Source organism: Onychomys torridus, chromosome 1 (genome assembly GCF_903995425.1).
Source record: "Onychomys torridus chromosome 1, mOncTor1.1, whole genome shotgun sequence".
NCBI lineage: Eukaryota > Metazoa > Chordata > Mammalia > Rodentia > Cricetidae > Onychomys > Onychomys torridus.
In genome coordinates this window covers 39,352,777-39,414,861 of record NC_050443.1, presented here as the reverse complement: position 1 = coordinate 39,414,861, position 62,085 = coordinate 39,352,777, and the positions used below count along the sequence as shown (strand labels likewise).

Here is a 62,085-nt window from a genome sequence, read left to right as displayed (position 1 = left end):
GAGAAGAGATTATTTATTATGTATACAGAAGAGGGCGCCAGATCTCATTACAGATGGTTGTGAGCCACCATGTGGTTGCTGGGAAGTGAACTCAGGATCTCTGGAAGAGCAGCCAGCGCTCTTAACTGCTCAGCTATCTTTCCAGCTTCCAACTTTTGCAACAGCAACAACAACAGTGTGTGTGGTGTGCACGTGTGGGCACGCGCATTCGACATGAGTGGCAGGTCAAGAGACAGCTTTGTGGCATCAGTTCTCTACCTTTACATGAGTTCTGGAAACCAAGCTTAGGTCATCAGGCTCATGTGACAAACATTTCACTTACTGAGCCATCCTGTGTGTCTGCCACACTGTTTTTTGGTGACAGAGTCTCTTACTGGAACCCTGAACCTGTAGCTTACGATAAGCTGGCTGTCCAGAGAGCCCCAATACTGGAATCATCAGTCTATGTCACGTCTGGCTTTTTATGTGGGTGTTGGAGACCACTCAGGTCCTCTCATGCTTACTGACTGAGCCATCTCCAGCCCATAAAAATATTTGCTGATCACATGGTCTCATGTGCAGAAAAGCATAAAGGAAACATGTATAGAGTTTCTCTGTATAGCCTTGGCTGTCCTAGAACTCAGTCTGTAAGCCAGGCTGGCCTTAAACTCAGACATGTGCCTGCTTCTGCCTCCCAAATGCTGGGATTAAAGGCATGTGCTAGCATCATTTGGCTTACATTTTCTTTTCTTTTAAAATATTTTTTATAACTTGAAACAATGGTTTATTCAGTCAATTCAACATCTGCTGCCCTCCCAGAGGTGCTGGGGCCCATCTGATTGAGACAAAGATACCAGGCCCCATGACCTGGGTAACAGGAGCAGCACCCAGAGCAAGTCTGGGACTGGAGTTCCTGCTGGAGTCTGAGGGCTGAGTCAGTAGAATCCTGAAAACCCATGGTCCCTGGAGTGCTTTGACACTTCAGTCTCAAGCCTTTCTGAGAATCTCAGTGGACACAGGCCCGCCTCGCTAGTCTCCCTCATCTGGTCTTTAGTCTAACAGAGTTTACTTCCTGAGAAGCCACAGAATCATCCTGACTGATCTGAGTCTCTTTATGGGATCTTTGATTCAGCAGTCTATAGAACCTGACTCCTTGTTTATTATTATTAATCTTATTTGCACTGTAACTGGAGAATATACTTTATGTAATTTCTATTTCTAAAAGTGTGTTAGCTAGTTTCATATTGACTTGATACAGCTAGAGTCATCTGAGTGGAAACCGCAGTTGAGAAAATGCCTCCATAAGATCCAGCTGTGGGCAAGATTGTAGGGTATTTCCTTAATTAGTGATTGATGGGGGAGGACCCAATCTATTGTGGGTGGTGCCATCTCTGGGCTGGTGGTTCTGGGTTCTATAAGAAAGCAGGCTGAGCAAGCCATGATGAATTAGCCAGTAAGCCACACTCCTCCATGGCCTCTGCAGCAGCTCCTGCCTCCAGGTTCCTGCCCAGCTTGAGTTCCTGTCCTGACTTCCTTCAGTGATGAACAGAGACGTGTAAGTGCAAGGCGAATAAACCCTTTCCTCCCTAATTTGCTTTTGGTCATGATGTTTCATCACAGCTATACTCACCCTAACTAGGACAGTAAGTGTATGCCAGGTATGTTTGTGTATTCTTGTAATTTTAGCACTTAGGAAATTGAGGCAGGAGGAAACATGAGTTTGAGGCAAGCCTTGGCTAAAGAGTGAGACTCTGTCTCAAGAAGCTAAAAAAAAAAAAACAAAAAAAAAAAACAAAAAAAAAAACACCAAACAAAAACCAAACCAAACCAAACCAAAAACCCCAAACCAGCCCTCTGGAGGCAGACACAGAAGGATCTCTGAATTTGAGGTTAGCCTGGTCTACAGAGTGAGTTACAGAACAGTGAGTTCCTGAACAAAGAAACACTGTCTCAGAAAACCAACCAACCAACCAACCAACCAAAGAACCAAACCAAACCAAAAAACCAAACAAAAGGTTAGTTATATTTCATGCAGAAGATACACACAACTACCTTAGTGAATGTACTATATAAGCTTAGGAAGATATATCCTATTATGGTTGGACGAGGGCTGTCAGTTTGACCCAGCTGGCTAAAGTTCAGTTCTGCTATGTCCTTACTGAATTTATCTGTCTACATTATCCATCTGTCCCTATACAGTGCTTACTGAGTAACACATAAAAAATGTGGAAAAACTGAATAATATACATAATTTTATTTCAGATATTATACATATGGTTAGCTAAGAAATGTCAAACATTGGTACATATGAGCTGGCCATAGTAAAGTTAGGATTATACACTGATATTAGTTGTTACTTTCCTTTTGGAATTTCCTATGCACATAAATACTTAAATACTCCAAGGATAGTCAACTCTAACACAACTTTTAGGGAAGAGGAAATGTAAAACTTACATGGTTATCTGTTTTAGGGAAGAGGAAATGTAAAACTTACATGGTTATCTGATGCCCTCTTACTGCCTCTGGGCACCTAGTGTGCACATGGTGCACATATGTACAAGCAAGCAAAATACTCATCTACATAAAATAAAGTCAATCTTTAGAAGAAAAAAAAAATGAGTAAATAATCTACTTTTATATATTTTACAATTAGATACACAATCTTATATACATAATTTTACATACTTGGTAACAATCTCGAGAGAAAATATCTACAATTCATTTGTCTAGATCGGTTTAAAATAAAATTAAGTAAAAATAAGGTTTTTATTTCTTTTTTTGTTTTTTCAAGACAGGGTTTTGTAGTGGATAGCCATCCCAGCATTGGCCTGGAAGTTCCAACCCTCATTGAGGCTTCGGTAATGGTCATGCCCACAAGGCAGGGCAGAGAAGGAAACAGAAGAGGGAGGATCGTGAGGAGGTTGCGCGCTTGGTTACGGGACCCTGGACGCTGGAGGGAGACCGAGGAGAGTTCTCCAGAGAACACTGCCGGACTGCACTATACCTTTGCCAGACCCTGCAACCTACCCCTTCACTGTAAGTTACCCCACAAAATAAACCTCCCTTTTAACTACGTGGAGTGGCCTAAATAATTTCACCAATAGGGTTTCTCTGTGTAGTTTTGCTCCTTTCCTAGACCTCACTTTGTAGACCAGGCTGGCCTCGAACTCACAGAGATTCACCTGGCTCTGCTTCCCAAGTGCTGGGATTAAAGGTGTGCGCCACCACCGCCCGGCAAGATTTTTATTTCTCAGCGGCAAATGATGAAAATGTACATGGATGATGATCAAGTCTAAGGTACTTGTTACATCAGAGATATTTAACTTTGCTCCATCCCAGCCATGAGCGACAGTGCTAGAGATTCCACTGTGGGAAGAAAAAAGAAAGGTAAAATTAGTTCTAAATTTTTTAAAATAAGGTTGCAGTGAATTAAAAACTTCAAAATATTCAAAGAACTATTATATTTTTAATTAAAAAAATCAATATTCTTAATATATAATAAAAAGAGGACAGCCATCATTTGTTAATATAAATGGATAAAGTTGATGACATTTCTATTTCAGATCTTTTAATCTTGAAAATAAAAAAGGCATTTCACTGAACACAGCATTTGTTCTTTATGGCATAAAATCTGGGCTAGCTCATAATACAGTGCCATATTCTAATCTATGGATGGCATCTGCTTCCATAACCCTGGCCCATGAAAACATGGGCAAATGTATCAATGTTGTCCCTTAAACAGGCAGATCGCCATTCACATCTGGCTGTTTAGTAAATGTATTGCTGTTAGAGTATGCACAAATGGAGAAGAGATTAACAATATGCACAGCCTTTACTTAAAAAAAAGGGAGGGTGGTGGTGGACACAGACACCACTTAGCCTGTCTCCACAAACTACAAACTCCTCAACTTCACAAAACTCGTCTCCTCCCTATATTCTGAACTGTAAAATTTACATTCCTTTGTAATCAGAGGTAGTCTTGGAAGTTCTGAAATTGTAAAAGTCTGTATCTTTTAGAAAGGAATAGTTTCAAAGGATAGTCAAGAGTGAGAAATTGACTCTCCAAGCTCCTACATTTCCATTTTAGGAACCCACTGGAATAAAAGTCACATGAATAAACAAGACCTTCAGTTTCAGTGACAGTCATCTGATATCATCCACCCCATCATAATTCTGCAATACCAACTCGAATCATGGCTAAGTACTTTCCAGTTTTGAAATGGGAAAAATCCAAACTTTCCATGTGACTAGTAACAAATATTGACACGCAGATTTAGTTACAATAAAATTATGAAAGCAGTGATAACGTAAGATGATGTACTCACAATGGGGAAAAGATCCTCTACAGACAGCTTTATTTAAAATGGTTACGAGAAACATGTGGCAGTTTTTAAAATCAGATTCCATTTTCTCTATAGATTCCATTCTAAGAAAGAAAGTAAATTTCCATTTATATTAAGTGCATAGGAACTAGTAGTAGGCAGGCTATAATACTATTATTGAAGTAATTTCTACAATCCTAAGGCTAAAGATTATAAAATATGAAACATCACATTTTACATTAGTTTGCATTATTTTTCATAGATAGGGTGTCTCATTATATTGGCTAGGATTGACAGAACTTAAAATCTCAATGCCTTAGCTCTCAAGTTTCTGGAACTACATCCTGCTTTTCTTTAAGATGGAAAGTCTTAAGGCACTGGTGGTGCAGTGCAGTTCGTAGTGCTTGTCTAATATGTATGATGTCCTGGGTTCCATCTCAAGAACTACATAAAACTGGGTGTGGTGGTGCATCCCTGTAGTTCCAAGCTCTTGAGAGGCAGAAGCAGGCTGGAGAGAGGGCTCAGCAGTTAAGAGCACTAGCTGCTCTTGCAGAGGACTCATGCTCTGTTCCCAGCACCTACATGTAATTCCAGTTCAGAGGATCTGACATTCTTTTCTGGCCAACCACAGGCAATGCATGAAGATGGTGCTCAGACGTGCATATAGGCACGTAGATATAAAGTAAAAAACAAACCCTCAAAAGTTCAAGATCACGCTCAACTACACAGCACATCTGAAGCTAGACTTGGCTACATGAGACACTGCCTCAAAAAAGAAGCTCCAAGGAAAAATTCATTTAAGATATAAATCAACCATTTTCCAATTAGTACTTCATTCTAGAGCCATGACTAGAGATAGTCCCTTTTCCTTTGTTTAGATCTATATATTTACTTTCACAAGCAAACATTATTTATAAAATAAAGCATACACCAAAGATATAAAACTCTTAAAATTTGAAATTATCAAAAAGAGCTTTTAGAAATTGGTGAAGTACGTATCACATAATATTTACCACTTTTAACTATTTTCAGTGTAAAAGTCACTGGCAGTAATTATATTTAGTGTTGTGCAACTATTATCATTATTCATTCTAAGAACTTTTTGTATTTGTGTGTGCATGGGCATATGTGTTCACATGTATGTGGGACTCAAAGATCAACCATTGGTGGTGTTCTGCGGTAGAGCACTGTCTCGTTCCCCCGCTGTCCTGGAACTCTCTGTAGAACAGTCTGACCTGGAACACAGATTTGCCACTTCTGCGTCCCAAGTGCTGGGATTAAAGGCATCCATCACCTCCACCCAGCCTTTATTTTTTTAAAAAAAAAGAACTGTTTGAGAATTTCCTACATGCATGCATATAATGTGTTTTGATTAAACCCACGTCACTTCCTCCCCTCCAACTCTTCCCACTTCTCCCACCCTAGCTTTCCTAGCTTTATATGCTCATTTTTAAACCACTGAGGCCACTTAGTGGTATTAGTAATGTACATGCCATCTTGTTTTTTGAGATGAGGCCTTTTCCTGGACTGGCCACCAGCATGCCCTAGAGTTTGCCTGTCTCTGCCCTTTCATCAGCAGGATTACAAGTGCACACAACCATACTCTCCCTTTTTATGGGGATGCTGGGGGCTGAACCCAAGTTCTTATGTTTACACACAAGTACATCCACTGAACTAGCTGCACACAAGAACACCCACTGAGCTAGCTGCACACAAGTACACCCACTGAGCTAGCTGCACACGAGTATACCCACTGAGCTAGCTGCACACAAGTACACCCACTGAGCTAGCTGCATACGAGTATATCCACTGAGCTAGCTGCACATAAGTACACCCACTGAGCTAGCTGCACACGAGTATATCCACTGAGCTAGCTGCACACGAGTATATCCTCTGAGCTAGCTGCACACGAGTACACCCACTGAGCTAGCTGCACACGAGTATATCCACTGAGCTATCTGCACACTAGTATATCCACTGAGCTAGCTGCACACGAGTACACCCACTGAGCTAGCTGCACACGAGTATATCCACTGAGCTAGCTGCACATAAGTACACCCACTGAGCTAGCTGCACACGAGTACACCCATTGAGCTAGCTGCACACGAGTATATCCACTGAGCTAGCTGCACATAAGTACACCCACTGAGCTAGCTGCACACGAGTACACCCATTGAGCTAGCTGCACACGAGTATATCCACTGAGCTAGCTGCACATAAGTACACCCACTGAGCTAGCTGCACATGAGTACACCCACTGAGCTAGCTGCACATGAGTATGTCCACTGAGCTAGCTGCACACAAGAACACCCATTGAGCTAGCTGCACACGAGTATATCCACTGAGCTAGCTGCACATAAGTACACCCACTGAGCTAGCTGCACACGAGTATATCCACTGAGCTAGCTGCACACGAGTATATCCTCTGAGCTAGCTGCACACGAGTATATCCACTGAGCTAGCTGCACACGAGTACACCCACTGAGCTAGCTGCACACGAGTATATCCACTGAGCTAGCTGCACACTAGTATATCCACTGAGCTAGCTGCACACAAGAACACCCACTGAGCTAGCTGCACACAAGTACACCCACTGAGCTAGCTGCACATGAGTATGTCCACTGAGCTAGCTGCACATAAGTACACCCACTGAGCTAGCTACACACGAGTATATCCTCTGAGCTAGCTGCACACGAGTACACCCACTGAGCTAGCTGCACACAAGAACACCCACTGAGCTAGCTGCACACAAGTATATCCACTGAGCTAGCTGCACACTAGTATATCCACTAAGCTAGCTGCACACAAGAACACCCACTGAGCTAGCTGCACACGAGTACACCCAATGAGCTAGCTGCACACGAGTACACCCACTGAGCCAGCTCCCAGTCCTTTTTAAGCAGTTTTCACTACCCAGGGTCACATAAGGCCACTTTCCTGCGAATATGTTCCTCTGACAGCTTAGCGTCTACTTTCATGTCATCAGTAGCTATGACTTTATATCTTTTTAAATAGGAAATAAGCAACACACACAGGAAAACACTTCATAATATGCTCATACTGTACAGCGGAAGTTTCCTCTAAACTGACTCATTTCCAGGAATCAACCCCACCCACCCCATCTCGCAGGAGAGAGTGGAGATGCTAAGAGACTGATGAAGTAAACAGTAAATAACAGGTCACATGACCGGGAGAGTGGAAACTAGGAAGCTTCTTGATGTGCCCCCGCCCCCACAATTATAGAAGGAAGGTAAGTAACTGCTGGGGGAGGCGACTCTGCCCAGAGGAGATTCTGTCAAGCTGCCTACAGCCCTGCAGAGTCCCAGGATGAAGCTTTGATGAGTCATCACCCACATCCCGGTGGGCCTTTTGGTGACATAGCTGATATTTTTTTGTCATCCTTCTCTTCTAAGTAACCTATCATTCATCCCCCTGTTAATGTATGTTCCCAGGGTGTGCTCACTGACTCACCAAGTTGGATTACGGTGCATTCATTACTTTGGTCTGCCAAGGGTTCCCTTTCTGGGGTGAGCAGGTGTGTGTGTGTGTGTGTGTGTGTGTGTGTGTGTGTGTGTGTGTGTGTGTGACACAATGGCTCATTGACCATCTTTGTCAGTCATTTACCTAGAGCCAACAAGCCCTCCTCAGCCTTACCACAGTACTTACTTGGAAGCAAATTTGATACATTGAAACACATATATGTCTGTGTGAGGGTGTCAGGTCCCCTGAAACTGCAGTTACAGATGGTTGTAAACTGCCACGTGGATGTTAGGAACTGAAACTGGGTCCTCTGGAAGAGCAACCAGTGACCCCAACTAGTGAGCCATCTCTCCAGCAACACATTGAAACATGCAAACATTTCATAAATATTGGTGTGCAGAGTCTCTATGTCACCCTGGCTAGCCTTAACTCATGACCTTCCAGCCTCCACTTTCCAAGTAGGCCAAGATTTATGTCCCCACACCAGCTCTGAAATGCTTTAGCTCTCCCCACTCCTACTTTTTGCTGACATTTGTTGTAGAAATTTAGTAAAGCATATGGAGTAGTAGCGATTCTCCCATGTGGCTCAGTGTTACAGAGAAAAGCAGTTTTGTTACTTCGAGAGGACACTATCAAGTCAGGAAGGCGTCTGTTTTATCTTGCTTTTGTGTTACCCAGACTAGAACTCAGGGCATGGGCCACCCTAGGCAAGTGCTTCACCACTATGCTACATCCCTAGTCCCTGCTTTTTCTCTTGGGTTTACTATTACTGTACATGTCTGTGAGTAATGTGTTTATGTGTGCCACTGCATGCGTGATGATGCCAGGAGATAACTATGCAACAAGTTCTCTTTCTACCTGTATGTGCATTTGAGGGCTGAATTCAGGCTGTCAGGCTTGTGTGGCACTATGCCTTTACCTCAGAGTCATCTCACCAGCCCAAGACTAACATTTTCATACCTACAACTACAAGTGTCCTTATTATCTTAATTTCTTCCTTCAAACACCTCTAGGTTAGGATTTTGAATGACAGAAGCAAAGAGGTGAACTCTTCCTCTTCCTCTCTTTATGAACATGGATTGAATGCAAGTTTTGTGGTAAAACCCAGCTGCAAATGCTGTGCAGCCATGAGATACAGAATTTGGATCCTTGCACCCATGTATCACTCTTGCATGCCTGTAACCACAACTTTGAAGAGGGTGGAGACAAGAGGGTTGCTGGGTTTACTAGCTTTCAGTCTGGCCAAGGAAATTTGAGTCCCAGGTTCAGGGAGAGACTCTGCCTCAAAGAACTGGTGGAGAATGATAGAGGAGGTTACCCAGACATACTCTTCTGGCCTCGATGAGCAGACAAAGGTGCATGCCTTCTCACAATATTGTGTGAATATACTCCTCATACAGGCACAAGCACACAAGCAAAACCTCCAATCCACCAGCCATAAGCTTTTATTTCAGCAAAGTAAATTATCATTGCATGTAATTCATAAATGAGACAGAGGCTAAGCATTGAAATGTATATTCAAATTAAACTAAGATGATAGCTGGGCTAGTGTAGCTCAGTGGTAAATCACTGACATAGCACATGAAAGGTCCTGGGTTCAATCCCTAGTCGAGAAACAAAACAAACTGGAGATGCTCCTGATAGACTGGAAGAAAGACCTCCTGGGCCTTTTCCTGTATAATGACTTCAAGTCATTTGCCTTTCTATATTACACAAGTGAAAACACTCTATAAGTAAAATACAGAATATCTCTTAGAGCTTACAAACACAGAGAACTGGACAGTAACCCAGCATGATGCCCATAATTTACTTTAAAATGTTTCAGCAAGTGTGAGGGTTGGGGGATCATGACCCAGAGCTGGTCATCCTTAGAAACTGCTGAGGTGAGTCACATAGGTTTGTTATGTTGTCCTTACACTTCTCCAAGTGTTTGAAGGTATCTATAATAAAAACTGAGCTTTATAATCTGAGAATATTCACTTATTTTAATTAAAAGACCTCAGATTTTTCTTTTCTTTTTCCTTTTTTACTGTTTTGCCTCTTATAAGAAAAACTGACTTTCCTGATGCTATCTAGTGTAACTAAATAAATTCTATTATTGGTAGCACATAGGATTGAACTTCAGGCCTTATGCATGGTAGCTAAGACAATGAACTATACTCCCACCCTTCAAATTAAAAATTTAAATTCTCAGTTACAATGGTATGTGAACCAAGACTGGGAGTGGGAAGACTCTTCAAATGATGCTTGTTAGAAGGGAAGCTGAAATGGTCACAATATGGGTGGTTACATAGCACATACTTACTGCCACGCTCCAAGGCCTGCCTGCCAACCTTCTGCAAACATGAGCGCCAAGTTCAACACTTTCATGATGGCTTCCTTCACAAAGCTGACCTGAAGATCAATGTTGGAGACAAAACATGGGCTTTGTAACTATGTTTGGACAACGACACCAATATTTTCTCCTAATTTACATCACAGAAAAATCACATCATTATAATAACCATCTTTTATGTATAAGCAAGGTGTAAGGCTCTGAACCAAGCCCACGTCAGATGTAAACCTGCATTCCAGGATGGCAAGCTTTTATTCCCGAATGCCATCTGGATTCACCAGTGAACCTGAGACGGCAGTCCCGATGGCTGTAAGACTATTCACTTCTACATACCCATAATGAATTGGTGCACTTTCATCGACTAACTGTAGACTTAAGTTTTCAGTTCTACATAGGTATGTTTTTCTTATGGAATTGCTGGTAGTACAGCACACATGTGTAACCCCACTTAACCCTGTCTTTCCTGAGAGAAGACTGCACAGGATACTAGCTTTAGAATTCAAAATCCCACAGCAGAAAGGCATCCCCACTTGCCTAGATTCTCTTTTGCCCCACTGCTATACCTGAGATGTAATCTTACGTACCTTTTCTCTCAGCAAACATCGATCATGGATGGTTGACAAATACCTGTAGTGAATTTTAATCAACTGATCTAAATCCTTGGCTTCCTCAACTTGATGCTGAAACTCCAGCCCTGTACTGTGAAGAATCTTGAATGAGAAAGACAAGAAGCTTAATTAGCACCCATCCATTTGTCCAGATTGCATGGCTAGTAAGCCATGACTCTTCTGTCTCTGCCTCCCTCCCTAGATGTGTGTAACCACACCTGGCTCCCTGCCCCCCCCCCCCCCCCCCCCGACAGGATTTCTCTGTATAGTCCTGGGATTCACTCTGTAGACAAGGCGGGCCTCAAACACAAAGATCCTCCTGCCTCTGCCTCCTGAGTGCTGGGTTAAAGGTGAGTTCCACCAATGCCAGGCCACACCTAGATTTTTATGTGGGTACTGTGGATCCAAACTCAGTCGTTAATGCTTCTTTTGCAAGCACTTTACCAACTAAGCTATCTCCCCTGCCTGCCTGCCTGTCTTTTCTCCCTCTCACTTAGTGAAAGAGGAAGTGGGAAGATTGTAAGAGCCGGGCGATCAGGGAGGACAAAGCAGAAGCAGTGTCTTCTGACATACAGGACTGCTGCACCCAGGAAGCACACAGCAGCTGGGGGTGCCTGCATCAGATCAAGCCAGTCAACACTCTAGCATGGAGTGGGAAGGGACCCAGGAGCTCCCACCTCTGAGGAGCTATGACAGTTGATGGCTTTTAGGAGATGGAGCATCAGTTTCTTTTTAGAAGTATGGCTCCTACTAGGTCAATCACACTTCTATGCATGGGGCTTCCACCCAGGAGTATATGGACAGCACAAACTGAAGTACATGGGTTAATTAAAAATAAATAAACAGGACGTGAAATTGTGTGTAGGGAAGTAGATCTGGGAGGAGCCAAGGGGAGGGACTGAGGTAAATATGGTCAAAATATGTTGTATGAAAGTCTCAAAAAATAAAAATATTTAAAAACATATTACCTCTCACTGCCATGTTATTTTATGGTGAAACTATGTGTATCTTTCATTTTTCATGATCTCTAAGTGTTCTGTGGCTCTTTTGTAGTTACAAATACATGATCAGTATTCTCTTTGAATACCACCTCCATGAGACAAAGAACTGAGGAGATGGATAATACCAACCCTGGTCATGATGTAGTTGTGTAAACTGTTCACAAAGTGCATGAGCTTCACTCTTAGGAGAAACATACGATGACTCTGCTGTTTTAACGATTCTTGGGGTGGTCCAAATTGGGGGAGTGTGTCTTGTTCATGCAGGTCTGCTTTTCCTTGGGATCTTTCAGCAGCATTAGCTAGTTCTATAAAGATTGAAAGGAAAACATGGGAATTAAGTGAAAGCCACTGTACAGACCCTTACATGAGATGACTGAACATATTTGTGCCTTGGGAAGGTAAACCGCCAAGTTTCATGATGGCACACATCTGTTAATTCCAGCACTGGGAAGACATGGAGGACAGATAAATGGTAAATAAATACTTGTTACCACTGTTGAGATGTAAAATCTCTGCCAGACCCTCACTAAACTTTTTGGATGTCAATTCCTTATAAGATTATTACATTTAAGATCAACCCTATGAGTTCCTGATAGTTTATTATTTTTGTGTATGTGGGAGTGGATGTCATTGGAGGGAATGTCGCCTGCGTATGTGTGTATGCACTGCACGTTGGAAGAGCAGCAAGCACTCTTCACTGCTGAGCTATCCCGCCAGCCCCAAACTTCATTCTTGTAGTAGGGGCTTGGTAAAGCTGCTGCCTGCCATACTCCTGTGCCAGTTTGCTATTTGTTTACATATGAAAAATAAGGAAAACCTATAAAAATGTTTCCAGGACTAAAATCAAAATTAGAGTTAATGTATCAAAATCAAATCTTACCACCAAACAGTAGAACATCTAAGCTGTATTTTGCCCATTTTATTTGCAATAGGAGAAGGAACACCTGATTATAAATTTTTTGACATTCTACACTTATGACAATGTCCACAGGCCATGGGACCTACAAAACAAAAATACAACTTTACATGCATACCCCAGTTTTAATAAAAAACAATTTTTATAAAAAATGATTAGTGCTTACCTTGTAGCTTAGGGTAAGACCATCTAAGATATGAACAGGTAGTTTCTTCTTAGTTGTATCAACATTTTCAAAAGATATAGATAAACTAAATGAAGAAATTTCAGTTTTAGTTTGTGATAATACTACATGCACATAAAAATGTTCTAATATCTTTCATTGATTTATGGGCAGGGAGCAGTCCTCAGTGGTACCACACTTGGGGCTGTGAGTGAGGTCTTGACAATAACAGAACCACACAAGCACCAACCCCATTTCAACATTCCCTTTAATATAAATATGCGGATGAACTTACATTTTCTAGCATATACCTCAGATCTGCAACTTGGCTCTAGAAATGAATGGTACTGTTTGGGTCCCCCTCATCTCTGCCCACTTCTTGAGACAAGGTCTCAATGTAAAGCCCAAGTTTGCCTCAAATGTATGGCAATCCTCCTGCCTCAGCCTCCTGACTGTTAGAATTACAGAAATGAGCTACTACAGCCAGCAATTTTGTTTTTTGAGACAAGGTCCTGGTATGTACATGACACTGAACTCAAGGTGACCTCTCTGCCTCAGCCTTCCAAGTGAACTGCCACCATGTCTGGTTTCTGAGACAGTCTCTGACTATATATTATAGGCTAGCCTCACACTTGAGATCCCCAGGACTCTACCTTTGCCATGCCAGGATTACTGGTGTGTGTGCCCCAATATCAATTAAGTTTTAAAATAATAGGTTTTGTTATAAAAAATACTCAATAATGTTAGTAAGTTAATTAGAATTAAAAAGAAAGTCTGAGAATAGGCCAGGAGCTTAATTCTGGTCAAAGTCAGGCTAAAAAGACTGAACCTTAAGTGCAGGTGTTGAGGAGAAGACTAGAAGAACTGCTCCTTGATAAGTGTCCTAGACTGTGCCCAGTGGGGCTTGCTTTTGCTGCAGGTGCTGTGTATTGCTCTATCTATGCACTCCTGGATTGTCTAAATATTACTTTCTGAAGAAAAAAAGAACACAGAACACAGAAATATCCTTGTGCTAGGCACTATTCAAGGAAGTGTCCTTTTCTCATACAGGTCCTGTTAGTGATCTCGCTACAGTTACTGAGATACTAGATGATAACCTGCATGCACATTATGGAAGATTTAGAATAAGGATTCCAGGGAAATAGGAGGTAAGGGCAGTGTGTGAATAATATGAACTAGCCAATTTACTTCATGGCACATGGACTTGATAGAACTATTTTCATTTTTAAGTTTGTTACATCAACAGTCACTAAGAGCTTCCTATGCAGATGATGGAATCTGAGTGTCCTGCCTCCAATGCAGTCAGTAGAGCTGCTTTCATGGCAGAGCAAACACAAGGTGCACTAATGAGTAGACAGACTGACTATCTGGCCATGAGTGGGAGAGCGCACCACTGAAGAAGGCCTAGAAGTGAGGAAGAACAGCCTAGAAGTGGGGAGGTCACAAACATCTGCAAGTGCTTGCACTGTGAAATGCAGGAGAGAACATGGTGTGTAAGTGTGTAAGACAGGAGGCTGGGAAGATGAAGTCTGCTGACAGTGAAAAGCTTTTTCTGTCTGGTGTGGCCTGAGTATGATAATGGTTATCATTCTGAGGGTCAAGTCCCTTGTGGTGGAGGATAGCAAGGCCAACCTATTCAGGAGAACTTGGCCTGCCAGAGAGGCTATAAATGTCTTCAAGGAGGCAGGATTGATAAAAGTTAGCAACAGCAATGCATAGGAACTTCAAACAGAAACACCATAGAAGCCACCATCCCCAACAAGTCAGTTGGTCTCTACCTGCTCACCTCTCACTTAGCAGTCCATATCAGCTGCCAAATTAATTCACCCCTTCCCCTTCTTTTTTTGGGGGCGGGAGGTGCATATATGTATTGTGTGTGCATTGTGTTTGTGTATTTGTGTGTGTCTGTGTACAGGTCAGAGGTTAATCACTTTTCACTCCACTGAGACAGGGTTCTCACTGAACCTGAACCTTACTTGCCCTCAAGATCCTCTCCCTACCACCCGACACCTCCCAAGTGCTGGGATTACAGTTGGACCATCATGCTCATATAGCTATTTTATGTGGGCGCTGGGGTCCAGACTCTGATCCTCAGGCTAGTGTGGCAAGTCCTTTATCTACTAAACCATCTCCTTAGCCTTTTCTTTGTGTTCTGTCTGGAGATAAAGGCTGGCTCCAAATTCCCAGGCTGAAATGATCTCCTTGTTTCAGACCTCAAGTACCTGGTCCCACAGGATTATGCCACCATATCTCAGCTTTGACTTTCTTTGCTTCTTTTTTTTTTTTTTTTTTTTTTGGTTTTCTGAGACAGGGTTTCTCTGTGCAGCCCTGGCTATCCTGGAACTTGTGCTGTACACCAGGCTGGCCTTGAACTCAGAGATCTGCTTACATCTACCTCCTAAGTGCTGGGATTAAAGGCATACGCCATCACTGCCTGGCTCAGCTTTGTGTTTCTAATTTGCAAAGTAAGTTGTAGGGTTAATGTGAAAATAAAATAACACACGTGATGTGGTCTGAGTATGTAACATCCTCCACAGATGTATGACTTGAATGCTTGATCTTCAGAAAGTGGAGCTATTTTGGGAGGTTCTGGAAAGTTAGGAAGTGGGCTTAGCAGGATTAAGTAGTTCACCGAGGTGTCCTATGGAATATGCTATCCCTGGCGCTGTTTCCTATCTTACGTCCCTATTGCATTACTATATTCTCTTTGCCAAGACATTAACTGCTCTACTTAACTGCATCCTCCTGGCCACAAAACACCCAAGTCTCTCAATCTGTGAGCCAATCAAGCTGCCTGAAGGGGCCTCTGTTAGGCATTTTGGTAATAAGTGACTAAGAACAGTATGTAAAAACTCGGCTCATTTCTTGGCATATGGTTACTTTCTATTTCTTAAAGTGAAAGGTGCCCCCATCCGTTACCGTAAACTATCTTCGGGATAGCGTTGTCCTACTGCTTCTTGGAGTTGGACATTAAGAAAAGACACATTCTGCCAGGTTTCCTTTTCTCTTATTTTATCAAAAATTGAAGTATAGAAATCATACATGGTGTCTCCACCTTCCATCAAGAAAAAATTCCTCATGGCCTGCAAGTACTCCACCAACCTTGAAAAGAGAGAAGACATGGAATAGAAGATACTTTGTCTGTACTGTAGAATTCTACAACAATGCAAGGTTTATGCGTTGACAGTCATTTGTCAGACGGGTATGCCTAAGAAATTCACTAAAATTAGAACAGTTATTCCTCTAAAAAAACTTCTGGCAAATCACACACACACAAAAAGAAACAATTAATTAAAATTCCACCATCCAAAGTATTTACTTAGTTACTATTTGGAACATTTCATTTCAGTTTTTCGCTGAGCATTAAGGGAAAAATATAGATCCTATCATATTAAACATCTTTTTTTTTACACTCAGCATTTAACCTAATATGCTGGCTGGTCTTTCATCAGCTTGACACAGCTCGGGCCATCCTGGAACAGGAAAACTCAATTAGGAAAACTTCCCTTCATCAATTTGGGCTGTAGGCAAGTCTCTGGGGGCATTTTCTTGATTTGCAATTGATAAGGCGGGCCCAGCCCACTGTGGGCGATGTCACCTGTCTGGGCTAGTGGTCCTGGGTTATATAAAAAAGCAGGCTAAGCCATGGGGAGCAATTAATAAGTGTTCTTCTGTGGTCTTTGCTTCAGCTCCTGACTTAAGTTCCTGCCTTGGCTTCCCTCAATGATGAACTGTTATTTTTTGTTGTTGATGTTAATTTTATTTATTTTTATTTTATGTATGAGTGTCCTACATATATACCTGCACGCCAGAAGAAGACATCAGATCCTATAGATAGTTGTGAGCCACCATGTGGTTGCTGGGAATTGAATTCAGGACCTCTGGGAATCAGCCAGTGTCTTTTACCACCGAGCCATCTCTCCAGCCCCCTCACTGATGAATTCTAAGTGTAAGCCACATAAATCCTTTTCTCCTTAGTTTCTCGGGGTCACCGTTTCATCATGCAATAGAAAGATAACTAAGACATTTAGTTTTATGAACTTTAAGGAGATTATAAGTCAGAACTTGTCAGATAACTATGTAAGTTAGAACTAGTTATCTATTAACAAGTAATTTTATGTTTTACTTCTGAAAGCATACTCTGTGCACATGTTTTGGGGGTTTCTTTTTTTCTTTTGGTATGTCTTTTGACACAGATTCTCATATAATAAATTAGTTACAACATACTTAAATCTTGATGGTTAATTGATTTTTCAAAAGAAAATTGTTAACTACATATCCATTCTCTAAAGTTTGCTTTAAATATAGACTTTAAAGAGTATCCTACAGAAGGCTCCAGTACTTGACTCTCAGTACCAAAAACAAATAGACACTCACAAAACCAAACAAAGAAGAAAACAAGAAAAAGGGAAAAAAAAATCTACTGGTTATTAACAATTGATTTCTACCAGAGCTAAATTACTCCTTTTTACCTGAAATCCCTTTTTAAGGTCTGCATGAGATTTCCACAGCAATGTAGATACTGTCTATCAATGTGAGGATAGAGGCAAGACCTCAGCGTTAATTCAAAAGTCTGGCACGTCACAGACTCTGATGATCTATCCACACAGATGTCACCACCAGAAAACTTCTCATGAAAGTCACTCTGCTCCAAATACAACCTTCAATATGAAAACGTGAATGAGTCTTCATTTAATGAGCTGCTGTTGACAGAATTCTAATAAACCAAAACCTAGAGTCCCATTTTACCTTGAGTTTCAGATTATCAACTATTATAGAAAGAAACCTTCCCCCCCCAAGAACATCCTTTCTGGATCACAGCTACTGTTAGGGTCAGTGCTGGAATCAGTCTTTCTGTGAGTGTTATACAGTAAATGGTTCTCAAACATTAGAAAACCACAAGGGCACTGATGTCTTATTTCACTGGAGTTAAGTTCCTGAAAGCATTCTAAGCCCCAGACACATGTAACACAGAAGGAGACAGTGCAGAGCCTGTCCAGATTTTCAGAAGCATATTCTAGGTGAGCTACAATATTCTAGGGTGTGTAGGGTACGGAGATGTTAGCTGGGTTGCATCTGTATACTTTCATAAACAAGGGAGCAGAACTATACATCTGACAGGTGAACACACATCTTCTTGTCCATCTGTTAGAAAGGACAGGCTTTTGTGTTTAAGGAGGGAAAGACCTACCTGGCAGAAACAATTACAAAGTATTACTTACTTTGTATTCCTCAAAGTATATCTCAGTCACTGAAAATATGGCATATATGCTATCACCTTGCAAAGTTGATGGCCAGCAGTGGGTCATGAATATCATCTAGCTCAAGATGCCTTTCAGCAATGGACTGCATCTTTATTAAGTTCTCTTTGGTTGCCTGATGTTCGGTAAGAATGTGTGGAGTCGAATCTTCTCCATGTTGAAGACGCAACTGTATAGATTCCAGAAAGAGGGTATATAAGCTTTTTCTCTCTGCATCTGAAATACAAATACACAGGATGAATTCTGTTCTCAAAAGCAGTCTCAGTATGTTTCCCAGGCTGGAGAGATGGATAAGCAGTTAAGTGCTCCCTCTGCTCTTCCAGAGGTCCTGAGTCTGGTTCCCAGTACCCATACCAGAAAGCTCATACTGCCTGTTACCTTCAGCTGCAGAGGACCTGACGCCCTCTCTGTCCTCCATCATCAGCCTTACATGTGGCATATACTCAGACAGACATAAAACTAGGGGTGAAGATGGAGAGATGACCCAGCAGCTAAGAAAGCATACTGCTCCTGCAGAGGACCCTAGTTTGGTTCCCAGCACCTACTTCAAGTGGCTCACAGCTGCCTGTAACTCTAGCTTTAAGAATCCAATGCCTTCTTCTGGCTTCTATCAGTAGACACATACATACTGACATATAAAATACAGATCCACACACAAATAAAAGTGAATGTTAAAAACCACTTTTTATTCTCAGTTAAAGTGCGGCATTTCTGATGACCTACCATGCCAAAGAAGCTAATTTTACTCTGAACGGGGTAATGCCTGAGGAAGAGTTAAACTTCAGCTACTGCCTTATTGTTCACAGGGGACTTACTGCAGTCACTCCACAGAAGTCACCCCCAGCACTGCCCAGCAAAGCTCACTATAGTTTATCAGTTAAAAAGGAATCGCCACAAAGCAAAAACTAAGGTAGATACGGTAAAATAATTAATAGAGCATGAAGGTAGTTTAAAACCCAAACAATGTGGACCCCCCCCCCCCACTCAAGTCTTTTCAGTCAGCTTACAAAGCTTTAATTTACTTAAATTGTATTCCCAGTTACAAAGATTTCTTAAAATGTCTGAGCATTGCCTGAATAACTGAATTACCAAGTTTAAACTTGCCAGGGTCCATCCAAAAGCAGGGCAGTGAACCACCCTGAATATGCTAGAGGCACTGGATCCTGTCAGATCCTGGCTCTATCCTACACCAAAAGAGAAAAAAAAGGAAAGAAAAGAAGCAGAGGGACCATGGACAGTTCACTGCATGAACCACAGCCAGTGTGCACCAGAAGACAAGGACAAGGCCATTAAGAAGATTGGGGCGCAGGAGAGATGGCTCATTGGTTAAGAGTACTTGTTGTTCTTACAGAGGACCCAGGTTCAATTCCTAACACCCTCACAGCACCTTACAATTTCAGGGAACCGGACACTCATTTCTGACCTCTGGGGCACCAGGCATGTACAGAGTACACAGACATATAAGCAAGCAGAGCACTTACACACATAAAATAAAGGACACAGTAGAGGCCACTGCCACCAGGATCAGTTCCAAAGCGAAAGTGACTTTGACTCTCATGTACTTTCCAAGCTCCATGTCAAGCTAGATTTTGGTGTGGGCTGTGCCACCCATAGCTAGGTGGTCAGGAAACTGTCTCATGAAACCCTGAAGGACTGAAACACTCCAACCAAGATTCAGACCTGCTGGTGCTGCCCCATGACCTCCACCCAAAGCCCATGGAAAGAGCTGGTGTCATAGGACAGAAGAACAGGACAAATAAAATCAAATGGAAATTATATTTAAAGGAATACAGAGGGCAGGTGTGCACGCCTTTAATCCCAGCACTCAGGAGGCAGAAGCATGTGAATCTCTGTGAGTTCGAGGCCAGCCTGGTCTACAAAGTGAGTTCCAGGATAGGCTCTAAAAGCTACACAGAGAAATCCTGTCTTGAAAAACAAAACAAAACAAAACAAAAAGAATAAAAAGAAATAGCAGAGAATTAGTTTTTCTATCAAGAACAGTATAATTTCATTCAATTATGGTGACACCAATGACTACCATTGCTCTTGGTTACTCAACTAGATGGCAAGACCCTATTGCGGAAGACACCACATACTTTGCAAGTAGACATAGTGAAACCAATCTCAAACTGACAGGAAGATTTTTCTCCCCACTGGCTAGCTTTTATGGTAGTAAAAGGTGCTGCACAGGTTTCTGGGGAAGAAAAGCTATCATCAGTCTTATCTATTGCTGGACCCTAAATGTTTGCAAAGCCAGTCTGCCAGGAAACACATGCACAGTGGTGCAACAGTGGCATAAAGTTTATGTGGTTAACCAACTGCTTTTGGCTTGGATTTGAGGCTTGCTCCACAGGAAGTAACTCATGTTGGTACTGTAAACTGGTCACAGACCCAGGGCTCACTCAGTTGGTTATAGGCCCAATGGGGGAACCTACTGTTTGTTTTGCTAAATAGTCATGTTGTCAAATTGCCTTCTAAATAGTTTTGTTATAGTCATATGCCTTGGTTAGGGTGTCTATTGCTGTGTTAAATACCATGAGTTAACTTGGGAGCAAAAGGGTTTATTTAGCTTACAGTTGTAGTCCATCATGAAGGGAACTCAAGGCAGGACCTGAAGCAGAAGCTGTGGAGGGATGCTGCTTACTGGTTTATTCCCCATGGCTTCCTCAGTCTGCTTTCTTCCAAAACTCAGGACCATCTGCTCAGGGTTGGCTTACCCACAGTAGGCTGTGCTTCCCCACATCAATCATTAATAATAATAATAATGTTAAAAGTCCCACGGACTTGTCTACCGGCAATCATATGAATGCATTTTTCTCAATTTAGAGCCCCTCTTCTCAAATGCCTCTAGCTTTTTGTGTTAAGATGACAAAAAATAACCACACCACCATAGATCTATCTTGCTCTCAACCTTGCTTAAATAAGCTTCTTTTCCCTGTAGTTGGAATACTTTCCTATTCAAAGTGATGAGAGTAAGTCACGAGTACTCAGCTCCTGATGGGAATCTGCATCAATCTCACCTCCCTGCTCCATGCTCAGAGAACATCCAGGAAGAGGGGGTGGAGAGAACGTAAGAGCTAGAGGATGTGGATGATGTGAAATGCTGCCTTATGGACAGGGTATAGCCACTGTACCTATCAACTCACAGGAGCAGTGGTTACCTGCACAAAACCAAGCCAGATAAATGGAGGGAGAGGCTCCTGAGGCCACACTCCAAGTCAATGAGCTATTGTAGGCCAATGGCTACTGAGGGAGGTAGCTTCTTGGGGGTGTGGCCAGTGTTAGGACACCCATACCCATGTGCAGAGATAATCAAATTTAGTGGGTTATAAAAACGTAACACTAACAGGACATAGAGCTGGGAGGTAGATGTGTTGGGGGAAGCCTAGGAAGAGTTGGGCAGGGAAGAGTCAGAGGTGAATATGATTAAAATATATTGTGCAAATGTATGAAATTTTAAAAGAAAAAATATTATTTAAAGAACCAGGGTGATGTCTGACTGTGATAGTGAACACCTTTAATCCCACCACTTGGGAAGCAGAGGCAAGAGGATCTTTGAGTTCAAGGCCAGCCTGGTCTGTAGAGTGAGTCCTAGGACAGCAAGGGCTATGAAGAGAGACCCTGTCTCAAAAAACCAAACCAACCAACCAAGACCATGGCGATAATTTCCACAGACATAAACAGCTTCGGTCACTACTTTGTGTTTGGGAATGACAACAGTGAATGAAACAGTTAAACCAGGCCAGAGAAGACATTCACAGAAAGGACAGGCTACCTCTGGCTGCCGCCTGACATGCAGAGCCCTCTGCACAGTTCAGGTTCTTCAGCAGCTGCATTGACTTGCCGGCCATTATGATCTGCTTCAGGACAGGCTTGAGGAAGGACACCATGGTGTGCTGTCTGCTGGAGGGACCCTGGTCACTGCCGGCACTGGCACTGGCACTGTCACTCATTCTGTCCTCGTTCTCAGTCTTCTCCGACACGCTGTACAATGTGTAGGTTGCATACCAGAAGTCTCTGTGATTTACCGGAACATTTTTGTTCCTATGGAGAGTCGAAGACTTTTAAGGCTAATTTATGTTCCTTTAACACCACAGCATACTTTGTCTTAGTCTAGGTAGTCTAGTAGTAACATCAGCTGTTAGTAAAATGATCTTCAGACAAAATAGACTAGTATTCATCTAACCTCATTAAGTTTAATGTACAAAAATAAATACTCTCAATTTAATTAAAATTTAAGTGAAATACTTTTCTGAATTGGAATTAAACAGAGTATGACTATTTAGTTCCCTTTAGAAATATTACAAGTGATTTTTCATTATAGCTTATGAGTTCAGAAATTGACTAAAGGGAAATTGTTATAAATGGATTAAGATTTTTCTTTGTTTACTTTATTAAGTATGTTAAGACAATATGTAGCTTATTTTAAGAGATAAATGTCTCAAAGAAATAAGTGCCTTAAAACCCTATACTATTGCCATATGTTATTGATAACTTATAGTGGAAACAGTTTGTAACATGATGTCATTTAAGTTCATCTCACAGGAAGCAGTATACATTTAAAAACCATTCAAAAATATCAATTGCTATGAAAAGATGTGAACTGCCATAAAACTAAAAAATGCTTTCCATTGGTTGGGACCTGACACCTTTATAAAGATGCAGAACATGCCAGTGCTATGGTAGCAGTACCCCCCATCACCAACCTATCCTTTCAGTTCCGTGTGAAACTTAACGAAGTATTCTGTTTTGATGTGGTATCAAATAAATGCCAGCACCTAGCCTCCCCTGGCCTCAGTGCAAAGTCTCACCTCTGAATGATGAACTCCCTCGCACCATCCCACAGGTGCCCATGCACAATCCATTCATCTACGGTCTGGAGGTAGGGCCGCACTGTTTCCACCCAGAGAGAGAACAGGAGGGAGACCTAAGGGTGAGACCTGGCCTGGTTAGTCTTCAGAGCTCCTCGTACTAGGCTAAGACCAAACATTTCAAAATGACTTTAAAGTGACTGTATTGCTAAACTTTTTGAAACAAAGAAGTTGAAATTCTCAAAAGATACACTTTAAGATTCTTATTAAAAAGTCCATCTAAGTATGGGATAAATATAAAGTTCCTCTTTCAGAGGAGAACCCTCTTATTTATTTATTTATTTATTTATTTATTTATTTGTCAACTATAAACAAGCTAGGGTCATCTGGGAAGTGGGAACCTCAACTGAGGAAATCTTCCATCAGACAGACCTGTAGGCAAGTCTGTGGGGCAGTTTCTTGATCTTGATTGATATGGAACAGCCCAGCCCACTGACAGCAGTACCATTCTTAGGCAGGTGGCCCTGTGTTGTATAAAAAAACAAGCTGAGCAAGCCATGAGAAGCAAACCAGTAAGCAGCATTCCTCCAAGCCTCCTACGTCTGTGCTGCTCCTGTCTTGAGTTTCTGCCCTGGCTTCCTTGGATAATGCACCATATATAACATGGATGTATAAGCCAAATACACTCTTTCCTTCCCAAGTGGCCTTTGTCATGGTGTTTATCACAGCAAGAGAAAGCAATTTTCGACAGAAACTGGAACCTGAGAGTAGGCTATTTGTATGGGATACCTGACTATGCTGTTTGGGGAAACTGTGAAAGGACTTTGGAACTTTGGAATGAAAAAGCCATTGAGTACTTAGAGTGTAATGCTATGTGTACGAGCTTGGCAGACAAGAATGTAAGAGAAGCCCGAAGGTGGTGGTGCACACCTTTAATCCCAGCATGTGGGAGGCAGAGGTAGGTGGATGGTTGTGAGTTCGAGGCCAGCCTAGTCTACAGTGTGAGTTCCAGGACACCCACAGCTACATAGAGAAACCCTGTCTCGAAACAAACAAACAAACAAACAATGCTGTGAGAAATGCAGATGATGATTTGGCTTCTGAAGATTCAGTGGGAAGTCAGAGAGTCCCTCTAAGACTCTACTGAGAACATTCACATGATGTATGCAAATTAAGAATCTGTGGTTTCTGGTCAGCTGGTGCTCAAGAATCAGCTATAATTAATAGGAGACCAGCATCTTTGAGGCAAACTCTTCAGGGAGCATTTCCTCAGAGTGAGAACACAGAAGCTGTGGTCCAGAGGGGGCCAAGGTGGCATTGAATGGTGACAGTTGAACTTGGCAATGTGTAAGAGTCTCTCATGTGTACTGGTTTTTTGTTTTTGTTTTTGTTTTTTCCCAAGACAAGGTTTCTCTGTGTATCTTTGGCTGTCCTGGAACTCGCTCTGTAGACCAGGCTGGCCTCAAACTCACAGAGATCCACCTGCCTCTTCCTCCCGAGTGCTGGGATTACAGGCGTGCGCCGCCGCCACCACCGCCCGGCTGTACTGGTTTTTGAAGCACAGAGAGATCATGGAGAGTGGCTGAGGACTGCACCACAGGAAGCAAGGAGAGGCCACGGCTGATGTGTCAGACTGCAGGACTGACAGGGCTATGGAGGGAGCCTGAGGCTCCACACTTTTATTTTTTTGAGACAGGGTTTCTGTAACAGCTCTGGCTGTCCTAGAACTCACTTCGTAGACCAGGCTGGCCAAAGGTGTGTGGCACCACACCCAGCTTCTAGGTTTTGACAGGGTCTGGGTATGCAGCCCAGTATCACCTCAAATTCACAATCCTCTTGCTCAGCCTCCTGACTGCACCACCACCTTAGCCATTTTAATAAGTAAGTTCAATGGCATTAAATACATTTACACTGAAAACCCCCCACCAGCCCCTGTAAGTTTCTCACATTATGTGACTACTTTAGACACTTTGTGTCATAGACTTATGACCTCTTTCTTGTCTTTTTTTAGAAAGAGTCTCGCTGTAATTTGCTATGTAGACCAGGCTGGCCTTCAACTTAAAGATCTGCCTCCTGAGTGCTGGGATTAAAGGTGTACACCACCATTCCTGGCTGTTTTATGTAAAAAGGTTTATTATAAATATCTATATAAGCCAAGCAGGTATTTTCACTTCTTGCTTCATCCTTCTGCTTCTTTTGGTAATTAAAACTAATACGACTGCCATGAATTTGGAAGCTAACTGTGAAACTTGAACCGACTGGCATACCATGACTGAAACCTCATTTAACAAGGAATTGTGACAGGCTATCCACCACCTTTTTATCGTTACTTTAGATAAGGCAAAAATGCAACGTACAGTTTGTTCAGAGGCTTCTCCAACATTGTCGTATTCCAGAATGGCCTTGTACAGGGTGTTAAGCAGGTGAGATGCCCGGACGACATTCCGAGTGCCAGGTGGGACCTCTGCTACCCCAGTACTGAACACTCTGTGCAGGACCTTGAGCTGAGCCAGTCGCGGGGCCAACTTGTTCACCACCACCGCAAGTGTTACCGTGGTATCTGTTAAGTACCAATACATCAAACTGATCAGCAAGGAAGAGCCAACATAAGACTCACGCTAATAATGCTACTTCTTGACATGTGGAATGGCACAGCCAGATGGCGGGTGGTGGGTTTTAATATCAATCTTAATATTACATCTTTAATAGTCTATCTTCCTTAAAGAAGGAACTCCCATAAGCCAAGGAGAAAAAGATAATTCAGACAAAAATAATGTATAAGGGAACCGACAGATTTCAGAAAGGGAAAGACAATGGCTTTGATGTAACAGAAAGGCAATCCACTTCACTTAAAAGAGCACAAACTAAAGCTACACAGTGTAAAGCAAACTCCCCTACCACAAGCCACCAGTTCCATGAGGGCAGAAGCTGAAAAGGGGTGGCTCAGCCAAGTTCTCCAGTCAACCATATTCCTGAATGGTGGTGGCACAACTCCTTACCCTGAACATCGAAGTGGTTGTACAGTAGTTATACATGTGGCAAAACAGCCCATCCAAAGACACTATGCCTCCCAAACGGCTGGGCCTGCAGCTTGGCTAATGTGCTGCTGTGACTTGTCAGTTTCCTAGCTGACTCTATACTATAAATATGGGAAATTCCACCACTGAGAGAAACAAGGGAACACAGGAGCTCTTTGTGCAACTCTGTCCCTAGCTTAAAATATATATATATTAATAAAATAGAAAATTAAAGGTGGAAAAACAAAAACCACATACCAGTTGACCACTTTATACCTCTCATATTGGCAAAGAACAAAAGTTTAGTAACATATTACAAGATCCTGATGACAAAGCATAAATTTATCTATATTTAATTGTAGAGAAATACAGAACAATCTAGCAAAAGTCACACATGTCATCATATATACTCTCTGGCCTATGAATTCCAGGCTGTATGCGTGTAATAACTGCAATGTGCAGCAGCAATCATTGCAGTAATCCTAGAACAGCAGAGTGGCAATAATCAAATGTCCACCGTTGAGAACCGGGCTATGGCATCTAACAACAGTTTTTGTCAAGGAAATGAAGGAGCTCTCACATGCGTACATAATACCCTCTAAAGGAGGTACAAGAAGCTGTCTGTCGTGGGAGGGATCTGGAGCAAGAAAGTGTTCACTGGAGACAAATGGCTTAAAAACATAAATTTAAGGGAGCTTCAAAAGTTATTTAACATTTTTGTTACACTTATTTGTGTGTGTGTGTGCATGTTGGGTTTGGGTGATGGTAGGGGTAGTGGGTAGACGTGTGTGTGCCACAGGGTACATGTGGAGGTAGAGCATAGCGTGCAGGAACTGGTTTTCTCCTCTAACATGCAGGTCCTACAGATTGGACCCAGGCTGTAAAGCTTGGTGGCAAACACACTTATCTGCTAAGCTATCTCCCAAGCCCGAAAAAAATCACTTTTAAAATGGATATATTCATAAGAATTACTTATTTACAATATAATTTTAAACATTTTGTCAAAAATGAATAACTTTAATACTATTCAAAATAACTTAGGTAGCTTATGAGTTAAAAAAATTACCTACCACTACTGATGATGCACTTCTCAATCTCTGTAAGTTCCTCTTTGAAGTTAATGAAATACTTGTAGAGGGCCCACATGAAAGCCTGGTAGGTTCTAAAGGGGGCTTCAGGCGGCTTCTTAGGCATGGAACCATTTCCAGGCGATAGGCTTTCAGAGCTGTGCCCCATGACTTCATCAATGAACTCCTGGAGCCGAAACACAACCTGGCCATATGCTGCTATTTGTTCAAGCACAGATCGTAAACAGCTCTACAAGAGAAGTCAAGTATAATTATTTATAGTTTGTCTTCCACAAATGTTCAAATTAATTTCTCCTTCATTGTAAAAGACTGTTTCTATGACTGTTTTAAACTGGTAAATGACAAAGTAATATAATATAATGATGAGTTTTAGTTCATATTCAAAAGATACAGCAAACATCAATTATGGCTCATACCTTTTAAAAATACACATAAAGTATTGGAAAAAAAATCATTATATTATAAAGCTTTCTCAGTATAAAAAAAGAAAAATAGGGAGAGAATAAAATGAAACTTAAATGTCACAAATAATACTTAAGAACTGGCTAAGCTTTGTAATGATGCTCAACTTAATTTTGCTTTTTAGAGTTTTTACTATATTCAATAAATCTGATATGATACAATGTTCTAAAGTTATATCACCAACATTTAAAAGACTACTGTTTAATTTTAAATTTAATTTTTAAGTGACAATAAACACAAATACTTACTTGTGTCAAATGAGTTACAATAATATTGTTTCTCACAGTGACCTTCCCATCTATCAACTGAAATATAAACAGCTTTTTTACCCCTGAAAGTAACCTGAAATGAAATTTAAAAAAGGTCAATATATTTGAAGTTTACTAAAACAGTCATTAAAATATGACTGAGAAATTTATTTTCAAAACCCAGGACTGGGGAACAAAATAGGCTGATGATAAGAAAATGGGAAGATTATCAAACTTCATAGGATTAAGTTAAGACTCAAGATATTTCAGCATCATTCTAGAAGTTCAACAGCTAGCTGGGCAGTGGTAGTGTACACCTTTAATCTCAGCACTCAGGAGGTGGAGGCAGGAGGATCTCTGTGAGTTCAAGACCAGACTGGTCTACAGAGTTCCACAACACAGAGAAACCCTGTCTCAACAACAAAAAAAACAATAAAGTTCAACAGACAGACAGACAGACAGACACACCCACACACCCACACCCTGCTACAATCCTGAGGATACAAAGAGACCATTGCATATCTATAACTGTCAGAATGTTGATAGAATATTATTACCACAGTTCAAGGCAGGAACACCTGGGTCCAGGGGCTCATCATAGGCTGCATTAGACTTGCAATGTTGGGGTACTAGCACAGACAACCCTCACAGACACATTTCAAATGAAAGCAGTCAGCAGCAAGTTTTGTTTTGAATTCATATATTCAGAAATGATGGTCTAAATTATTTAGACCCAAATTATTTAGAATGGGAAAGAATATATCAAAATCACACAATCTTCACAGCAGACTTTATCTTTAAGGCCTGTTTCTAGCCTGCAAGTGGAAATTCTTGGTTATGTTTCTTAAAAATTAAACAGTATTATTTTACTTCTCAATAATAAAAAATCTCCCAGGCTAATGCATCTTACCATAGGGTTTCTCGAATAACCTGTGTCTCAGTAACCACCACCCTGTCATCTGGAACATACAGTGGATCACTGCTGTATAGGTGCTGGTCCCTATTTAAGAGCAATCACCAAAAGTAACATTAATGAATATATGTAATTTTATACTCAGCAATCAACAAATAAACACAGTAAATGTCTTACATGCACTCCATATTAATTTTCTACATTCCTTGAAATCTTTTTAGTGAAGTATGTTCAGAGCAATTGCAATTGTTTATCAATCAAGCAAACACTTAAAACTATGTAATGCTTTTTTAAAAATTAGTGTTTTTATAGTAAGTGCACTAAAATGGAGATTAGATGCAAGCTAGTATACACCAATCCACTTACACTGAAAATAAAAACAGTACTGTTAGTAATCTCATGGTACTTAATATTAATTAGAAATTGCTCTAGGGAGCTAGGACTTAGCTGAAGAACAGTGCTGTCCAGCACGATGTATGTGCATGCTTGTTTACAATTGTTTAAAACTATCAAGTTTACAATTCAAGGCTGAACTTGATTTAAATCACAAATCAAAGCCAATGCATCATTATATTAAATGAAAAGTTTAGCTTACCAGACAGCAGCTAAATTGGAGTGCAAATGCACACTGTGTGGGATCCGGCAGCGCCTGGTTGTCCAGTACTGATGGACTACATGCTGTTCCAGCCAACTCCGGCTATCTGGCTCATCTGCTAGAAAAAGTGGAATACGTATCATTTTCATAGTGTACTAGGTCCTTTCATCTCCTTATGACTGAAAGTATCTCCCTGGGGATGAAGGCCTGTCTATGAGGGCCCTCCCCTGGCTACTGCCTGGCCTGTAAATGACCTAGACTTAGTCAAGTTGTTACAAAGAAGATACAAAGATTAAGAATTAGAAGGAGGGGAAGAAACTGTGAATGTCTGCAGATCAATACTTATCACTTATATTTAAAAAAAAAAAATCAACAGACTATGGAATTTAAGATGAAGATTCACCAAGAATGCCCAATATAGACAAACTGCAGAAATCAGTGTTCTCCTATCCTGACCTGAACAGAGCAAAATCAACTGCTCAAGATTCAGGACAATAAAAACTGTAGCACACACAGAAATCACTTGAAAATTTAAAAAAGAACATTACCAGTAAGCAACCCCCCCCCCCCCCACACACACACACAAGTTCAGAAGACTGGGATATACCTCAGTGGCAGAGCATTTACCTAGCAATCACAAGGCTCTCTGTTTACTTCCAAACAAATAATAATTAAATTGTCTAAAGTCTAATATAATTAGAAAAAAATGGAGGCACTGTCAGCCTTCTCAAGTTAAACAGACAAATTTAAGCTAAAATCCTAATCAAAAATCCAGTTGATTTCTTTGTCACACTGCTTCTAGATGTCCATGAAGAGTACAGGTTCACAAAGAGCTAAGGCAATTTGGAAAAGCAGCAAAGGATGGGATATGTACTCTATGTATTAAGACAGAATACCACAAAGCCACTAAAACAGTCTATCCCTGGGTAGATGAACACTAAAATAACAGACAGAAGATCTGTAATAAAGTACAAAGGAAAACCTGATGTACAATCAAGATAAAACCACCAAGCAAAGATGCTGCTGGGAATACTGTCTCATGAGATGGTAGAAAAATAGACTGGATCCATTAATCTCACATCATATAGACCTTGGAGACATCTAATGATCCAAATGTGATCCTTTCCAGAGTCTAGGCAGGTGAGTGTAGTCCTCACCTCATTGAGGAAACCTCTTTGCAATAGAGGGAAACCACTACAGAAAACCACAGCCAACCAAAGGGCAGATTTGTGGAGTCCAATCCCAAATGATGTATCTACAAGACTCCTGCACCTAAGGCTCAGAGATCATTGCAGAAAAGGCAACAGGAAGACTGTAGAGAAACATGGGGTTTGCTTTGAGATTGTGTCTCTTAGGAGCGTCAGAAAATGTACTCATAAAGTGTCACCAACGTGGCTGCCTAAACATGACCTGAACAAGGACAACACCAACAAACATGCTAATGTGGATTTGAGAAAGCTCATGAGGTCTCAACTGCACATGTAAAAGTATAAGCAATTAAGGAATGATGAGAGCTGGGGAAGGTGGTCTTCCCCAGGAAGAACATACCAATTGCCCATCAATACTAAATGGTCAGCCCTGAAAACATATGTACAAGTAACATTACACGGACTGAGTAGGTTATATTTATATACGTAACAACAAAAGCCACAAATCTGAAAGACAGCAAAAGGAGGGGGAAATTGAGAGGGTTTGGAGAGAGGAAAGGGAAGGGGGAAATGATGTGATTATATTATAATCTCAAAAAAACAAAGAAAATAAAAAACCCTATTCAAATGCAACAATAATAAAACAGACATAAAAATACAGGGAAAAGCTAGTTTTAAGTAAAAATCTCAAGACCAAACACTGACCACCTGAAAACAATTTTTTAATGTTTTAAATTTTTATTTATGGGTGTGTATGTCTGTGTATATATATATGAATGTGTATGTGCATGTGTGTGTGTGTGTGTGTGATACCCAAAGAAGCTAGAAGAGGGTACTGGATCGCGTGGAGCTAGATTACAGGTGGCTGTGAGCAGCTCACTGGGTGCTTAGAACTCAGGTCCTCTGGAAGAGCTGCAAGCTCTTTTAAATGCTCAGCCACTTCTTCAGTGGCTCAAGTTCACAGTTTGATTGAAAAAATAAAGAAAGAACAGGTTCCTTTTTCTCTGATTCAGAAGAGTAAAAGCTTTTTGCAAAATGTCTAAAGCCTAAGAACTGACATCAACAAAGAACTGTGGGAGAGGGCAATAGGTAGGAAACTCCAATGAAGCTGGGCATGATGGCACTCTTCTATAATCCAGCACTCAGGAGGCAGAGGCAGGAGGATGGCTCCCATTACCAAGAGACCCTGTCTAGAAACAACCCAAACTCCAGGAGAACAAGTAAACGATGGCAATTACCAAGAAATACACAGAAAAGTCAACAAGTACACGAGTCCCTGAACAACCAGTGGTCAGATTAGTGGCAGTGCAGACAATTCCTAGTCAGAAGAGTAGACCTGATCCAATACTTTACACTTGAGTAACAGTTTAAGAACAGAGGAAGAGATGTTCCCATACCAATTTGGGCAGGTCTTAGGAGAGAGCGTTCTAAGGAAAGATAAGGAACAATTTACACATATTTCTAGTTATGTAATTTAACACACCAACCAACATGTTTCAAAGTGCAGATACAATGACACACATATAGATAGCAAATATATTGGAACAAGTGTTTATAACTCACTGACCGGAAAGAGGAAATAAAACTGGGAGTCAGAAATAAAAGTAGATAAAATATGTACAACAGGATGACTTTATCTATAATCTTCCAGAGTTTCCTAAAATTTCTACCAATTCATAGTTGCTCCCTGATGAAAAGACAAGCATTCAAGTAAAACAAACAAACAAACAAGTCTCCATAGCTTTCTCCTTTCACTAAACCGAGAAAGGCTAACCCTTTATAACAACAACAAAGAAAACATTTAGGACCAAGCTATTAGAACTTCTTTTGAAAAACTACATTTTAGTGCTAGAGAGATGGCTCAGTGGTTGAGAGCACTGGCTTCTCTTGCAGAGGACCCAAGTATGATCCCCAGTACTCATATGGTGGCTCCTAACTGAATGTAGCTCCAGTTCTAGAGCACCCGATGCCCTCTTCTGACCTCTGTGGGTACCAGGCATGCACATGGTATAAACAGCAACATAGAACACTCCCCATGTAAAATAATTATAAAAATATTAGAAAAAACCCTACATTCTAAGTTTTATAGTGCTGCTTTTCTTATCTGAAGTGATATAAGGGATAAAAGCTGTAGTTACTTCTTAGGCACGCACTTACAGTTTAAGATTTGGTAAGAATGTCAGAGCTTACCAATATCCTCATCAATGCCATCCATCTTAAACCTGTCATCTGAGACCCCTTATGAGAAAACACCAGCACTCAGCCATGTATACTACCTTCCCAGCCGACTGGAGGCCCCCCTGTTCTGCTGTGGTCTTGTTCTTCTAGCGGGGTCCTGTCTACCTGTATCCCAGAGTCCTCTCTGCTTAAGGGCTGCTGTGCATCTTCATCATCACTGTCTTCAGACCAGTTCTGATTTAAGGAGAAAGAAGACCTTACTCTTGAGGCTGTAACAATTAGAGTGACTCAGGCTTAAAAACGAAGAACATTTCTATAGAGAAGCAAATGCCAAATGAAACTTTCTCTCTTAAAGTTTCCATAATGGGAATAGAATAATCTGAGGTGGATATGTGAATCCAATTTTCTGTGAATGGAAGTATTAAAAATCATTTCTGAATTCCAAAAGAATCCAACATGCATTATTTCTCTGGGACAGTAACCAAGAGAATAAGTTTTGTTTTTTAATTTCTTTGACTTGATTAGTCAGAGTACATTTATTGCACTGACCTATTTAAAAAAAGTTATTCTAGGGAGGGGTGTTATAACCTGAAAAATTTGCCTTTTTCTTCTGCTTAAAACACTACCACACAGTTCTATTATAGTATTATTAAAAAAGTAAATTGTATTGACATATATTGATTTGGCCCAGAATCTTAGTAAATCTTCCACAATTCACTTCTTTAAAATATTATTTTATTACATTTTATTTAGAGACAGCATGTATACGCATACACACGAGTGAGCATGCTTACCTGTGGCTCACACTGCAGGTCAGAGGACAACTTACAGGAGATGATTCTTTTCCTCTAACTCAGGTGTTTAGGTTTGGCAGTAAGCCCCGTTACCTGAGAAGCCAGACTCACTGGCTTAGTGAAGAGAATTCCTGTCTAAACAGCATGTTCTATGGCGGAAGGACACACTAAGACTATTGCTGCCATGTGGGCATGTACTTAGATTTGCAATGGCAAAATCAAGCCACTTACCGGTGTATCGATATTTGGACCAAGGCCAATTTCTTCACCTTCCATCAAGTATTTCCCCCAGTCAAAATCATCTTTCTTTTCTAAAATATAACAAAGGAACCTCATCAGCTTTATCATAAATATCTGGGAGAAAAACAAAAACAAAACAAAACAAAAATTCCAAACCTCATAAAAGTACAGGAAAAGAAATCCACATGATTTTAAGGAACTAAGTTAAAAACCATTGAGATACTTTGGCCTGGGAGGTAGTTGATGTTTGCCTAGCATGCAGGAAGCCACAGCCTGTTTTTTTTAAATACTGCATTAGCTAGGCATAGCAGCACACATCTGCAATCCTTGAATTTAAGGAAATTCAAGGTCATCCTGGCCTATATAGTGAGTTTGAAGCCAGCTTGGGGTGCATGAAACCTTGTCTTAAAAGAGAGAGAGAGAGAGAGAAAGAGAGAGAGAGAGAGACTTAATAAATCTGAATTCTAATGTATCTTTCATCATTTGAATTAATTCACCCTCAAAAATTCATTTTTTTCTTCATCTAATTAAAAGTCTAACTTACAAAGCCAGAGCTTACATTAAAAAAAAAAATTTATTTATCATGTACAGTGTTCTGCTTGTATGTATGTCTGCAGGCTAGAAGAGGGCGACAGATCTCATTATAGATGGTTGTGAGCCACCGTGTGGGTGCTGGGAATGGAATGACTCAGGACCTCTGGAAGAACAGCCAGTGAGTGCTCCTAACCTCTGAGCCATCTCTCCAGCCCACAGAGCTTACAATTTAAATGAAATTTTGCAAATTCATCCAAAGTAACAGAAATGTAATTTTCTTGACTTTACAACTTTTTGGTTTTTAAGATAAGGCTTCTCTGTGTAGCCCTGGCTGTGATTTTACAACTTTAATAAAAACCCGAGTAATTAATAAGTAATAAAATAAATTTTTATCTGATAACATACCCACTTCTTTATCTCTTGGTGTCTCCACATAGTTGCTGTTTGAAGGAGAATCAGACAGACACAGGAGGAGCGAGAGTATGGAGTAATGTGCATCTGTCTTTATAACAAGAAGTGAAGACTGGTTGGTGAGTGCTTCTGAAACAGACTGAGTCAAGAAAGAATCACACGAGTTGATTAGATACTCTTGCTGTCCTTGTTTGAGAAAACACAAGTGCTCATAAAATCAATTCTTATCTTTAAACATTCTCCATGGTTCAAATGTTTTACATATAAGAAATATAAGTCACATGAAGTCTGGTTCTGTATTTCTTCTCTTTTCAGTTCTCCACGACAGGGTTTCTCTGTGTAACAGCTCTGGCTGTCCTCGGGGTGGTGCATGTTAGTCTCTCTATGACCCAAATTTCTGCATCTTTCCTTGTTCATGCACAGATGACAAAATTGCAATGTTAGCCATGCAGGAAACAGCCAAGGAGACCCAAGTAGCTGAGGCTTTGAACATCCCCCCAAAGGCTTTGTTTGCATGAACAACCTGCAGCCAACTTCTAGTTAACAGTTCTTAGAATGTTTTGTCTGGTCAGTAACAGGCAAGTTCATGTTTAGAATCATACTGTCCTATTTTTCTATATGGTTTCTGTGAAGAATTAAGGGCTTTCCTTTAGGAATCTGGGAAGTTCAGTAAATGTAGCCAGTCACACAGGCACTAGGGGCCCGATGACCAGTGCCCTGCCAAAGAGTCTGGAGTCCTATGCTCAGGTCCACAGGTACGCAGTACTGGGTACCAGACACAGCATGCGGAAAAGACAGAGAGAGCAGGATGGCCCAGCAGGGAATGGTGCTGTACAGAGAAGGAAGTGATGCAGGTCAGGGGCTCGAACTTGCATAGGACACAGAACACCAGACAGGGAAAGTAAAGGCAACAGACATTCTGGTACTTTCCATAGTCACTGCTGATCCAGTCATAAGCCTGTCTTCAAAACTGTGACAGCAGCAATATATTCAGTGACAAACATGACAGGGATGCACTGACGATGAATGAAGACTGGGACTTGTGTGATGAAGCACTCAGACTACCCATGAAATGATAGTCACTTGGAAGTAGACACAAACTAATAATTATCACTAAGACAGGGAGACAATTCTACAATATTTGGAAATTGAGCAATGTAATTTTAAAAAACAGATGGGTAAAATTTGAAATTTAAACCAATAAAATGAGATGAACTATAACTCAACAAATTTGTGTGTTGTAACAAAATCAAGTGCTTAGATGAAAATTATACTACTAAATACTAACTTAAAATTAGAAAAATAAGCCGGGCAGTGGTGGGGCATATTTAATCCCAGGACTCTGGAGTCTGAGGCAGGCGGATCTCTGTGAGTTTGAGGCCAGCCTGGTCTACGATTTGAGTTCCAGGACAGTCAGAGCTACACAGTGAAACCCTGTCTTAAAAAACCAAGAGAAAAGAAAAATAAGAATGTCTCAAGGTCATTAACTTTCACAAAGAAAACTAATTAGAAAGGAAATTAAATCCAAAGAAACAGTTAGAACAGACAGAAATCAATAAAGAAAATTGCTCTTTGAAAAGATTAGCAATAAAGATAAATGTCTAACCATACTAATTACAAGAAAAAAAAAAGACACATAAGTTAGAAATGAAAGAAGAGTCTTGAGTACTGATCTCATAGATATTCCAAATAATAAAGGAGTATTATGTTCATAACTCAAAACATTATGTCCACAAAATTACTTACCACGATCAATTTCTTTAAAGACACAATATACCAAAATCACACATGGAGTGATCGATCTGGGTGTTTTTGTTTTGTTTTAGGCAGGGTTTGGTGTGTAGATGGCCTTGAACCTGCAACCCCCCTGTGCTCTCCTCCCGCGCACTAGCATAACAGGTGGAAGATCTAAAGCTAACGCTCACAAATGAGAGAAAGCATGTCATCTTCCCCGGGTTGGGTCTTGGTGAACTCACCCAGAATGACTGTTCCCAGTCCTAATTCCGTTTTTCTTAAGAGTTGAATAATATTCCATGGGATACATGCACTACATTTACCTCAGCCATTCATCAGCTGACAACTTCTAGGCTGTTTTCATTTCCTGGCTATTGGGAGAGCAACAGTGAACTCGGCTGAACAGGAACCTCCACAGTAGGATATAAATCCTTTGGGCAAAGGCCTAAGAGTGGTATACTAGATCATGCGGTAGTTTTTGAGGCAGAAAATGTTCTCTGGCCACAACAGCCAGCAGTACATATGAACTCACAGTGGGCTTTACAGTATCCACCAGCCCTGTGTAAGTGCCAATCAGACCAAATCTCAGTAAGGAGGGAGCCCAGCCAAAGAGCTACTGGCAGCTGGCAGCTTTGGGAGGGCGAGCTCGTTTTCCTTAAGAGTGCTGCCACTACTGGGTGGCCATGCTCCAGTGGAAGGCCACGAAGCCACGACGACATAGGCAGCACAAGTCAGACGCCATGGTTCAAAGAAAAAGGGACACAAAACTGGGTGGGTGGGGAAGGAGGGGTAAAATTGGGAGGGTTGGGGGTGGGGTGAACATGGTCAAAACTCGCCGTATGAAATCCTCAAAAGACCTAAACCACCACCAAAATAAACACCACCACCAATAGAGAGCAGACACACAATCTTGATTCTAGCAAACAAATGACGTAATCTCAATGTCACCACCCAAGAGTCACTTAACATTGTGGGAAGTACATCACTAGGAAGTCCTGTTCCTGTGTGAACCTTACAGACTACACTTACACACACAAACTTAAGGGTACAGCCGATCACACACGTGCCTAGTTTCTGCTCTATTCCCCTCCACCCTCTTTCCTGACTGTGCTCTGCAGCTGTTAATGGTAATAAACCTTAAGAATGAAAATACCAGACTTCTACATTCTAGGAGTTCTTGCAGCAAATCATTGCACCTCGGGTGGCCTTGGGGCCCCTGACATTTGGGATCTAGAAAACAGTTGCTATTTGAATGGTCTAAGGTAAACCAGACACTGCTATAATTTATGCCAACCGCTGATTTCCATAACCACAGTCAATTCCAAGTGAGACACAACAGCACACAACAGCACACTGCTTCTGTCATAGGAAACATGAGGCAACAGTTAACTAGTTCTCAAGGAGGTCCTGTTCCAGCCAGGGGAACGTTTATGAAGAGATAACAAGTGGATAATAATTACACTGTAGAGAGCTCACAACTGAAGGCTTACCTTTATTTTCTCTACGCCAGGAAATGGTGCATTGAGAAACTCCTTAGTTAATCTCTTCCAACTAGCCGCTTTGCTGAGATCAGAATGAATGGTGAATTTTTCATAAATCCTAAAATATTAAAAAAAAATGAACTGACAGCAAAAGATCTTGATGAAAACACAGTAATGAATATGTACAGATATAAAGAATCAACATACCCTTCTATTGTTTTTTCTATTTTGTGACTGTTGACATCCAAGAAACGATGAAATCTAGTGAAGATAAAATGCAGTTTTTAATGCCAATACTGTCATATGGCTAAATACGCTTGAGCCACAGCTCTCCATATCCCTGTACATACCTGATACTCCTTACAACCCTCCTGCAGCAACCACCGTCAATATAACATATTTTCCTAGGCTTTCTGATAGGTCCTTCATAGCTCAGAACTCACTATGAGGCTAAGGATGGCCTTCAACTCACAGCAATCCTCCTGCCTGCGCCACCCAACTGCGACAATTACAGGCATGCATCATAATGCCTGGCTTTTCTTTGTCTTTTTAATATAAGAGAGAAGCCCAGTGAAGTCTTAATATTCATCCTCTGAGTAATTTTGCTAAATGTACAACATGAAATACAAAAACAAGCAAACATATTCAAGTACAATTATTAAATTATTTAAAAAGCTTCAGTAAGGGTCTGGAGAGATGGCTCAGGTTAATAATAGCCCTTGCCATTCTTCCACAAGACCCGGGTTCCATTCGCAGAATCCACAACTGTCTATAACTCCAGTTCCAGGGGATCAGCTACCTTCTGGTCTCCTCGGGCACCAGGCACACACGGCACACACATGTACATAGAGCCAAATCACTCATACACATAAACAACAAGAAAACCTAAACTTTAGCGTGGGGCCAAAGACTGTGATTAACGTAATAGCAAATATTTGGAAATAACTTGGAGCAACAATGTGATGTAATACAATGTGAAAGGCACCGTGTCTCCTGGTGACAAAGTCATAGGTATGCTTCTGCTACCGTTGCTATACTATGCAACATCATATGTCTCTTCCAACTCTAAAACGATTATCACCTGCCTCCTGTCACTAGAAATATTACAAGAAAAATTAAAGGACACAATCACTTTTTGAGTTACATGACTTATTTGAATCACTGCTCTTTAAAAAAAAAAAAAAAAAGATTATAATTAGGAATTGCACTTGTCATTTTGGACACTTGGCATGCTTTCCACGAACCTCAGAGGTCTGTATCCTCACAAACTAGGTAGCTACTCTTGTCTGTGCAAACCACAAAGTTTGACCAATATATTCACTAGGCGTGCTATGTGTTGCTCAGTAGTAGAACCTGAGTTTGTTTTTATGCAAAAGGAGGACACAGAATCGGGGAAATCTGCAAGTGGCCTCAACAAGAAGAGGAGAGTTGGTGAGACTAAAATTTTAACAGGGTGTGATCAGTGTTTCGCTCTGAAAATTCATTTCCCCGGCAATTAAAACAAAACACTTTTGATGTGCCAAGTACTGCGTTAGGGACAGAACCGCTGGCGTGCGCCGCTGCTAAGATGAGGCCTACGCTTAAGGACTCACAACTCAGTTTTAACAGCGTGTTTCTTGCAAGGGCACTTGGGGGAAACCAAGGCACAGCAGCAGCGGGCGGTTTCCAGGAGGCCGCACCCCCGACCCGGACCCTCCCGCCCGGCGGGCCGGCTTTAGCTCGCAGCCGCGATCCCACACCTGAAGTTGGACCAGGCGAAGTTCAAGGCCAGTTGGAAGTTGGGATCCGCCTCGTCCTGCAGGCCAGTAACCCGCCGCACGAGCTCACACACATCGTGCTCCAGCTGTCTGTCCATCCGGCTCCCGGACGGCTTAGGCCGGGCCATAGCCACCCGCTGCCTATCAGGAGTCTCAGCCGAGTGGCGACTGTTCTCGCGAGAGTTCCGGCTCGCGCGGCACTGAGTATCCGAGAAGTGGAGACGGCTTCTGCGAGACTTCCTGCAGCCGCGGTGCTGTGCCTGGGGCTGGTGCCTACCGAGTAGGTGCAGGCCGACTTGCGGTGGTCTGGGCTGCTGGGTGCAGTTAGTCCCCGTGTGGTGAGCATAGGTGCTCTTTCCGCCTGCACGGTGGGAAATTAGAGCGTCCTCAGAGTTTTAGCCATTGTTTGTTACTCGTTGTGTTTTAATAAGGGTCTCTTGGATAGCCTTGATTAAGGCTTTAAATTCTGATGTATGTTGAGGGCAAACCAGTTTTGCAGTTCGGTGTATGGCTCCCATCGTTATCGAGCGCCGTGACTTACGTAGTCATGCTCCAAGCTTCAGTTTCTCCTCCAGATGATCCAAATTGGGTTCTCGGTGCCAGCCATGCAGATAACACGGTTGTGATTAGACACAGGTTTAAAACAGAAATAGAGTCCGTTTATTACAGTGGTTCCCAACCTTCCTAGTGCTGCGACCCATTAATTCAGCTCCTCATGCTGTGGTGGCCCCCAACCATAGAATTATTTAATTGCTACCTCATAACTGTAAATTTTGCTAGTTAGGAATCCTCAGGAATGTAATATGTATCCCCACGTGGGGGTCGCGACCCATATGTTGAGAACCCCTGGTTTCTTTAGTGAGGGAATGTGAGGGAAGTCTGGCTGTGACATCTGCCACCCACTTGAAGGCCAGGGTTGTTTCTCCTTCACTGCTCCATATGCATCCAAAACTTAGGGTTAGGTGGATCTTCACTAGTGAGGAGGACTGGGGTTCTTGGTCAAGAGTACAGTACATGCAGCTGGGCTAGACACCTGGAACAGATTCAGAAGAAAGGGAAAGTGGGCCACACACGGCTCACTGAATAAAGCTGCTTGCTGCCACTTGGATCCTATCCTCTGGACTCATAGAAGGAGAGAACCAAATCCCATAAGCGGTCTTATGATTTCCATACATGTGCACTTCCACCCCATACAAAATGAAATTTAAAAAAAAAAAAAAAAAAAAAAAAGGAAAGCACTCCAGAGCCTAGGAGTGGGCTAGTGAGCTGAAGGTGAACTAACCAGAGCACCAGCTGAGGTCTTTGAACCTTTATAAACATTTGCATTTACTCAGCACCTGTCCCCCCCAGTTTGTGTATGGCAGCTGTTCTTGCTTAGGCTCTCTGTTCATTAGATAAATCTCTGGTGAGGAAGGACTTTCAGGCTGCTGAGGTCAGGCTAAGGTACTCCATAGTGTATAATACAGTTTTCCCCAGACTGTGCATTGCCCTAGGAGATTGTTTTACAAGAAGCTTTTCACTGTTTTCTTGAACTGTGAGGGCACATGGTCATATTCCAACTGTATCAGGTAAACCAGGCCCAACGACTTAGACACTTGAGATGGAGAAAAGCCTGTACCTCCCTCATGTGGACCCCATAAAGTGATAGATGCCTACCACTGTGATAGTATGGCTTCATATAATTCTATCATCTGGTGTGTGCATCCAGGACCAAGTCCCACACTGTTGATGCTGCTTTCTCCACCGCCTGAATGCCCTGTTGTTGACCTGTCTGGACCTGGCTCTAATCTGCAATTTCCTGACCCTGACCCATTTCCTGCTCTGGACCAGGTTTAGTCTTTTCATTTTGCATCCAGATTCTGCAGCCTCACTCTCAAACATGACTCCAACAGCTTTAACAGCACTTTTCCAGCAGCAGCTTTCTCCTGGCACTGGTCTAATTGGTTATTTATACAGCCATTTCCCCAGTCCATTTCTGAAGCCCCTTGAACTCCAGCTTGGCCTCATGAACTCATATTCATTCTATAGACACACACACACACACACACACACACACACACACACACACACACAGAGAGAGAGAGAGAGAGAGAGAGAGAGAGAGAGAGAGAGAGAGAGAGTAACTGTGTTATATGATATGAAGTTGATACTAATAATTGATATTGGAATAAAGAACTTGTATTCACCTAGGCCAAACTACCAAGGTAGGTAGATTTTATGCCAAATTGCTATTATTAAAACTAGCAAACCTGGTGAATTTATTGTTATTCAATAAGTTCTGACGTTGTGGAAAGACACAGCATATGTACTCATGACACAGCCTTTGCCAGCAGGCTTGAGCACTCTCTTTGTAAAGCTCAGATGGGAAGCTTCCCATCTCCCTGACAATTGGCTTTATTTATATATTAATCTGGGTGCTGTAGTCCCCAGGCCTTACTCTCTTATCATATCCTCATCCCCAGTTCTGTTCCCAAAAATCTTCTGGGACATTTGTCTTAGTTAGGGTTTCTATTGCTGTGAAGAGACACCATGGCCATGGCAACTCTTACAAAGGAAAAACATTTAATTGGGGTGGCTTAGGTTCAGAGGTTAATTCCATTATCATCATGATGGGACAAGGCAACATGCAGGCAGACATGGTGCTGGAGCTTAGAGTCCTATATCTTGCAGGCAACAGGAAGTTGACTGTCATACTGGGCATGGCTTGAGCATATATGAGACTTAAAAGCCCACCTCCACAGTGACACACTTCCGCCAACAAGACCACACCTCCTAATAATGCCACCCCTTTGGGGGCCATTTTCTTTCAAACAACCACAGCATTAAAAGGGTAAATCTTTGCCTAGGAAGGACCATAAGACACTTTATTTTATCTATTGTTTGAGTAGTAGGCTTTGGATTTTCTATAGTAGTAGTTGACTGGAATGGAATCAGTGTGGTAGGGAGTTTGGTTTGAAATTGTCATGTGTCTATGAAGACACAAATTTACAAGAATTACAATACAAGGTTTAAGCTAAAGTGACTGACTGTTGGCCCCTGGTTTGCAGGGTACATGGACACACAGGTCCTTCTACACCTTCACCTCCCTTTTCATCTCCAGGGTGTAACTCTCCTTGGCCTCCATATCACCCTCTATTCCCTTCAGCCCCCAGAGCAGCAGCAGCAATAGCAGCATGTCCAGTTGAAGCTATAGGGCCACAAGGAGAAGTCTGTCTCTCTGGGCTCTTCTCTGAGGAACTAAGAGATGCAAGGCCTGGAGGAAGCCCCACCAAAAGCAGAGGTGAGGCCAGGACAGTGGCTGCCTCAGGAGGAGGAGCTTTAGACGCCAGCACTGTCATGGTCCTTGAAGATCAGCAGCCTACCACTGAAGTCCACTTCTGGAACCCTAAGATCAACATACCCCATTAAGTGACTCTACTATTGGTGAAATTATTAAGGCCACTCCATGTAGTTAAAAGGGAGGTTTATTTAGTGGTGTAACTTACAAATGAAGGGATAGGTAGGTTGCAGAGTGTGGGAAAGGTATGGCTCAGTCTGGCAGTGTTCTCTGGAGAACTCTGATTGGTTTACCTCCAGTGTCCAGGGTCCTGGAACCAAGAGAGCCCCTGCATCTGGAACTCGGGTCTTCACTGTCCTCTCTCAGCCCCACCTTGTAGGCGTGACCATTACCAAAGCCTCAATGGGGGTTGGAACTTCCAGGTCAAAGCTAGAATGGCTACCCACTATATCTCCCCCTTTTGTCTAAATAAGAAGGTTCTAACCTAATGCAAGACTATGTACAAAGGAATGGTTATCAAATATTGTCCAGGAGTAATGAGGGATAATGACCTAGTTAAGATGGAACTACAATCAATGCAAACAATATCAAGCAAGAAACACATACTAAAATTCAGAGAAGTCTAGAGCATGGGTAAATGGCATATTACAAAGATCATTCCAAAAGGTGTCCTATCCTAAAGAACCAGAATCTAATACTTAATATGTCTTATCTAAGATATTATATACATATACTAAGTTGTAACTATAACTGCTAGTCTTCAATCTCATCAAAGACCTGAGAAGGAATATAATAATACCTGAGAAATGGGAGAAGGATGCAAGCAACTTTTGGGAGTCTTGTAAGAGTAGACAGAGACAGCTGGCAACCTAGTGTTTCTCAGCATCATTGGTGCATTTAAATTGGCTACAGGCCTAGAGTATCTGACAGACCATTTTCAGAAGCAGGAATTCTGAAAGACCATCTTACCCTGTCTTGTCACTTTCCTTGTGTCCCGCTTGTCCAGAAAGGACAGCATTTGTGCTGTCAGCAGTTGAGGCAAGGGCAGTTCTTTACCCAGTAGGCCATTTTGTGCCAAGAAGACAAACTTCCAAATGGAAATGTCTTAGAAGCCCAACATTCTCTGGGGATCAAATTGGTGCTGCCAAGAGCAATTGTGTCTCACGTCAACAGAATTCTAAGTTATTTAAATGCCATATTCTCTAGGTCCATGAAGCCAGATAGTCCTAGTGCTGGGAGGAGAAAGTAGACACAACCCTAATCAAGAAGTTACCTTCAATTGAAGAAAACTCATAAAGGAAAAAAATAATTTTCCCCAATGGATTCTCACTGGGTAGATACACTTAAGGGCAGGCCCCATGCTCAACAGTAGATAGCCAACTCAAAATGAACTCTGATATTTTTGGAGATATTTTTTGTCTCATATTCTTTTGATTGGACATTTTTAACTTTAATGGTCTTTTCCTTGTATATTATGATTCCAATTTTGTGTTTTTATGGTTTTGTGTGTGTGTGTGTGTGTGTGTGTTTCTCATACCTTTTCTTTTTTAAAAATTCCGGTTTGTTTGTTTTATTTGCCTGATTGTTTTCTAAAGAGAAAGAGAAAGAGAAAGAAGGCATGGAATTGGATGGGTGGGGAGGAGATGAGGGAGGGAAAATCATGATCAGAATATTTTATATGAATTTTTTTTTAAAGAAAAAGTTTTTCAATAAATTTTTCCCTGACTTTAACACTAAAATGGGGTCACATAGAGTTGTCTGTAATTTCCCCAAATATCCTTCATTATTTGAAAGGGCCATAGTGATATTTTTTACTTGCCATTTCACTCTCTATTTCTTGTCTTCATCAGAAAATACATGATTGGGGGCAGGAGAGATGGAGTGAAGTGTCTGCTGCAAAAGCAAGAAGACCCGAGTTCAGATCCCCAGAACTCACATTAAATATGAATATAAAAGCTGAACATGGTAGCATGTATCTGCCACTCTAGCACTGGGTTATGGGTGTGGGGTGTGGAAACAAGCAGATACCCAGGGTTTGATGGCCTCCCAATCTAGCCCAAATGGGGTCAATAAGAGACTATGCCTCAAAAACAATGTACAAAATGGGAGAGGAAGATATCTTACGTCTACCTCTGGCCTCCACATGCATAGGTTAGCACCTCTCCCACATATACACCAGTGCACACACATAGACCATGTACACAAATATATATAAGACCAAAGCAAATATGAATGTCTACACACATAGTCATATATACACATGAACACTGATATATATATATATATATAAATACATACTTATCCTTTCATATCCTCCAGTCATCACTCAACTTGTTGAGAAGTATTACTATCCCACAATAAAGTCTTTGCCACCCATATTATCTCCCTCCAGTGGTTATGTGAACAATCAGATAACAATCTGTCTTACTCAGCTTGAATATCCTTAATCCAGAAGTTTAAAATCTAAAATGCTTTAAAACCTAGAACTTATTGAGCAGTTTCAGGTTTTGGATTTCTAGATTAGATGTGCTACCACACCTAGCTTATTTTCTTTAATTCTATGTTTATGAGCATGTTGCCTACATGTATATTCGTGTACCACATGTGTGCCCTGTGCCCTCAGAAATCAGAAGAGGGCTGCTGTGGATATCGCTCTGTGTAAATAAAGTTCTGATTGGCCAGTGGCCAGGCAGGAAGTATAGGCAGGACAAGAGAGAAGAGAATTCTGGGAAGTGGAAGGCTGTGGGGAGACACTGTCAGCCACCACCATAAAAAGCAACATGTAAAGACACTGGTAAGCTACAAGCCATGTGGCAAAGTATAGACTAACAGAAATGGGTTAATTTAAGATAGAAGAAGTAGATAACAAGAAGCCTGCCACGGTCATACAGTTTGTAAACAATGTAAGTTTCTGTGTGCTTTCTTGGCTGGGTCTGAGCGACTGTGGGACTGGCGGGTAAGAGAGATTTGTCCTGACTGGACCAGGCAGGAAAACTCTAACTACAGAGGGCATCAAATCCCCTGGAACTAGATTTATGGATGGTTATATACCACCGTGTGGGGGCTGGGAACCAATCCTGGGACCTCTGCTAGAGCAGCAAGTGTCTAAACCTCTGAGCCATTTTTCCTGACCCTAAAGATTTTTGGCTTTTATTTATGTATATGCATGTATCTGTCATTGAAGGTCATATGTGTTAGGGTGTGTCCTCATAGGCCAGAAGAAGATATCAGATTCCCTGGAGCTGGAGTTAGAGAGCCACCCTACATGGGTGCTGGGAACAGAACTCAAGTTCTCTAGAAGAACAGCAAGCACTCTTAACCGTTGAGCTGTCTCTCCGGCCTTGACCCTGTGATGTTTGGATATGATGATCATCCCATCATCGAAGTCCCAAACAGAAGAACTAGGGTGGGTCTGATTGAAAAAAAAAAAGGTTTTTAAAAATCATGATTAAAGGGCCAGGTATGGGGATGTACACCTCTAATCTCAGCATTCAGGAGACAGAGGCAGACAGATCTCTGTGAATTCAAGGCCAGCTTGGTTTACGTTGTGAGTTCCAGGACAACCAGGACAATGTAGGGAGACCCTGTCTCCAAAAACCAAAATAAATAAATAGCAATCCACCAGAAGTATCAAGATGGAGTCTATTGTTAAATAACAATACAAGGAAGGACCTGAGCCAAATCTAGACTCTGTCACAATCTTAAAGCAGGCAGTTTTGGGGCAGTTCAACTGATACAGTGCTGGGCTAGCCTGCACAAGGCCCTGGGTTCAATCCCCAGCACCACATAAACTGGGTTTAATAACTCACATCTATAGTCCCAGCACTTGGGAGGTAGAAGCAAAGGGAGTTAAATGTGAATTCAAAGACAACTTGGCACATATCAGACCCTGTCTCAACAATAAATTAACTAAATAAAGGTACATTTATCTGGGAAATGAACAGCATGAAACCAAGTAAGGAGGAAAACTATTTGGAAAGTAATTAAAAGAGATAAAATATGCATATTTATTAAGTAGAGTTTGTGGACATTGGGTGGATCTTGATATGATAAATGTAGTTTACATGTTATATCAGCAAATCATTGCTATTTTAGGTTATATTAATTGTATTTATGGTTATGTAAAGAAGGTATCATCTCTTAGGAGGTACACATTAATGTACCTACCGATAATGTATCTGGATTTTTTTCCTACAAATATTCCAGCAATGGAGTAAACAGAACAGAACACATTTAGACATCTCTTCAAAGAAGTGTATCATCCTATCATTTTCTCTAATTTAGTTTATAGCCGGAAAATGTAAAAACACAAATTTAAAGTCCTCTACCCTCCGTTAAAGACAAAAATCTCATCTGAAATCTGCATGCATCACAAGTCTAATTGAATAGATGCCTGTTTCTTTCTTGGCTTGGATGTGGTTTTTAAAGAACTCCTAGTAAAGTGTTTTAGGAACCTGTGCCACAGATACCTTTTAAGGTGCTCATCTTCCCCCTAAATGTTTGTCTTTTACTTTTGTTGTTGCTGCTAGTTTGTTTGTTTGTTTGTTTGTTTGTTTTTTTTTGAGACAGGGTTTCTCTGTGTAGCTTTGCACCTTTCCTGGATCTCGCTCTGTAGCCCAGGCTGGTCTCGAACTCACAGAGATCTGCCTGCCTCTGCCTCCTGAGTGCTGGGATTAAAGGTGCTGCTAGTTTGTTGTAGAAGCAGTTTCCTTTGTATTGAAACTCCTCACATTGACATAATGCTGTTACAATTGAGAAACTAATGAGTAAGGTGAGTTTCCCAGTTGCAACATCTATGTGAACAGGCAGTTCATTTAAGATGCTGGTGTCACTTCCCATTTCCTAGTAATCCTACCTAGTTTTCAAATTTCAACAATTTGAAGAGGAAAAGAAGTTTCGTTCAGTGCAAAAGCTATTTTTCAGAATGTGTAATGTCAATTCATCTTAAATCTATGCACACACAAGTATTAAATCCTCCACCAAGGCTTTTACTCTGACATTGCACTTGACTTTCTCAGTTGTACAGAAAGGAAGTGCTTTGATTATAGTCTCCTACATCATGATCCTACGGGACATGACAAACTCTTAGGAGGAAGCAGAACCACCAAATACACCATGATAACTACGGTCTCTAAGTAACTTCAGCAAACTCACAGTGAGCTCTGGGTACTGGGAGTGGGGTTGGGTATAAGAAGGCACATCAGTGTCCAGAGCCCTCTTAGCTTCTCCCACAAAGGACCCTCACATGTACTATTCTCTGCATTGTTGCCAGCAATGGAGAGTTGGCACCCGCTCTGCTGGCATACTGGGTATATTTGTAAACCATGCACTCGGCATTCTGTCCCTCAAGCCTAGTCCACTGACTCCCCAGATGTCATTGATAACTCCAGAATAAGGACCACACAGTGTTTCCATCTGCAAGAGTGGATTGTGAGGCTGTTAAAGATCGGGGCAGCAAAGACAACGGATGCTGAAATGAGGTTAGCAGAAGCAAGGACTCAACCTGAGAGGCATGTTGAGCCCTGAGCTAAGTCTGGGCTGCATATTTATCAAGTTGTTAAAGAAAGATGTCAGGTGTTTGTGCAAGAGAATAATCAAAGCAAGCTGTGCTTAGTCTGAAGTGGGTGTTTAATGAATGTGTCTATTAATGTGCAAACAATTTCACAGTCTTCTGGTGACATCCTAAAAACAGAGCTCAGCAACAACTCCAAGAACTTGACATAAGCAGTATGCTGCCAAATCCTTAAACAAACTCCGGTGTGCGCAAGGGGTGTCCACGTAGTTCCTGGTTCATATCAAGAACTCTGTTCTTAGATGACTTCTTCATTGGCAACAGTTAACTTTGATTTAGCTGCTTGGAGAGGAAGAGTCAGCTTTCTCTAAGAATATAGCCCCTGGGAAATTGATCACAATCCTGTAGAAAACCATATACCCAAGAATATTTGGGCAGCACAAATTGGTCTTGAAAAATTAAAAATTTGGGTGGGTAGGAAAGAGGGATGGATTTGGGAAGAGTGGGATGGGGAGGATCTGATCAAAATACTCTGTACAAAACTGTCAAAGAGCTAATAAAAAATAAAAGTAACCTTGAGGGTCACATGGGTTCTCATGTCACTCAGCACAGGCTTTAAGGCCTGACTTTTCTCCAGCATAACAATGGAGGACCGTCCATGTGATTCTGTGAGTGTCTGTAACATGGTCCTTTGTGTCACTGATGGGTACAACCATGTTTCCATTACCCACTTAGTGCAGAGTCACCAGGTAGGGTCAGTTGACTTGTTTTAAGGTTTAGGTATCTGTAAACTAAAATTGCTATAAATATGAACAAGCCAGAGTCAGTGGGTACATGAGTTTGTGTTTCACTTGGGTAAATACTTAGAATTAAGTTGCATGAGCATGCTCCATCAGGTCTGAGTTTGTGTGAATTAGCAAACAGGTGACTGCACATTTGCATTCCCACTAAGTGAGCTTATGAACTCCGTATGTGCCACACACACTGGCATTCGGAATTATGAAGACATTTAATTGTTCATCTATTCATTACTTTCAGCCATTCTAATTGGTGTCTGTTAATGTCTCACTCTGGTTTTCATCGGTAATTCCCTAACAGCAAATTATATTAAATGCATGTTAAATTGAATGTGGTGTGTGTGTGTGTGTGTGTGTGTGTGTGTGTGTGTGTGTGTGTGTGTGTTTTTGAGAAGCTGGCACCAACATATTTGAGGCCTTTACCTTGTCATGGTAACAATTTGCATTACACATTTACCAAATTTTTCTGTTTAAGCTTATCAGAAGATGACCCAAAACACATTCACATATGTTTTAGTTAGGGTTTCTATTGCTGCGATGAACACCATGACCATAAAGAAAGAAGGGGAGGAAAGGGTTTATTTGGCTTATAATTCCACTGTTCACACTGAAGGGAATCAGGACAGGAACTTGAGCAGGGTGTAGATGTAACTGTCTTATTAAATAAGAAACACAGAACCAATTGCAGAGTTAAAAACCACGAGGTCAGAGCAAGAGCAGAAAACCTTACCCTTCACTGCTTCTGCTGTCCTTCCTCTCCGCAAGAGACCTACTTCTGTGTGTCCTATCTTTTTTATAGACTTTCTGTTCTGTTTTCTCATTGGTTGTAAACCCAGCCACATGTCACTGCCTGTTTGTACAGACATCCTCTTCTTTGGTTGGTATTGAGATTAAAGGTGTGTGTCTGCCGTGCTGGCTGTGTCCTTGAACACACAGAGATCTACCTAGCTCTGCCTCCCAAGTGCTGGGATTAAAGGCGTGAGCCACCCCCGCCCAGCTTCTGCTCTGGCTTGCTCTGACCTCAAGGCAACTTTATTAACATACAAATAAAATCACATTTCAAAACAAATAAAATATCACTATAGCAGGGCATGATCCTAGAGGCAGGAGCTGATGCAGAGGCCATGGAGGGTGCTCCTTAATAGCTCATTTCCTATGGTTTGCTCAGCCCACCTTTTTTTTCTTTAAATCAAACCTTTAAAAAATTATTATTAATTAGGCCAGGCGGTGGTGGCACATGCCTTTAATCCCAGCACTCGGGAGGCAGAGCCAGGCAGATCTCTGTGAGTTTAAGGCCAGCCTTGTCTAGAGAGCGAGAGCCAGGACAGGCACCAAAGCTACACAGAGAAACTCTGTCTCGAAAAAAACCCAAACAAAAATTATTATTAGTTAAAAATTTTCATTTATTTTACATCCCAATCACAGTTTACCTTCCCTCCTCTCCTCCTGTTTTCTCCTCCACCTCCTCTCTAACCCCTCCCCCCATCCATTCCTCCTTTACCTCCATTCAGGAAGGGGCAGACCTCCCAAGGAAATGAACAAAGCATGACTCAGCCCACTTTCTTACAGAACCCAGGACCAACAGCCCAGGGATGGCACCACCCACATGGGCTGGACCTTCTCCCATTGATCACTAATTCAGAAATTGCCTCACAGCTGGATCTCATGGAGGCATTTCCTCACCTGAGGCTCCTTCCTCTGATGACTCTAGCTTGTGTTAAGTTGACACAAAACCAGCCAGTACAACATGAAATAGCCTTCATGACTGGCCATCTCTACAACTTCTTTTATCTCTCCAAGGTGGAATTTTGTGCTTATAGAGAGATGTCTCCAAAGTGTGATGGTACACACCTAAGATTCCAGCCCTTGGAAGGCTGAGGCAGGAGGATTGTGAGTCCAAGGTCACCCTATGTAATGCGAACTTGTCTCAAAAATGGACTTCCGACTCCATGAGTTCCCATGAGTTGGGCTAGCTGTTTCTGAGGGTTTTCCTCCAATGTCTCTGAATCCCCCTGCCTCCTACAAGCCCTCCTCCCTCTCCTCAGCAGGACTCCCAAGCTCTGCCCAGTGTTTGGCCATGGGTCTCTGAATCTGCCTCCATCAGTCACTGGATGAAGGCCCTCTGCTGGGGTGGCCAGTTCAGGCAATGCATCTGCTGCTGCCAGGAGCCTTTGCTGGGGCCGTCTTTGTAGACTCTTGGAAGTTTCCCTTGCATCAGGCTCCTACCTGACTCTGTAAACAACCAGGGAGCCTGCATGACCTAGGCCCTCTGCATGTATGTGACAGTTGTGTAGCTTGGTCTACATGTGGGACTCCTGGCAATGGGAGTAGGCCAGCCCCAGTACTTTGGCTGGCTCTTGAGAACCTATTCCTCATGCCAGATTGCCTTGCCCAGCATGAACACACAGGGAGGTGCTTGGTCTTGATATGCCATGCTTTGCTGATGCCCATGGGAGGCCTGTTCCTTCCTGAGCGAATTCAGAGGAGTGGTGGATTGACAGAGGTGGGGGAGGGAGATGGGGGAGGGAGTGGGAGGACAGGAGGGAGGGGAGGCTTTGGTTGGGATGTAAAATAAATAAATGAATTGATAATAATAAGTTAAGGACTTGGGACTTGAGAGCTGGTTCAGAAGACTTAGAGCGCTTATTGCTCTTGCAGAGGACCTGAGTTCAGTTCCCAGCACCCAAGTTGGGTGTCTCACAGCCACCTGTAGCTCTAGCTTCAGGAGATTCAATGCCCTCTTCTGGACTCAGTGGGTGTTGAAATAAGGTCTTAGAATGCAGTCAAGTGATGAGATTTATGAGCTCTTGTGAGGAAACTCCAAGAAAACAAGTGAACTCAGTGTCTTGAGAATATGGAATTGTGTTTGGAATGGGCTTTCCTGCCCCTCCCAGGTGTAGCAGAGAGGAGCGAGTTGACTTCAGATGATTCATCACAACTGGCTATTGTTATTTGATTTTATGTCTCTGTGGAAAAACACGTTTTTGCCGAGTGTGGCTTGTCTGCTGCATGTGGCTTGTCTTTGTGATTGTACACTTTACTTATGTGACTCTACTTAACCCTCAGAGTATAAATTGTCTGATGCTCTGAATAAAATTGACTATTGCATGAGACTTTAGTCTGCCTCACTCATCTGTTCTGTTCTCCCAGGTCCCACCATCTTTAGAGCAATAGTAGCACATGGGTGCCCCGGCCAGCGGGTATCAACGAGGGGCGACCCACCTGTGGGAGAGAATGAAAGGGAAGGGTGACACAAAGAGACGGACAGCAAGACAGAATTCTGATCAAGCCGCCAATCTTTATTTTTCTCCACATGGCTTATATAGCATAAGGGGGGAAGGGGCAGGAAGGAGGGAAAGGGAAAACGGGCGTGTAGAACATGGAAGGGGTGCAAGACGTGTGAGGCAGATAGTGCAACTGCGAGATGTCGGCTAAGGTCACTGGTCAGGGGCAGTATATTCTGTTGCTAGGCTACCTGACCCTGGAATGCTCTTTACCTTCGGTTGTCATGGCACCTGACTGAGGGATGTTCTCTTATCTTTGGAGGCCTCTGGTTACTGCTCTGGGAAGGGGCTTATGAGTTGTTCTTTGGTTTAGCTAGTACTTTCCATGGTTCATGTTTGGTTCCTGACATCTTGGTCCCTAACACATGGGCACTGAGCTCACATGTGCACATTCCCATACACATATATGCACGCATATACATCCAATATACATACACACATATATATCCCATATACACACACACACATACACATAATTTAAAATAAAATAAATCTTTCTTTTTAATCTGAAGGTCTTAAGAGATGGCTTAGCACTTAAGAACACTTATTGCTCTTACAGAGGATCTGGGTTTTGATCCTTGAACATACGTGGTGGCTCACATACATCTGTATCATCAGTTCTAGGGATTCAGCTCCTTTTTCCAGCTTCTGAAGGCATTGTGCACATGTACTATACATTCATATATACAGGCAAAACATTCATACATATAAAATATTTTTTTCTTTTTTAATTGGAAATAGATTTTTTTATACAGTGTATTCTGATTACAGTTTCTCCTCCCCCAACTCCACCCATATCCTCCCTTCTGCCCCACTCACCCAAATCCACACTCTCATTAGTAAACAAACAGGCATCTAAAAAATAATAATTGTTAGTTATTTATCGCTCTTACCCACGAGGAACACGTCCTGAACATGACAAATCCACAGAAGAGCTGTTTATTAATATAGGATAGAGGATAGAGGGGACAAGCCTGTGTGAAGCACACACATGAGTGAGGAGAGGAGAGAAAAGAAGAAAGAGAAGAGAAGAGAGAGACCTGTGCAACATGGCGCCGGCTTTTTAAAGAGTGAGCCGCACATACATACAGGATGGCATGTGGCTACTCCACCCATGCGAGTAGATTGCATGGCTTCGCGTGCTTTACGCAACCATGTAAAGCCATGGAGTCCTAGTCACGCGAGATGTTCTGACCTGTAAATGGCTATTTTAACCAAAAATAACTAGGCAGTCCACCGGGAAAGCCCAACCGTGTGGACATGTTGTGATTTTCTATCATTCCCGACTCATATGTTCTTAAAAAAAGAAAAAAATGTGGATAGATGGGTATGGGGCCTGTCTGGATGGAGACATGTTAAAAAGGTGGCTGTGATGTTTTAGTACTCTGCTTAATTTTCACCTGAGACAAGCACTATTCCAGGTGGTTTATTTAAGGCACCTATTTGTTTTGCTAGTTTAGCATTTAGGAAACACAGGTGATCAGTTACTGAGTATTGAATAGTGATAGATTGTTATATCCTTACTGCCTGGATATTTTGATGGTCCCTTTTGCCTCCGGCCCTGTGTGGGCCTAGCTGGGAAAGGGGTGATACCTTATTCCTTTGGAATTGATGACAAGGCAGTGTATCCTGGTGTCCTCCGGAGCTTGAGAGTGGAAGAGAACTTATTTTTCTGAATTAGGGACAAGGCAAAGATCATGGCCCTCTCTGTATGCACATGAGAAACACAGGCGGTAACTTTGAAATGAGACAATAAGCTCTTATCTTAGTTGGAAATCCTTCTCATTAAGTAACTGTGAAAGTACAATTAAATCTGGTGAGGTAAATAAGGCTGTCCTCTGTACCCGACAATAGAAAGGAGGAGTGACATCCTAAAACTCCCAGGACTGAGTCAATGGCTCTGGTGTCCAGAACGAAAGAAACTGATCGCTTCCCTGCTGAGTTCTGGGTTCCCTTCTGTGTCTGTAGCCAAGCCTAGGTTTGCTGGAGGTCTTAGCTTGATGTACCCATGCGTCTTGGCGCCTGGGGGCAGTCAGCTGACTGGTTGTCTTTCTAGGCAGCACAAGGACAAGGCTGTTGATGGGCAGGGCACTTGCTAGACTTTTTCACTTAAAACAGGGACCCAACAGCTTTTGGGAGTCAGTGAGTGCCAGCATTTGGCAATTTTGTTTTCGGGCTTCTATCTCTTTCCTGGCACACCTTAAACGCCACAGATGACTCTTTTGCCCGTGGGGTCAGGAGCCTTGTTCTCCAGATACTTAACTTTTAGCTGGGATCAAGAGACAGATTTTACTCTGTGTCCTGAATTTTTCCTCATGATTGGTGGCTTAAGGACAGCTTTTGGAAGATCTGCCAGTAGGCAGACTGTAAACTGATCCTTTGGAAGACTTGCCTGAGGCTATAAGCTGATTTTTTTTGGCTTAGGAGCCATCCTGATTATTATAAACTTAATTGATTAGATCTCAGCTGCTTCTAGACCCATCTGTGGTTCTCAAGGCAGTTTGAGAATGAGTGGGTGGAGTTAAGGTGAGTTAGGGCAAGTCTTAGAAACTGCCCAAGCCCGCGCATTTGAGCCCGCCCACCGACGGTGCGGAAGCCAGACAGAAAAGGTTACACGTGGCAGACGCCTTAGTGGGAAAAAAAAGAAAGAGTTTAGAGCTTTAGCAGATAGCTTGGAGATGAAGCAACTCTTATTTTCCTGTTCGCTGGCTGAAGTACCTGCCACACTGTTATGCGGTCAGGTTTATGCTGTTATGTGGCCATGTTTACCAGTACCCACCCCTATCTGCCAATGTAGGTGGTAAATGTATATCTTCCCCTTTGTCCCATGGCTGTAGCCGAGAGAAAAATAAAAAAATTAAAATAACAAACCAGATCAGACTCCAATCTTGGGCGTCCCCAAAGAATGGAGAGAGATCTAAGAATCAGCTCAAGTTCGCCATCCTCTTCGTCAAGGGATGGGAAGAGCTGCGATTGTGCTGCAGTGGTCCACCTGGTAGACCCCATTGATGCTCTGAGCAAAAATGTGCCCGCCGTTGCCAGCACAGCCTGAGGACAACCCCTGGGATTATCTGTCGCAAACATATAGCTCAGATTTCAGCCATTAGAACAGCAGACTCACTGTGAAAGATTGTGGCGGTATCAGTAGTGGAAAGCTGCGCTTCTCATGACTGGCCACCATCCGGGGCGGCCAGCTGGGGGTGCATGCTGGTTGGCGGAAGAATCACAAGCCATGGTCACCTTTCTAGAGCTTTATCGAGAGAGAGAAAGCTAAGATAAAGAGCAACTCTTTCCATTTGCCTGTTCACTGGCCAGAATTAGATAACTCCCGTAAAAGATGGGGATTTTTTTGTTATTTTTTTAAAGCATACTTGGGCCATCTCTCAGTACAGAGATGGATAAGCTTAGGAATCTTTAAGTAAAGCCTCAAGAAGATAGCCTAAGGGTTGGAAGTCTTATTTTCCATGTCTGCAGCAAAGAGGCAGAAAAAAACCAAACATGATGTGGAGCCAAGACCTCCTGGAGGCTGGACAGATCTCGGGCACAAGCCGTCTTATCAGCTCGTCAGCTGATAAGCAGGGGCCCCACTGTATGAAGCAAGGACTCCCCAGGAGCCCTTAACGCCCAGCTGCCCCATTGGGCGCAAAGAACGTGCTGGCTTCACACAGCCCCAGGACCCACCCAATGGTGGTGGTCCCATTGCGAAAAATATCTCAAGCTGCAGATGTGGGAGGTGGCTGGAAATCTGGGCCTGCAATGGGGGCCGACCATAGCCAGTGAAGACCGTGGCCGGGGAGTTCCCCTGGTCTCAAGAATAACCAGCGAGGCTCAACAGTCAATCTCATGGATTCAGGAAACCATTCACGCTAGCAGAAAAGGGGAAAACTCACCAATCAGTAGCGGTGTTGCATGCGGATTTGTGCGACCAGGCTAATGGAGAGTGATCTGTCGTGAACGGAGCAGAGTTCCCGGTTTGTGCAGCGCAGTTTCCGTCCCCAGTTCCCGGGTTTCCAGGCGCAGGGCGCCTGGAAGCACCCGTTTCCTCACAGCACCAATGTTAGTTATTTATTTTGGGCTTGCCCCGCAGACCACCTAGTTATTTCCAGTTCAAAATAGCCATTTACAGGTCAGAACATCTTGCATGACTAGGACTCCGTGGCTTTACATGGTTGCGTAAAGCACGCGCGCAGCCATGTAATCTACTCGCATGCATGGAGTAGCCACATGCCGTCCTGTATGCATGTGCGGCTCACTCTTTAAAAAGCCGGTGCCATGTTGCACAGGTCTCTCTCTTCTCTTCTCTCTCTTCTCTTCTCTCCTCTCCTCACTCATGTGTGTGCTTCACACAGGTCTATCACGTCTCTTTCTATCTTATATTAATAAACAGCTCTTCTGTGGATTTGTCGTGTTCAGGACGTGTTCCTTGTAGGTAAGAGCGATAAATAACTAACAATAATAAAATGTGATAAAATAAAAACCAGTTAACCAGAATAGGACTAAACAGAAAAAATAGAGCTGAAGAAAAAGCACTAGAAACACATACACATGCCGAGACAAAACATTGGCTCACACAGAGAACCCAGAAAACAAAATAAAAAACCAAAAGACCTGTAAGGTAAAAAACAAAACAAACAAACAAACAACACACACACACACACACACACACACACACACACACACACACCCCCAAAACAAAATCCCTCCAGAAATACTATTGAGTTAGTTTGGGGTTGGCCATTTACTGCTGGGCATCATGCCTGACTTTAAGTGTGTTTGTATCTCAGTGAGATTCATCTGGAGAAAACTAATTTTTCCTTAGCAAGCAGTTATCAGTTGGAGATAGCTTCTGGGTTAAGGATGGGGCTTGTGTCCACTTCCCCTCTCAGTGGGGGGACCCCATCTGGCTTGGACCTTTGCATATTTTTAAAATTTAAAAGTATATTAACAAGAAACCAAAGTTACTTTCTAGCTCCCTTATCTTTGACTCTGCCAGTCACCTCCCATGCATGAACGTATGCCATTCCTGCCCCATTTGAGGGCTGGCTTCGTTCAACAGTGTAGTCAGGGTCTTGTCATAGCACGTGATGAATAATGGGTGCGCCTCGGACATGTGTCGTGGCGACCCAGGTTGCTCCTTGCTGTGAGCTTCAGTGGTGAACACTGATGTGGCAACAGATCATGGCAGTTCCCTTAAGAACCTGGTCTCAGCCTCGAAGACACACAGTCAGAGGTGGAGCTGCTAGGTCAGATGCTCACTGCTTCTGTGGATGTTTGGGGTTCTACTGTGAAGTCTTCTTTCTGCAGCATCTGCATCATGTCGCGTCCTCAGCAGTTCCCCGGAGTCCCAGCTTCTCTTCAGCACTTGCCCCCTCCCAGTTTTAATAGTTATTCTTGAAATGGGCATAAAGTGGTATTTGGTTGTGGCTTTATTATCGGCATGCGTTCATTGTGAGGGTCACATGGACGTTTTCGCACATGTGCAGAGAGCGACTTGACCACATCTGCCCCTCTCTGCTCTCTCGTACATCTCAGTCCCACTCCAGCAGCCCCATCCCCCAACGTCCCTAGTTATCTCTCTTCTACTCTCAGTTCTTGTGTTGTGATGGCTAAAGAAACCCCATTTTATGCTGGCATCGTTCTTAGTACCCACTAGCCTTTGTGCCTGGCTCCAGTCCCTGGAAGGTAAGTTCCCAGAAACCCCGACTAGCGACCCTCCCCAAAACGTACAGCCTTGACCATCTACTTGTTATGATATGACTAAATACCTTTTTGGCTTCTGTAACCTGCTTATGAAGGCACCCCAGATTGTTCTGAGTTGCCTTAACCATTAAATTTGGCAGAACAGATCAGTTTTTGATTGCTTGCACAGATTTTGATGATCTTTTTGTTTGTGGTTTTTGCCTTTAAAAATCCTTCCCTCAGCCCACTTCTCATGGCAATCTCAAATTTGGCTCAGGGATTGCTGCCCTGTCATCCTGCTGGCAGTAACTAGTAAATCTCTTAATTATAATCGGATTGAGTCTATGGTCTTTTCTCAGGGTTACAAACTCCATAGCAGTGCCCTTTCTATTCTGCACACAGCGGAAAATGTTTCATACTTGTACTTCTCAGTTGGGCTTACATCACCTGACATGATGATGTCCATTCCATCTGCTTTCCTGGGGACAGCACAAAGATGCTGGTTGTCATGATGGTCCTCAGGGTGCCCTTGAACTCACTATGTAGTCATGCATGACTTTGAGCGTCTGATCTTCCGGCCCCCACCTTCCACATGCTGGGGTCACAAGCATGGGCCACTGTCTTAGTCAGCGTTCTACAGCTGTGAAGAGACTCCATGACCACGGCAACTCCTTAAAGGAAAGCATTTCATTTCGGCTTGCTTACAGTATCAGAGTTTTAGTCCATCATCATCACAGCAGGAAGCATGGTGGCTTGAAGGCAGACATGGAGAAGGAGCCCAGAGTTCTGGGCCTGGCTTGGGCTTCTGAAAACCTCAAAGCCTGCTCCCAGTGACACACTTCCTCCCACAAGGCCACACCTTCTAATCCTTTCAAATACTACCACTCCCTGGTAACCAAACATCCAAATCTATGAGCCCATGGGGGCCATTCTCATTGAAACCATCACAGCCACTGTGCTGGTTTTATGTGTTTCTGAGGAACAAACCGAGGGCTCTGTGCATGCTGCATTCCTAGCCTCCAGTTTGAGGCTCTGACTTGCATTTCAAATGACTAGTTGTGTTAAGCATTTTGTCATGTGTGTATTGACTGTGTATGTGTCTGGATTTGGAAAGATATCTTTCCATATCCCTGAATAATAATAATAATAATAATAATAATAATAATAATAACAACAACAACAACAACAACAACAACAACACTAATAATAGGATTAAAGACATGCACCACCATAGCCAGGCTCCCTGGATGAATTTTAAATGCAATTATCGTTCCTTTATTGTGAAGCCACTGTTTTAAAAAGGGAACGAAGCAGGTTATTTCTACTTGTCTACAGATTTCTTTAGGACAGGGTGGCATGCAGTTCCAGCTGACCTTGAACTAGTTTTGTAGCTAAGGATGAGCTTGAAGTCCTGATCATCCTACCTCCACCTCCTAAATGCTAGGATGACAGTCATGATACACTGTACCCACCCAGTTTCTGCTGTGTTTATGATAAAACCCAGGGCTCTGTGCATACCAGGCAAGCACTAAGTGATTCCATGAAAGGTCTTGCACAGTGGGGACCATCCTGCATTGCACAGTTGTTCCTCACCTCCAATTCCAAGTGTCCCTTGGTTGCAGATGCAAGGCAGAGTTCCTGTGACTACAGAGGCAGGAGGCCCCATGTCAATGGCCTCCACCACCTGGAGAGGTGAGAGGTGAAAAACAGTTCCTGGCTCTCTAGAGGGACAGCTACCCATGTGACAGTGAACTTACCACAGGCACTCCAACCTCTGATCCTGGTCTGCTGAACTGAAAGAGGAAACATCTGTGTTTGAGACACCTGCTGTGTGTGACTGTGTCAGGGATGTCAGAGGCTCATGGAGAGGCACCCACCGAGCATCCCTGGCAGACCACAGAGAAGGAAGAAGACAGGATCTTTACTGTTGCAGCTGCCTTTTCCATTTTGAATCGTATTTATTAGTGTGTGCCCAGTCTGCAAAGGGAACGGTTAGTAACCTTTCAGTCTAGCACGCCACACAGTTTTGCTCATAAACATCCCCATTATCTTCTCCCATCTTCCCTGTCCCTTCCTTTTCTGTCTCTGACTGGCTTTCATGTTGTATGTGTCTGTGTTATGTATTTATATAAAGAAACCTCCATTCCATGTGTGTGAGAAAGCATAGCATTTGCACTTCTCCAGTCCAACTTACTCTGCTTAGCCTACCGATCTCCAGTTCCACGCATCTGACTACACTTCAAAGGGCTGCCTATGCTCTCCCAAAACCCACAGCCCTTCTTCCAATTTTGCTGACCTTTCTCCAACTAAGTCTCACACTGATTCCCACAGCCCCATCAGAACATTCCTTGTGAGTGGTCTTGGACCCTATTCAGGAACAGCTAAGAATGGCTAAAAGTATCACATGTGGGACTTGGGCTAGTCAATACTGTGAGAAACCTGGGCTCTCACTTCATAATAGTAAGCACAGGAAAATCAAAGTTGTTGGGAGATGTTCAATTAAGTTATGAACCTCGAGTTTGCATTTGCATTAATTAAATAAAATTAACTTGGGTCAGGAGGCTGAGTTAGCAAGTAGTTGACAGAAAGTAATCATAGAGCATCAGAGAGCATCTGGAAGAGACAGAGAGATGCACCAGAAGTAGTAAGGAGAGATTTTGAGTGGCGCACTTTTTCTGAGTGGAAGGACGGGCTCTTTGGGAGATGTCAGAGAATGTTAGCTAGTTGCTACTCAACCTCTCTGAGCTAGCAAGGTTTACCCCAGCCTTTGAGTCTCGAGTTTTATTTATACATAGAATGATAGAGATTTAGTTAAAACTTCTTTTAGCGGCACCAGCAGAGTCAGTGCCTGTGGGAACAGAATCCCTGCCAGGCTGCAGCCTGAGCAGCCGGGTCTCTGCCAGAGAAGCTGGCTGATATATGTGGAGTCGCAATTGCTGGCTGAAATAGCAGTGAATTAAGGCACAGCCACCGTGCCTGTAGGTAAAACAACACAATGTGGTGAAGCCAGGGCATTCATGACCATCCTATTTATTTGAAAGCTTCTAGGGTACATGACCTTGTCACATCTGCAGGTGATAGGCAAGCGTGGCTGTTAGTAACTCTGTTCTACCCTTTTCATTTGGGTGGGGGTGGGGAGACTAACCTAATATAGCAGGGGACTGGTCTTTTTGTTCACCTGTAGCTAGACTTAAGCTGGCTTAAGGCATTTTTCACTTTGAAAATAGACCATAAATTCCTACAAATACCACTGGAGAACAAATGGCAGGTCTTGGACTGTGGATCTGTGAAACTATATGTACTTGAATATGACCCACTCCCACCCCAAGAACAGGAGTAGCCAAAATACATAAGTGGGATTGGATCAACATGCAAAACTGCTCAGCAAAGCCAGCGAATCCCCTACCACACCCACATCCTCTAGAAACTCTTAGCCTGACCTTCCACATGCATCTAACACACATCCTCATAGGACCTGCCTGATTCAAGCAACCATCACCTCCTCTAGGATACAGTAGCATCCTCAAGCACAGTCTGAGTGTGGAATGTCCTCTACCCAGACTCGTGGTTAAGATCATCAGCTGCTACAGGGGTGTGCTGGACCATGCAGGAGGCAGAGCCTGGTAGCAGACGCTCCCCTCTAGGAAATGCACCAGACCTCATTACATCTCACATCACCTCTGATGCCTTTAGACCAAGAGATTGTCCTCAGAGTCCTCTGCCCCTCTCCTGCATGATTCCTATGAACACATATCATCCTGTGATTTGTCCTAATTAGTTATTCATTCCAGGTATGATCACTAGTTCTTCCCGATAGATAGATGCATCCAGATCACTGGGTGCATCTCCAGCCATACAAAAATGCTAGTTCCTGGTAGCTCAGTGTTAGGCACCAATATGGTCCACACGTAGTGGCTGATGTCACCCCTACACACAGTCCTGTGCGCATCACCCAAAGTGACACACAGGCCAAGCCTGAGGAAGGTTAGAAAGAAGACAGACCACAAAAGGGGATGGGAAGGTGTTAAAGAGTGGGAACAGCACACGCACAGTCTCTGGT

At 42.5% G+C, this 62,085-nt stretch overlaps 1 protein-coding gene across 4 annotated transcripts; it reads right to left on the bottom strand.

The window, feature by feature from the left end:
- Nucleotides 1-3,169: 3,169 nt before the first annotated feature.
- Tubgcp5 (tubulin gamma complex associated protein 5) lies at nucleotides 3,170-39,632 on the bottom strand. Of its 4 annotated transcripts, none has more exons than XM_036190787.1 (23): nucleotides 39,459-39,632; nucleotides 37,927-37,980; nucleotides 37,729-37,837; nucleotides 34,499-34,643; nucleotides 33,551-33,630; nucleotides 32,624-32,759; nucleotides 29,200-29,317; nucleotides 28,602-28,691; nucleotides 27,692-27,785; nucleotides 26,964-27,210; nucleotides 25,234-25,436; nucleotides 22,877-22,992; nucleotides 21,841-22,109; nucleotides 18,083-18,281; nucleotides 17,277-17,465; nucleotides 15,724-15,906; nucleotides 12,808-12,892; nucleotides 12,606-12,726; nucleotides 11,855-12,030; nucleotides 10,701-10,826; nucleotides 10,087-10,175; nucleotides 4,305-4,405; nucleotides 3,170-3,345 (listed from the first exon to the last, which is right to left on the bottom strand). In XM_036190787.1, the coding sequence occupies exons 1-23, from the start codon at nucleotides 39,602-39,604 to the stop codon at nucleotides 3,299-3,301; spliced, it is 3,123 nt and encodes a 1,040-aa protein (XP_036046680.1). In that variant the 5' UTR covers nucleotides 39,605-39,632; the 3' UTR covers nucleotides 3,170-3,298. The 4 variants fall into 4 exon arrangements, with proteins under 4 accessions (XP_036046680.1, XP_036046688.1, XP_036046694.1 ...); XM_036190795.1 differs by having other exon boundaries at nucleotides 29,200-29,314; XM_036190801.1 differs by having other exon boundaries at nucleotides 34,499-34,595.
- Between the last annotated feature and the right edge of the window lie 22,453 nt (nucleotides 39,633-62,085).

What these genes read in the sequence shown, in the direction of transcription:
- Tubgcp5 (XM_036190787.1), bottom strand. Translation starts at nt 39,604, where the DNA reads ATGGCCCGGCCTAAGCCGTCCGGGAGCCGGATGGACAGACAGCTGGAG. An exon ending in ATGTCAGGCGGCAGCCAGAG is followed by an intron (nt 18,282 to 21,840) that starts GTAGCCTGTCCT and finishes TTTGTATTTCAG; the next exon opens with ATGCAGAGAGAAAAAGCTTA. An exon ending in GTCTTACCCTAAGCTACAAG is followed by an intron (nt 12,727 to 12,807) that starts GTAAGCACTAAT and finishes TTTGTTTTGTAG; the next exon opens with GTCCCATGGCCTGTGGACAT.